This window comes from Achroia grisella, unplaced genomic scaffold (genome assembly GCF_030625045.1).
Source record: "Achroia grisella isolate CSIRO2021 unplaced genomic scaffold, CSIRO_AGI_Agris_v1 utg1056, whole genome shotgun sequence".
Classification (NCBI taxonomy): Eukaryota; Metazoa; Arthropoda; class Insecta; order Lepidoptera; family Pyralidae; genus Achroia; species Achroia grisella.
The window spans coordinates 1,676,785-1,748,873 of NW_026712564.1; the positions used below are offsets into that span (position 1 = coordinate 1,676,785).

The 72,089-nt window shown below is 33.8% G+C and overlaps 2 protein-coding genes across 2 annotated transcripts in view; both read left to right on the forward strand.

The window, feature by feature from the left end:
* The first annotated feature begins 1,545 nt into the window (after positions 1–1,545).
* On the forward strand, positions 1,546–39,348 carry LOC131849639 (uncharacterized). Its single transcript, XM_059199782.1, has 4 exons — positions 1,546–1,747; positions 23,935–24,073; positions 35,516–35,675; positions 39,230–39,348. Exons 2-4 carry the CDS (start codon positions 23,945–23,947, stop codon positions 39,346–39,348), a joined length of 408 nt encoding a protein of 135 aa, XP_059055765.1. The 5' UTR covers positions 1,546–1,747; positions 23,935–23,944.
* Positions 39,349–65,215: 25,867 nt separating this feature from the next.
* Positions 65,216–72,089, forward strand: part of LOC131849730 (solute carrier organic anion transporter family member 4A1-like) — a 34,882-nt gene continuing 28,008 nt past the window's right edge. The window contains exons 1-3 of the mRNA XM_059199880.1: positions 65,216–65,307; positions 66,646–66,850; positions 70,134–70,299. Of these exons, the coding sequence (XP_059055863.1) occupies positions 65,216–65,307; positions 66,646–66,850; positions 70,134–70,299 (463 nt within the window). The remainder of the gene's footprint in view (positions 65,308–66,645; positions 66,851–70,133; positions 70,300–72,089) is intronic.

Genomic DNA, 72,089 nt, shown 5'->3' on the forward strand with positions numbered 1-72,089 from the left:
AGTCAAGTTATCTAAAAAGTTACGGGTATTAGATAAATGATACAAGTACACAGATAATTTTTTTTTCGTAAATACATACATATTATACATAGAAAACAACCAGACCGATACAAACAATCATACTCATGAATACAAATGTTTGTGCCGTGCGAGGAATCAAACCCGCGACCATCGGACGTAAAGCGGTGTGCTAGACCGCTAGACCATTGAGGTCGTCAAATTATAGTATCTTTCAACATTAGCAGGGTGGATACTTAATTTTACTAGCTAACTTTATCGCGTGTGAAATTAAAATAAATATGTCTAAAATAAACCAAACTTACTCCTTATAACATTAGCTATCTGCAAGTGAAAGTCTCATCAAAGATTAGCAAGAACAAACAGACAGACGGACAGACAAAAAATTTTTTTATTTAAACTTCTGTTGTAAGTACCGTATATACTTAGTGTAAATGTTTTATATGAATAAATTATTTTGACTGCAAATTTAAATTCAATTGCGGGATGTAGAGCCACATTCAACAACGAACTATGTACCTGTATTTTGAAATAATATTATAAATAAATATATTATCCTATTAAGTAAATCATATAGAATCACTAATTAAAAACAGAAAACAGATCTAAAAGCGGCCAGTCAAGTTTTCGATATCCATACTTATCAATTTTATTGTAGCAAGTTTATTCAGCGTCTATGGTATACACACATTATGTGTTAGAAATGAATCAAATCAAATCAAAACTCATAAAATCATGTAGAGCAAGTTCTTCCTCATTCTTCTTATCTAGAGTTGCCATCTCTAAAATATGGAAACCAGGACAAGACGCGTGATAACCCCGGATTTTAGAGTCCAGAACCCGGACAATCATAAAAGTGTCATATATCTTCTTTTTAATTATTTTCAAACCTTAAAATTAAATGTCGTAATTTTTATCATTTTAAATGTACCTAACAGAACAGTATCTTATTACAGTTTGTGTCAATTTGTTTTAATATTCAGTTCGACTTTTTGTTCTTAAAATGAAACACAATTTATGAATATAGATTATAATATTAAAACTAAAAAAATTACATTATCCCGAATGCTTCTGGATGTCCTCTAAACTAGGACAAATTCGAGAAAACCCGGACGCATGGCAACCCTATTCTAATCATAAGTGTGCATTCCGATTAAAAAAATTTATTTATTAAAAAATGCTGACAATAAGTTTATTTGTATAAACATTATTTCTTTTTCTATCGTTATTATGTCATTTTGAATAATATGAACTTTTGTTGTTATTGCATACATTTTACGGTCACCGATTATTTTATGCCAGTAATATCATGCAAATATAGGCACTTATTATGAAACATTACAATGAATACTCCCTGATTAGCCAACATGAGTCCCCGTCAGGCTTCACCGCGCCATTATTAACATTTTTTGTTCCGCGGTCGATTGTACAGGTTGTAGGCAAGGCAACCCTACATCCGGCCGAGCAGGTTGCACGGTCCTTGCTCCTTGACCAACCAGCGGCTCGCGCATGCGCAGTCCGTCGCCCGACAGGTGATACTACGCACGTTTCGCGCGTAAATTTCAAATTTCGAATTCGGAATCGCGGTTACACTTTTACTTTCTTCGTATTGCGTCATATATTTTGTAATCAGTGTTGTGCCAGTGCTGTGAGTGGAATGTCTTATTGAGGTTGTGTTTTTTTGTGTTCTGTTCTATGTAGGATGGATTGATTCGTGAAAGTAAATAAAGTGAGTATCGAACTACGTAATCTGAATCTAAAATAATAAATATGCATAGATTAAATAAAAAAAAAATTTTTTTTTTATTATATACCTTAAGAAAATACTTAACCAAAATTAAAAAGTTATTCATCAATAGACAATTATATTTTAAGAAAAAAAGTAAACTGTTTTGTAATTAAAAAAAATATAGAATATCTTAATAGTTACGATATGGAATATTCAAAGCGATCTTGCAATTTAGTTCAACTAGCAACGTTTATTATAAATATAGGGTTATAATAGTACTCGAGGATAATTTGCACAGCGCCATCTAGTCTCTACCTAACCTGATCTTGTACTACGGGCACTAGGCAGCTGATAAAAATATTTAAGTACTTTTTGTAAATAAAAAATGCTCAGGTCAGTACAATCAAATTCATGAATACAAATACTTATCTATACATATAAATAAAATTATTGTGTCTGTTTGTAATATTGAAATAACAGTTTTTTACTACATGCATATGAATATATATACGGTACATACATCAAAATAACATTTTTTATAGTTTTTGTCTGTCTGTCTGTCGGTCTGTTTGTTCCGGCTAATCTCTGAAATGGCTGGACCAATTTTGACGGGACTTTTTTTGGCAGGTAGCTGATGTAATAAGGAGTAACTTAGGCTATTTTTATTTTAGACAAAATTCTTTTATTTTAGAAAACTAAAGTTAATTCCATGCGGACGTATGTAGTAGCGGGAACAGCTAGTATAGAATAAAACTTGCGATCACAGATAGTGAGGTGGTGTATTAAACCGCTAAACCTGAGGTCGTATAAAGATTTTGCTGTACTAGTCTAATATAAAAATGATGACTAGATAGTACATGTCATTACGTTACAGAGACTTCACAAGTAATTGCACTGGTGACCTAAAATATCGGTCAAGTACGACACTTGCATGATTAGTATTCTATGAATTTCTATGCCATCAGCTACTCATCTGTGGACTAATGAAATATATATATATATAATTATATATATGTTAGAGCGGGGATTGATACCAGACAACTCATCGTTACGATAATTAAATAATAAACACTTTTATCAAATTCCAGAGATGTATTCGGTGCAACGGTTACACACAGAAAGAGAGTTATTCAATTACCGACCTCCGTATTTATAGACCGAATTCAGTGTAGTAGGGAGAGAAGCAGGCGTAACGATTATCTTATGACAAACAACTTAGTTCGGTCTATAAGTACTAGATGGCGTTATTTACAATATTTATAATAATCCTTAACTTTAATACTTCATTATGTTAAATATTAAATAACAGTGATTTGATCAATACAGGTCGAATATAATTAAATTAATCAATTAACAATGAAAATAGTCATTGTATTGAGTTTGCGCTATCACGGCTATCCTGATGAGCTGCTCGTGCTCTGAGCATGCGAATATCCTAATCTGTAACAGAAATAATGTTATAATTCTATTATTAAAGAAAAACTTAATAGAAATGTTGGCCCAGTTGTCAGACAGTTGTTTACACCCGTCCAGACAAGTGGCTTGCTTATAATTGTAATGATAATAGCAAAAAATTGAGCCCAGTTGTCAGACTGAGTGTTTACACCCGTACAGATAAGTGGCTTTCATATCTTTGTAATAATAATTGCAAAAAGTTGAGCCCAGTTGTCAGACTGAGTTTTTACTCCCGTACAGACAAGTGGCTTTCATATTTTTGTAATAATAATAGCAAAAAGTTGTGCCCAGTTGTCAGACTAAGTGTTTACACCCGTACAGACAAGTGGCTTCATTATTCATTGCTAATTTTCTTCAGTACAGCTATCACGGTTATCATGGATCTGTGAAGTTTTGAACTCAGGATCGACTTCATGTGTTCATGTGCCACTAGTCACTACTCTTATTGTTTTTGATGTTGTCACTTTTGTTTCTTCGAGGGTAGTTGATAAGTATTGTCATAAGATGGCGGCCTATGAACGGTGACACAAATTGAAATATTTATTTTTATAAGTAGGCCCTTACAGGTACTACTCTAGTCAATAGAAATTAAATAATTTCTATCTATACAATCTTTAGAAGAAAGTTATATCTATCCAAAATAAACAGTTTATACAATACATTCATTTATTGGTATACTATTTAGTACATTCTATGTTTATTGCCGTTTTATTACAGTACTTCGTTAAACTACATTTAATTTATCGTTAAATAAATTATATGCTAGTAATTTAGTATAGGCCAACTTTTGTTTACAATAAAGGCGTATTGTACCTCCTGTCATAACAATTATTAACTATTTTATTTGTATAAAAAAAAATAACAGTTTTTCACTATGCACTGACAAATTGTGCCATCACAAATTAAGTTTCAATATTTTATCATTTTACTGATGCAATGCATTAATATTAGCAAAGATGATATTATTAGTCTACCTACACCCTGCTCAATAATATTTGCGAGTGCGTGTATACAATCTATAATCCTGTTTATTTACATTCCACGAATTGCCAAAACAAAGTATAATAGTACTATTACTGTCAAAATTCTTTTCATTTATTATTTTGTTAGTTATGTGCCAAAGATTAAAAACCCGGGAAGCAGTACTTTCATTTCATTTACTTTAAATACTTTCTGGGTTTTGATAATATTTTACCCATATGTATACGCAAACTATCTGAGATGATATACGTTTTAAAAGAACTAGTTAGTTGACAGTTGTCAATTACATTTTCTATTGGTTGAGTCTCAGCTAAAGTATCCTGTACAGAGGGAAATGTCATAGACTGTGACTCTCTAGTCCCATTAACACTGTTACAACTTGCAGATGTGTAATGATTATACGATATAAGTTATTTAGGGCTTAACCCAACTAAATGTTCTATAGCTAATAAATACTCTTTTATTTCATTTTGAGCGATATAGATTTTAATTTTACTTCATGTGTCTTGAATAAATTTGCGTTTTTTTTCTTTTTTTATTTATTTGTTTAACTTGACATATTTATTTGTTTGATTACTACCCATAAAATTTCGCTTGATCGAATTAACAGGTAGATGTGGCGGTTAAATCTATCGCCTTAGCTTTTTCAGATCCCGCGATGTTGTTGCAAGTAATCAGTTCACTATATAAATGGCATGTATTTTTCTGAAAAATAACTTGTTTCTACGATATGAGAAAAGAAATTTGAGCTTGAGCTTCACTCAATTTATTTTCTAGGAAAGATATTCGTTCCAATGTAGCCTCATATGAGCATTGGTCATATGCGTGGAAGATTTCTTGTAAGCGATCCCTTTCTAAACAAATTCTTTCACAATAACCAGACATTTCCGCTAATTATGCTTTAAGAGTAGTATTCCTCTTAATGACATTATCGGTCTTATTACAAAAAATCTGTTAAAATTCTGACGAAACGTGTCTAAATAATCCTGGTTTAAACCATCCCTGAAGTTAATACTTGGAATAAACGTAACATTATTACGAATCCAGATCTAACAGAGAACTTCTCAGTACTACAGTTAAACTAGGGGCATCGCAGGTCTAACTTTAGACCATAGGCGAATCACAGTTTAGAGATAAACTTCTTTATGTATTAATAATAATACTTTGGTCAATGGTTTATTACTAGTGCTAAACCAGGTTTTTTTTTTTCATAAGACGGTATATATTTTAATTTTCCCTTCATATCTTTCTTGTAGGCTGGGACTGTAGTCATGTGGAGCAATTTCATTTGGTAATTATTTAAAATGTTGTCAATTTAGTTAGTCTACAGTTTTGCTCTTTAAACTTTGAAGGTAAGACTACACTGAATCTAGCTTCGTAATATGTTAATAATATTGTAATAAGCAGCCCAAATACTATACAGAATAATAACAATGCACACAATATTGTAGATAAATTGTTTTGGCTTCACAAAAAGTGAGATAAGTTGTTAGGATTAGATCCTGCGAATTTATATTTAAATTCAGACTCGTTGCCATTGAACCAGATCTACTGCAATATTTTGTTCTAATTTACGAATTCATTTCAAGTGCTATAACGGTTTATGTCAGTACCTTACAATAGTGGATATTTGAATTGATAACAATTATCCAAACACCCGCATTAAAGAGATTATTGTAATTAAATGTTCGTAATGTCTTGCCTGTTAGTGAAGATTATGTATTATAATGGCCTAGTATTTATTTTATTTGTTTTAACTATTGTACGGTTGTGATTTCAATTTAACTTGATTACACATACGATTTTAACACAAAACAGTATCAGTCCGTGGATTTTTTACAAAACGTATTTATCACAAACTGTAGAAACTATCACTAATACTGGCACATAATATTAGTTACTTATTTTTTAACATAAAAACATTTTTGTAATATTTTATTACGTTAATGTAATTTATTAAGCAGAGCGTAAAGTTTATACAGACAGTGGCGCCGCCACTTTCGTCACAGACTGATTAAAAAAAGGCATTATACGAGCAGCACGCGAACCGACCAGACGAGTTGTGAACAGGTTTCTAATATTGTTTAAATTTCTTTATATTTGTCTTTTATTATTATTATTATTTTTTTTTTTTGTAATCGTTGGGTATCCTTACGGAAAACGAAATCGTTAAGTTTGTAGGGGGTACCATTGCCATATCTAATGTCGAATCTGTTTTTATTTTTTGAAGCTTGTTCGGTTATTCTGACTGAAATATTTTTTTGGTTGCATTTTATTTTTTCAATGGTAGAAGAATGAAGAACCTTTTATTGTTATTATAGCTATAAAAGGGAGTAGCCCGTTATTTTGGACTTTGTATAATTAAAATTTTATATTTTATTTAGTAATTCAAAATTGAAAGCTGTATTTTATAAAATTTAATTATTCATACCCTTTTTTTTTTATCTAAAGTAATTAAATTATTATCATCATAGTAGTTATACTCGGTTGTAGAACGACCTCACAATTCAATCAATGAATCTACTTGCTGGCACTATTTTACTATTGTAAGCCTACGATTATCAGGATTGAAATCCGATAAATATACTTCATTAAGTTTCCGTTTGTATAGTTCTATTTGTTTTTGTAGAATATTAAATTCGTTGTTGCTAATTATTTTGGCAGTGACGCGGTCAATACTTTAAAGATGTTCTTATCCTTAATGTTATGAATAACTATCACATAATAATTCTAAACAGTTATGACGTGGTTGAGCGTCATAGTCATGCTCACTAACATGTCGAGACACGTGGCGGAATGGTGAGACGAATCATTGGGCTCTCTAAATTATGGTTGAGTAGACATTAGTCTGCTCTAACCACTACGACTGATTTACCCCTATTTAGTTACTCAACCAGTTGTGTATTTCTTATTGTGAGTCTATTGAATTGGTGCTGGTGGTAGTTTGTATTCTTATCGTCCAGCTTAAAAATGTAAAATTACAACTAAATTATTCAAAAGAGTAACACGCAAGTTTTCCGCTCATTTTTCATAAGACAAATTTCCGAATGGGCGGTAGATAGTGCTTCAATGTAGGTTTATTTAAATAAATGATTTGTTATTCTCAATGTCAGTGAATGACACGATGGTTTATTAGATTGTTATTAGTTTCTTGGGCGTGATGATCATCCCTCTCTTCTGATGTTAGAGCGGGGATTGATACCAGACAACTCATCGTTACGATAATTAAATAATAAACACTTTTATCAAATTCCAGAGATGTATTCGGTGCAACGGTTACACACAGAAAGAGAGTTATTCAATTACCGACCTCCGTATTTATAGACCGAATTCAGTGTAGTAGGGAGAGAAGCAGGCGTAACGATTATCTTATGACAAACAACTTAGTTCGGTCTATAAGTACTAGATGGCGTTATTTACAATATTTATAATAATCCTTAACTTTAATACTTCATTATGTTAAATATTAAATAACAGTGATTTGATCAATACAGGTCGAATATAATTAAATTAATCAATTAACAATGAAAATAGTCATTGTATTGAGTTTGCGCTATCATATATATATATATATATGTATATACTATTTATATCTTCACGCCGTTCCTTACGAAGTAGGCAGAGAAAACAGGCGAACAATTACAACATTGTGACACGAGAATTTTATATGATACTAGCTACACCCGCGACTTCGTCCGCGTGGATTTTAACTTTATTTTTGTAAAATAAAAGTAGCCTAAGTTACTCCTTATTACATCAGCTACCTGCCAAAAAAAGTGCCGTCAAAATCGGTCAAGCCATTTCAGAGATTAGCTGGAACAAACAGACAGTCAGACAAAAATTGTAAAAAATGTTAATTCTGTGTAAGTACCGTATTTATATTCATATACATGTTTAATTAATATTACAAACATACACTCCAATTTTATTTATATGTATAGATTACACGTGCCCGTGGATTCATCCGCGTGAAATTTATAGCCTATATGTTAATCTGATGTATAAGCTATATTACTGTAAAATTACATCAAAATCCGTTCAGTAGTTGTTGCGTGAAAGAGTAACAAACATCCAACCATACTCATAAACTTTCGCGTTTATAATATTTGATAAGTAATATAAAAACTATATTTACATTTTTTTATATAATAAACTTCATCCGCACTATTCTGTAAATGACTAACATTGCAGGTAACAGTCAAAACAGACCATCTTAATTTATAGATTTGTGGATAAACTTACTGACAATTCCTCAATCTTACCTTGATTAAACCTGGAAGATATCTCGGTTTGGTCGCCGAACAATCAACACTAGGCTTCCAAGCTATATCTGAACTCTATTCAGTGCCTGATGATACGTTCCGGGTCGACACACGTATCGCAATATGGGTGTAGATTCAATAACGGTCGGAATTTGATCACCATTAGAGAAGATCGTAACGCTTCCAGTAGCGGTGGTCAGAATAAGAATAGAATAGAAAATCATTTATTCAAATAAACTTACATTGAAGCACTTTTGAATAGTCATAACATTTTTTTTTTAATCTACTGCTCATTCGGAATGCTGTCTCATCACAAGAAGAACAAGCAAGAAACTTTGTGTGTTGCTCTTTTAAATAATTTATTCGTACTTATTACTAATTTAAGTGTGTGAATACAAACCACCGATTAGCACTAATTCAATTAAATAATAAAATAGAAAAAACATTCAATACACAACAACTGGTTAAACAATTAATAAGAGAAATAGTCAGGTTTTCGAATTGAATATTTGTGATCTGTTGTTTATGTAATTGTAGCGGAAATTGACAGGTGGCCCAACGTGTTAAAACCGCCTTACTTCCGATGGTCGCGGGTTCGAATCCTCACGGTACAAAACATTTCTATTTATGAGTTGTTTATTTCGGTCTGGGAGTCTGTGTATTTATGTGTGTAATTACGAAATAGAAAATGTAAATCTGTGTATATCCGTTGTGTAGTACCCATAACACAAGCTCTGCTTATATTGGGACTAGATACCGGTTTGCGAATTGTACTTATATATATTGGCTCCGGTTCTTACACAAAATTCTTGAATCTTGGATATTCATAACTGGTCTCATTCATGCATTACCTGAAATTTTTGATTCCTGGATCATAAAAGATTAGCCTATATATAACATACATCTATCCAGTTATAGTAATAAAACGCTGTTAATTAAAAACAAGGAACCGTCTCAAAGAACTCTTCGGTCTGATGTACGCGATAACCTCATAAAATACTTAATGGATTTTAATGCTAGGACCTGAAGGTTATTTGGACCTGGTACATTGCTGGCAATAAGGCGTCTAATTCCCATTACTAACAATCCCCTCCTCTCCCCGTCTATACATATTCACACACAAAAGATTTTCCACTGACCTCTGATCTTGAATGGTACTCTTAGTGATGAAAATATTAACAATGGTTAATAACAATCACAGTAGGTATATAATTTGCATTATATATGACTAGTAGACCCGCGCAACTTCGTCTGCTTTACATTTACATGACATTTATAGCGTATGTATTATTCTGATGTATCAGCTATATTGCTGTAAAGTTTCATCAAAATCCGTTCAGTAGTTTTTGCGTGAAAGAGTAACAAATATCCATCCATACTCACAACTTTGGCGTTTAAAAGATTCTATTAAGAGATGAGATGAGTTTGTTAGTTTCGCTAAAACTCGAGAACGGCTGGACCGAATTGGCTATTTTTGGTTTTGAAATATTTGTAGAACTCCAAGGAAGATTTAAGTTTTGATAAAATATAAAGAAATTCCATAGAAAATAGTAAAAACAACTATTTTATTTTCCCATACAAACCTGTCAAACGGGGTGCGTTCAGAAATTTATTGCGTAACTAAACTTCAAAAAACCTTTAGCATATTATTTAATTTTGAGGTGGAATGGAGTTCGTGAAGTCAGCAACTATATATATATATATATATATATATAAACACCTCTTTGGGCACTTTGTTGATCACGCCACAACCTAAACACTTGCCGATTCCACCTTTTGCACTGAATAACTTGACCTCTATCGCGTATATCTCAGGCGGTATGGCAACGTCGCATTCTATTTTGCGATGCGGCCATATATATTCGTCGATAGTACGATATACTCGACACTTTTTTTACTAATAATTCGTGACTGAATGGCTCCGAACGGCTAAATTTTTGGTATACACAAAGACTTTTTGGCTCTGAATATATTCCAAAAATCAATTAATTATGTTGATCACTTTATATACTCGTCCTTACTGCGATACTTACTTTCATCCGAATATATATAGATACCGTAACGGTCTATCAATTATGACTTTATTAATTTACTAATGTAGATATTTTATATTCGCAATGCTCCATACATGCAAGCTCCAGCAACGGTGGAGGCAGGGTCCCCCCTGCACCGTACACCGCACCCCGCGCACACAAACAAATTAGATATTTTTTGAATACACAAAGACTTTTTGGCTCTGTATATATATTTCAAAAATCAGTTAATTGTGTTGATCACTTTATATACTGGTCCTTACTGCGATACTTATTTTAATCCGAATATATATAGATACCGTAACGGTCTATCAATTATGAATTTACTAATCTAGATATTTTATATTCGCAATGCTCCATACATGCAAGCTCCAGCAACGGTGGAGGCAGGGGGGAGCACCGTACACCGCACCCCGCGCACATAAACAAATTAGAATAAATTAAATTCATAAGATTATTTATATATTTCGACTGCCTCGGTGGTCACACCGCTTTACATCCGATGGCCGCGGGTTCGATTTCTCGCACGATGCAAACATTTGTACTCATCGGTCATCGATTGTTTTCATCGGTCTGGGTGTTTTATATGTATATTATATATGTATTTACAAAATAAAAATATCTATTTATATCAGTTCAGTATCAGTCTGTGTTAATTGTCTAGGGTTATTTATTATATTTTTATAAACGGTTATCTTTTTCCATCGCACCGCTCGCTATCGACAGTGAATTCATAGAAATGTCACTCTAAAAACAAAAATAGTTTTGTGTTTTGTATTTCAAATACTAAATGCAAAATAGGTATTTTCAAAATACTTTTTAAAAATTAAGTACCTTTTGAATTTTTGTCCAAACCTCAGATATTTTATTTATTTTAGGTATATCAATCATTACATAGTAATATAAAAACAAAGTCGCTGTCGCATCTAACAGTACATAAACAAAGAAAGAAGACTTTGGCTCTGATACCGTAACGGCCTATGAATTATGAATTTATTATACCTAATCTAGATATTTTATATTCGCAATGCTACGTACATTGTAATATCCGCCTCCATTCATTGTAACGGTGGAGGGACTAAATAGTTGAATAAAACTGAATAAGCAGTTGCTCCACTCTATAGGTACTGCGTCGTCGTCGTATGCTGTTCATTTTTTCACTCGTTTTGGCGCCAAGAGAGGGTCACATAGTCGTGGTCAAGTTAAGAACTTATAATTTAATTTTGATAACAATAGATACAAGTAAAAAGTAGGTATTATATTAATGTACGTAAGTACTGTACTTAAAAATATTTATTCTTTACTGTATGTACATTTGAAAAACTTAACACTTAAGGACTTGTACATATACACGTACATACTGCCATTTTCTCTTAAAGACATCCAGAGAAGCACTATTTATCAAATACGCGGGGTGCACCGACCTTTGACCTTATAACACCCGATTCGCGCGTAACGAATTACATTGCTACTTTTTGGTATTTTATAGTGGATATGTCACTATAAAATATTATTATTTCTTTAGATTATGACATAATAACATAGTTTACATGATTTTAAGGGAAACATACGATAAAAAAAAATCCCGTAAAATGTAAAAGATAAAAAATGGTTATTGTTGGTTATCCTTAAGAGATAGACATATACCATCACGGACTTTTTTTGTTGACCTTATTTTGATACATCTCAAAGCACTAGACAACACGCATTTTCATTAAACAGTATTGTATTTTTTTATTTCTTTAACTTTAATGCACAAAAAAATTTGTACATGTGGCGGACTTAATATTTTGCCGCGTTATTTACCAGGCAACCATGAGTGGTGCAGCGAAAGATTATTGGCGGTGCACTAATATAAATAAGAAATGTCAAAAAAAGATTTATAAAGATAATAAAGATAAGCAAAATATACATTTCTATAAAAAAATAACAATATACATACATAAATATATATCTAAATATAACCCATAAATGTATAAATATTATATATAAGTAAATACATAATGATCCGATAATCAAATTATAAGTACAGTCTCAAATTGAAAGTAAGAAAATCAGAAAATATAGAGAGAACTATATGGATATAACAGAAAGATGTGAAAAAAGGAGAAGGACAGTAAAAAAGTTACAAATTTAAATAATGTTCCCGCAATTTCTGTTTAAATGAATTTATTACATTATTATATATATTAGGCATACGACTAGCCTTATGACTGTTACTTTTTTTTTAATCTATACATCTATACATGTAAATAAAATTGGAGTGTCTGTTTGTAATATTGAAATAACCGTTTTTTACTACTTGCATATGAATATAAATACGGTACATACACCAAAATAACATATTTTACAAGTTTTGTCTGTCTGTCTGTCTGTTTGTTCCGGCTAATCTCTGAAATAGCTGGACCGATTTTGACGGGACTTTTTTTGGCAAGTAGCTGATGTAATAAGGAGTAACTTACGCTACTGTTATTTTAGAAAAATAAAATAAAATTTCACGCGGACGAAGTCGCTGGGGCCAGTTAGTCTATAGATATACCGAGATTTAATGTTTAAGTTGCTATTATGTTGTTGACAAAATTTTACTGTAATGTTACTATTACGTTATCCTACACAATTTGTATTATTTTGGATGAATAAATAAATAAATAAATAATAATCTATACATCTATACATTTAATAAAAATTGGAGTGTCTGTTTGTAATATAGAAAAAACCGTTTTTTACTACATGCATATGAATGTAAATACGGTACATACACCAAAATAAAATATTTTACAATTTTTGTCTGTCTGTCTGTTTGTTCCGGCTAATCTCTGAAATGGCTGGACCGATTTTGACGGGACTTTTTTTGGCAGGTAGCTGATGTAATAAGGAGTAACTTAGGCTACTTTTATTTTAGAAAAATAAAGTTAAAAACCACGTGGACGAAGTCGCGGGAACAGCTAGTGTATAATATATTAGAGATACCTACGTGTTTTTTTATTGATGACTAGCTGTACACGGGATTTCGTCCGTGTTGAATTTAACTTTATTTTTCTAAAATATAAGAAGTTAAATTCCACGCGGACGAAGTCGAGTGTACAGCTAGTTGTCGGTAGTCTAGCGATTTAGCTAGCACACTGCTTTGATTCCTGCTTGGTGGTCGAGGGTTCGATTCCTCGCACGCTGCAAACATTTGTATTCATGAGTATGATTGTTTGTAACGGTCTGGGTGTTTTCTATGTATAGATAATATATATGTATTTACGAAAAAAAATCTTTGTATTTATATCAGTACCCATAACATAATCTTCAGCTAGCTTAACTTGGGTCTAGATGAAGCTGTGTGAATTGTCCTGAGATTACTATTATTACTATAATAAATCTTTTCAAATCAGCCGATGTTTATTTTTGCCATAATACGTGCTGTTACCATGTGATAATATTACGTACGTACTTATTAAACTATTAACTTATTATTAAATTGTTTGTAACGGTCTGGGTGTTTTCTATGTATAGATAATATATATGTATTTACGAAAAAATCTTTGTATTTATATCAGTACCCATAACATAATCTTCAGCTAGCTTAACTTGGGTCTAGATGAAGCTGTATGAATTGTCCTGAGATTACTATTATTATTAATTGGTACACAGGTAAACTACTAACTAGGCCATATTGGTGTTGTTTGTTATGGTGAAAAAACTAGTAGGTATATATATAAGTTACACGTACAATTTCAAAGACTTATTTCTTCAAAACTACTGGCTATTCTGAAATAAAACTTTAGTGTTTGTATATGTAATGTTTGCATATAAAATATGATTAAAGGTTACCAGTGTATTTACACTTTTACTGAACAAACAGAGTTGTTTAATACTGAAAATATTGTGTGGAAGGCATCAATTACTTTCAGTGCATGTATAGCTTTTCTCTTTTCCTAATTATTATTATTATTAAGTTTAAAGTGGTTGAATTTTACGTAAGGGGTTTTTATACATTATTTCTAATGTACCATTTATTTTAAGTTTTTTAAACTCTATTCATCGAGACCTATCTAATGAGTCCAAACACGATATTTCTGCTGTAAGTTTTCGAAGAGTATGTTCATCATCTGATAATACTGATGCCAGCATGAAGTCAAGGTTAACAGATAACTAATTACTTTTATTTCGTCAAAATCTTTAGATTACGTATAATAAATTCATAATATCGCTACCTATTCAAATCAAAACAAGTATTAGGTACTTCATGTACTAGTATATAAATTCATCAACACACAAGTAAATGATTTTTAAATATATTCAGAGCCAAAAAATCTTTGTGCATTTAAAAAAAATGCCGATACGGATTCACTATTGCAGGAAATTGTTGAAAAAATATATATCGAGTATAGGTATCTACTACTATCGACGAATACATTTGGCAACAACGCATGGTCTCGGTCGGAACGGCAACATCGCATATTAGAATACAAAGATAGTGGTAGAACGCGGAACGGCAACATGTTGCCGTTCCGCCACGCTACCGTTATAGTAGTAGAAAGAGAGAGACAGTGGAATCAGCAATATCTACGGATCGTGGCTGGATCAACTAAGTGTGCAAATGTAAGTATATATATATATACTTACATTTGTCTTTAATTCAAAGGAAATATAAATAATGAACGCATCACATTTAAAACAGTAATAAGTACGTACGTAATATTATCACATGGTAACAGCACGTATTATGGCAAAAATAAACATCGGCTGATTTGAAAAGATTTATTATAGTAATAATAGTAATCTCAGGACAATTCACACAGCTTCATCTAGACCCAAGTTAAGCTAGCTGAAGATTATGTTATGGGTACTGATATAAATACAAAGATTTTTTTCGTAAATACATATATATTATCTATACATAGAAAACACCCAGACCGTTACAAACAATTTAATAATAAGTTAATAGTTTAATAAGTACGTACGTAATATTATCACATGGTAACAGCACGTATTATGGCAAAAATAAACATCGGCTGATTTGAAAAGATTTATTATAGTAATAATAGTAATCTCAGGACAATTCACACAGCTTCATCTAGACCCAAGTTAAGCTAGCTGAAGATTATGTTATGGGTACTAGACAACTGATATAAATACAAAGTTTTTTTTCGTAAATACATATATATTATCTATACATAGAAAACACCCAGACCGTTACAAACAATCATACTCATGAATACAAATGTTTGCAGCGTCCGAGGAATCGAACCCTCGACCACCAAGCAGGAATCAAAGCGGTGTGCTAGATAAATCGCTAGACTACCGACAACTAGCTGTACACGCGACTTCGTCCGCGTGGAATTTAACTTCTTATATTTTAGAAAAATAAAGTTAAATTCAACACGGACGAAATCCCGTGTACAGCTAGTCATCAATAAAAAAACACGTAGGTATCTCTAATATATTATACACTAGCTGTTCCCGCGACTTCGTCCACGTGGTTTTTAACTTTATTTTTCTAAAATAAAAGTAGCCTAAGTTACTCCTTGTTACATCAGCTACCTGCCAAAAAAAGTCCCGTCAAAATCGGTCCAGCCATTTCAGAGATTAGCCGGAACAAACAGACAGACAGACAAAAATTGTAAAATATGTTATTTTGGTGTATGTACCGTATTTATATTCATATGCAAGTAGTAAAAAACGGTTATTTCAATATTACAAACAACAGGCTTCAACATTCTCAAGTACCATAAAAAAGATGTTTTTATTAAAAACAAGGTGTTCCCGCGACTTCGTCCGCGTGGAATTTAACTTTATTTTTCTAAAATAAAAGTAACCTAAGTTACTCCTTATAAATCAGCTACCTGCCAAAAAAAAGTACCGTCAAAATCGGTCCAGCCATTTCAGAGATTAGCCGGAACAAACAGACAGACAGACTAAAATTATAAAAATAGTTATTTTGGTATATGTACCTTATATATATTCATATGCATGTAGTAAAAAACGGTTTTTTCAATATTACAAACAGACACTCCAATTTTTATTAAATGTATAGATGTATAGATTATTATTTATTTATTTATTTATTCATCCAAAATAATACAAATTGTGTAGGATAACGTAATAGTAACATTACAGTAAAATTTTGTCAATAACATAATAGCAACTTAAACATTAAATCTCGGTATATCTATAGACTAGCTGGCCCCAGCGACTTCGTCCGCGTGAAATTTTATTTTATTTTTCTAAAATAACAGTAGCGTAAGTTACTCCTTATTACATCAGCTACTTGCCAAAAAAAGTCCCGTCAAAATCGGTCCAGCTATTTCAGAGATTAGCCGGAACAAACAGACAGACAGACAGACTGTACTATGCTATACTATGTATTGATTGATATACCTAAAATAAATATAATATCTGAGGTTTGAACAAAAACTCAAAGGGTAATTTATTTTGAAAAAGTATTTTGAAAATACCTATTTTGCTTTTAGTGTTATAGTACTTTAACTGTTATGTTTTAAGTAACAATGTTTAATTATAATTAATACTACTGCACCAACACTCCGATCGTGCAAAAAAATTTGCTGTTTCATTATTTTTTAGTTCAATTAGTGGTCTACCTAAGTTCTGGGCTAAGGGGGGGGGGAGAGTCATGACGCCCCCATGACTCCCATGACCTCCATGACGCTCCCCCTGGATCCGCCGTTGCGTCTTCTCTTTATTCGCTCAGTAACGTTGTTACAAAAGAAAAGATTCCCATCCAAAAAATAACAAGTATTGAGGTTTGATCTGGAGTCACGTTACTCCAGACTGATTTCTATAAATATTTAGATTAGGTAGAGTATTATTCTTGAAATACTAGCTAGACATTATTAAGTTACTGTAGCCATAATGTAGTAGTCCAAACGTGCCAATGAGGAAGCCCTTGGCAAATGCTGCACCCTGATTGGCCCGTTTGAATTGGATCAAGAAGTGGTCGAATGCCAAAAAGGTGGATTTGTATAAAATCGTGTATAAATCGCTTAATTATTATTATTACTCGTCGTGACAGTTGTGGCTCAAAAAGGATCAACATTTATATATCGTCAGCTGGCATTAGATCAACAAAAGGCCTCCGGATCAACAAGTGAAAAAGGATCAACAAAAAACTACCTATACGGCACGTCTGAGCCACAAAGTGCCCAAGGGGATATTTATATATATATATATATATATATATGTATATTTTTTATGGATGATAAAGGAATGATGCACCCTTTTGTGCTAACGGTTTACGCTGGCGGGGCACCAGTGGAAGATGATAGAATGAGCATGAAGTCGGGTCAGTTAACCCATCTTGGCAAATGGCAATTACCACAATGGTTTCCAGGGAGGAACTACGAGGAGGTCAACCTGACATCGCTCCTAAGAATATCCTTCAATTCTTGTCCGTCACGGGTCTAGGTAGCGAAATTTGATCGCGAGCACAGTAGATCTATCTAGGTCGCAGTGCTACAGGTCCATGCACCTGACTAGCCCAAACAACACAATAAAAAAACATTGTTTAATTTGAATTTAAATGTACAACTCCCAAAGATAAAATACTTTATGTACGTGTACTGTAATTAAATATAAATTTAAATAAAAAGCTAATTCGCTTTTCACATTTAATTCGGTCGTTCCCGCCATTTTCACAATACAGACTCCGCAAATGCACAGAGCACGTTATAAACATCCACTACAAATGCTATACATGAATTAGACCAGAGATTATAGAGTATAGGTATATACATTTTTCATTGTTGTGGTTTCTTGTTTATATGTATCATTGATAAAATAAACCAAAGACAATATGTAGGTACTTTAATTCCATTTTCCATTGTTGTGGTATTTTGTTTATATATATCATTATTTTATGATTTTTATGACGGCTATATACATAACTAGGTATGTACTCAACTAATTATAGTATCATTACTGCGCGTTATAGTACGGTGCGCGTGATACGGATACGAATCACTAAAACGTACGTCATAAGAGACGGCTTCATGTGTTCATTAAGGCCATAGATTATGTAAAATGTTATCTGCGACTTAAATTATTGATGTTTATACAATTCTGCGTGGGTGTCATCTATTTGACGGCCTCGATGATCTAGCAGTTTAGCACACCCTAATTCCGACGGTCACGAGTTCGATGCTCGCACGCCACAAGCATTTGTATTCATGAGTATGATTGTTTGTATAGTTCTGGGTGTGTTCTATGTGTAATATGTATTTATTTACGAAAAAAATCGATGTATTTGTTTCAATTATCTAGTACCTATAACACAAGCTTTAGCTAGTACTAACTTAATTGTTCTGAAATTATTTAATTCTTATTTACTAGCTACTCGCCCCGGCTTCGCCCGGGTGTACATGTATTATACATATAAACCTTTCTGTTGAATCACTTTATATATTTAATAAAAACGCTTCAAAATCCGTTGCGTAGTTTTCAAGATTTAAGCATACATAGATAGGGACAGACAGCGACAGCGACTTTATTTTATACTATGTAATGATTGATGGTTTTTACGCGCACTATGCTGATCTAACTAGTTTATTTCAATATTGATTCCAATCCAAATATCATTTATTCACGTAGGAAATTTTGAGCCGCTTTTGACCGTCAAGTTTTTTGTATTAATATTTCAGTTCAGCATACAGATTCAATTGTGAAGAACTGGCAAGAAACTTCAACTGAATTTTTTTTTTAAAGTCAATTTATTTACATTGTACACTTATGTAGGTGTAATAATTGTTGGAAACTCCAACAAAAATAGGTATTGTAACCTCTTTAATTATTATATTTAAATATAGAACGGTGTGTTCTCAAGATATCGATTGTAATTTTTTTTCTCTTCAACATTTGGTTACACCGTTAATTATATCGACATTTTAATAAATATATATAATTACTATCTGTCCCGGCAAACGTTGTTTTGCCATATAAATTAATAACGCTATAAAAAATAGGAGTTGGTGATAATAGGGTGAAAATTTAGGGTTGTATGTATTTTTAATGACACATAATAATAAAAATTGACAAAAAATTTAAAAAAATAATGTTAGGGGTGGACAACCCAATGCCTTAGGGGTATGAAAAATAGATAGTAGCCGATTCTCAGACCTACTGAATATGCATATAAAATTTCATAATACTCGATCAAGTCGTTTGGGAGGAGTATGATAACTAACATTGTGACACGAGAATTTTATATATGTATAAGATTTAATTAAGAAATATGGTGTTTTATAATTATATTCAACGAATATACAATTATTTTCAATGCACCTCGTTGAGATTCACACAATAATAATGTTTACCATGCGAGTTATTATCTGTGCATGTGTACAGAGACAATACATAGTTTAGATTAGCTTTATCCTTTACGTGTGTATGTTTGTCTGGGCGTAATCTATGTGATATATGATAAACCGTTATCTAAATCCTTGGGACGGTAAGGTGAGGCCTGAAGACAACATCTTCGACGCTGGGAGGAGCTTGACTGGTTACTCTAGTAGTCTCGACGCTTCTAGGAGGAGCTTGACTGGTTACTCTAGTAGTCTCGACGCTTCTAGGAGGAGCTTGACTGGTTACTCTAGTAGTCTCGACGCTTCTAGGAGGAGCTTGACTGGTTACTCTAGTAGTCTCGACGCTTCTAGGAGGAGCTTGGCTGGCTACTCTAGTAGTCTCGACGCTTTTAGGAGGAGCTTGGCTGGCTACTTTGGTAATTTCGACGCTTCTGGGAAGAGCTTGTCTGGCTGTTAGTTATTAATAGGAGTTCGTGTAGAAGCGAGACTACTAGAGTTAGTCTCGGCTCTACACGAACAAAGATCCAGGCTAAATGCGGGTAATAAAGTCCAACTTATACTTATTGTTAAATCTATTGTAAGTCAAAAGTTAATAGTCATGAATTTATGCATTTCATCTGCCCCCCAACCATGCAGTTATAGACAGTATGCCAATAGAATAAAATAGAAAATCCTTTATTCAATTTAAGGTTTTTTTATCCAATTTCAAAATGTGTCAAAATCTGAATTCCCAGCTCCGTATAGTAAAATGAAATCTGTAGATTCCAAGCAGGCAGCCTATAACCATCTTCCCAATTAAACAATACTTACAAATAATTACAACCTCATATATAAAAAGTGTTTCTAATTAACAACACTTTTAAAAATGACAACTTTATTTTATTACTAGCTACTCGCCGCGGCTTCGGACGGGTGTACATGTATCATATATATAAACCTTCCTCTTGAATCACTCTATCTATTAAAAAAAACCGCTTCAAAATCTGTTGCGTAGTTTTATAGATTTAAGCATACATAGGGACGTACAGACAGCGATAGAGACTTTGTTTTATACTATGTAATGATATTGTTTGCCAATTGTGTCATTACTTTTGACTGTGGTTTTAGAAATATTATTTAGGGTTATGGTACAAAATTTTAAAAATTTACCACAATAACCGAAAAAGGTTATAGTTTGACCAAAATTTTAGGTTTTCCTTAAATGCCCATATTTTTCAAACTGCATGGGATAGATTATTTTCAGAAGTTTCTCATGATGGTTACAATCAATTCTGTCACCTCGTTTCGGTTTGACGTTGAGTTCTGGGGCACCTGTATATAAAAGTACACTGGTTACATGTTTCCAACAAAAGCAACCATTGAAGCGATGTAAAGTTGAATAGCTGGTATATCCACTGTGATGATGTGATCAATGACACAGAAATTGTACACAATCAACGTACGTGTGGTAATAGAAATCATTATATATACACGCGCCCATTCCCATGTGACTAGTTGCTCAGATGCGTGGTTTTCTAAACTGCGGAACAGGTTCCCATAGTTCTAGTAGAAATTATTGGTGAGAGACTTCGCTTCGGCAATGGTTTCACTTACTCATGCATAATCTTACTAACCGTAACCTGTATTCAAGTAAAAAAAAGTAAAATCAAAACCCAAATGCATACTTACTTACCTTACTTGCAGTAATCTTCATTTGTCTACAAGTAAAAAAAAAGTTTAAAAACCCAATAATATAAATACCTATAGAAGAATATACAAAATAGTCTGTATGTATTTAAAAGTAATTTATTAGGTAAGGTAAATAGTGATAAACATTATATATATTAACAAAATAAGAAAATTAAAAATGTAAAAAGCTTGGAAGTTTATATACGGGAAATATATGAATAATAATAAAAAAAGAAAAAAACCTTCATTGGTCTAGGAATCTACTTTTGCACGTTCCTGCTCATCGTGCGAGCTTCGTCTGCAAATTTTTCATGTTGCAGGCTATTAAACACTGAAATATTTTAACCCTTGACATAAAATCCAGTGCTACAAAATTCACTTCTAAATCCAAATTAAAACACATTTTCCATGTACTATATTCCTAATTCAAAAAAATAACATTTATTCTTACAATTTCTCGAAACTATCTTCCGAATTCACTGGATTTTTTATTATTGATGTGTATTAAGTTTTATGTACTAATTAGATATTATACTGTTACAAATGTTGTATTAGTTCTCTCCGTGCAAACTAGATGGCGCCACAGGTAATTGTAAATGGCGCTATTAAGATGTTTTTGGTTTTAACCATAACATAACCATAATTATAACAATGACTATTTAATGATATATTATTATTTTCTTCAATTTCTATCATCCCTATTGAATAGTAGTTTCAATTGGAACCCTCAATAGCAGCTTTTTGACCTCACGGCACCTATTTGTTCAGTTATAGTTTTGTTTTTTAAGTGTATCGATAAAAGGAAACTATAGAAAAAGATTTTCTATAATTTTCGTTTTCATTTTACCTATTTACATATAAAATAAATGTACAACATATATATTAATATGTCTTTTTATATACATATTGTATTTATGTCAGTACCTACTTTCTTTTATTATTATTTATTTTAGGTTATTTACCTAAATGTCGTCCACGTAATCTCTATTTCACATAATTCTCTATTTCTCATTTATCTCTCTCCCAGCCTAACATAGGCAATGTTAGGCTGGGAGAAATCGCCTTAAGATTTTAAGTGGCATATGCATCGATATTGTGCTCATTTCATTCTACTCAGATTTTTTTTATAGAAGTTCGTTTTTGAAATCCACGTCACTGAGAACCTCTATTTTCACCAAAAAACGACATATCTTTAGCTCATTCGTATGAAAAATGTAAGAAAATTTAAAAAATACCCAAGATATCGTAATTATAATGAATTTTCAGTATAACGAAAAAAATGCCTTAATATTTACTGTAATAATAGAGTAAGACGAGTACAGCCGAACGTAAATATTTACGACCAAATTTCGATTGAAAGTGCTGTCTCGCTTGTGTGAGCGAAGTTACAAGGTCTCTGAACAGAGATAGAAATAGACTGAAGAATATACTTCTTAACAATCTGTTTTCTTGCTTTATGCCCAAAAATCTGGTGCAGTCGGTGTTGATATTTTTTTAAAGCTTAGGTTTCAAGCTTTCAAATGACAATTTTTATTTAAATCCTGTATACTTTTATTTAGAACAATAATACAATAATAATAATAATAAGACGAGTACAGCCGAACGTAAATATTTACGACCAAATTTCGATTGAAAGTGCTGTCTCGCTTGTGTGAGCGAAGATACAAGGTGTCTGAACAGAGATGTAAGTTGCCATCTCCTCTCCTTAAGAGGGGAGATGAGATTTCTTTTGGAAATATAAAAAAAAAATAATAATAATATTTCAGGACAATTCACACAGCGCCATCTAGTCCCAAGCTAAGCAGAGTTTGTGTTATGGGTACTAGACAACTGATTTAAATACATGGATACATTTTTTTTGTAAATAAATACATATTATACATAGAAAACACCCAGACCGATACAAACAATCATACTCATGAATACAAATGTTTTTACCGTGCGAGGAATCGAACCCATGACCATTGGATAGTAAAGCGGTGTGCTAAACCACTAGACCACCGAGGCTGTCAAGCTACAGTCTGTCAATTTAGAACAATGCTTGAATGTAGAGGTAGCGCTTGAGTCGATTTGGTTGCTCGCGAGTGTATTTACTGTAATAGTAGAGTAAGTCGAGTGGAGCGGGACGTAAATATTTACGGCAAAATTTCGATTGAAAGTATAGCTATCTCGCTTGTGTGAGGGAAGATACAAGGTCTCTGAACAGAGATAGAAATAGACTGAAGAATATACTTCTTAACAATTTGTATTCTTATTCTAGGCCCAAAAACATGGCGCAGTCCGTGTTGATGTTTTTTAAAGCTTTCAAATGACATATTATTTTTATACAGTATAAGTCAAGTAGCGCGGGATGTAAATATTGGCAAAATTTCGATTGAAAATATACCTATCTCGCTTGTGTGAGGGAATACGTAAGGTCTCTGAACAGAGATAGACAATATACTGAAGAGTATACTTCTTTATAATCTGTTTTCTTGTTCTAGACCCAAAAACATGGCGCAGTCAGATCCCGATGGTGGCGGTTGTGTTAACAAAGCCTTCGATGGTTTGGACGATGGTTTTCAGACCATAGACCTGCGCAACCGGCGTGAAGACAATCCCAATGGACACAAGATATTTCAGGTAAATTTAATAAATTTATTTAAATGTCAAATAAAACAGTTCCTTTGCAAAAAAGCTTACTATAAAATTGAAGAATTCGTTAACGATAATAATGTTTTTATAGAAAAACTTTAAATCTATAGCACTGACAATATTATCTGATTACATTAATAATGAGTGCGTAGCGACTTCTATGTTGATTATCGCATGCCTCTTACTTGTTATACTGTAATTATTTATATAAAAAAAACATCTATTAAAAAGAGCAACACACAAGTTTCTTGCTCATTCTTCTTGTGATGAATCTGCATTCCGAATGAGTGGTAGAATCAAAATATGACTATTTAAAAGAGCTTGTAATGAGTTTATTTGAATAAAGATTATTTCTATTTCTATTTCTAAATTTATTTATTTACACTTAGGGTTTTTTGTGTTATCAACAACTTTTTTTTTCATGGATGATAATGGAATGGTGCACCCGCCTGCGCTAACGGTTTACGCTGGCGGGGCACCAGTGGAGGGTGATAACATGAGCATGAAGTCAGGTCAGTTAGCCCATTGTGACAAATTCATCGAGAATTTACCACCATGGTTTGCAGGAGGTCAACCTGACACCGATTTAATTCCGATGGTCGCGGGTTCGATTCCTCGCACGGCACAAACATTTGTATTCATGAGTATGATTGTTTGTGTCGGTCTGGGTGTTTACAAAAAAATATCCATGTATATGTATCAGTTGTCTAGTACCCATAACACAAGCTTTAGCTAGCTTAACTTGGGTCTAGATGGCGCTGTGTGAATTGTCTTGAAATTGTTATATTAAATTATATTATCTACTAGCTGTATCCGCGACTTCGTCCGCGTGAAAATTAACTTTATTTTTCTAAGTAATAGTATCCTAAGTTACTCCTTATTACATCAGTTACCTGCCAAAAAAAGTCCCGGCTAAATCGGCCCAGCCATTTCAGAGATTAGCCGGAACAAACAGACAGACAGACAAAAATTGTAAAAAGTGTTATTTTGGTGTATGTAGCGTATTTATATTCATATGCATGTAGTAAAAAACGGTTATTTCAATATTACAAACAGACACTCCAATTTTATTTATGTATATGTATAAATGACTTCACACTAGGCTATGCCTGTATCGTGGAGGTCAAAACAAGTGTAACAGTCAAAGTTACATCGGTACGGTGATCGGAGAAATAATAATAATTTTGTGTATATATATTAATATATGTGAAAAGATAATAATAATAATAATGAAATTTTACATTACACTTCCTCACTATATTAAAGGAAGTAAGGTAAATCATACCCCAATAAATTTGATTACAGCTTCGTGTTTCCTCAATAAATGTACTTAATAGAATTTCTCCATTTTTTTTCTCTTAAAAAGGCGCAGTACTTCAGAGCGCCGTGAAAAACGCCTCTTACACGACCACTCTCGATTTCCCCCGAAAGCCATAAATATGGCGCGAATTTAATTTTGTTCCAAATTCAAATTAAAGTCACGTCAAGTTTGGCGCACGTGCGCAGTGGAGTCCCCATGTAGAATACGAATTATTAAGAGAGCATTCCGCGACTGAATTATTTACGTTTTAATGTAATGTGTGTATTTAAAAAAAATACGAGCTGAGTTTCTTGTTGGTTCTTCTCATCTCGAAATCATTCCGAACTGACGCGACGGTAGATTTGACATGTCATAAGAGTCTGTAATAGATCTACATGAATAGAGATATTTTTAATTTTTAATTTTTAATGGTCATTAATAATTTTACGATATTTAAGTACTACCATTTATAGATGTATTTTAATATAAAACATGTTGTTCTTTGCCTCAAAATTTTTATGTAACTGGAAAGTGAATCAAGCTGATAAACATTTGATGTGTAGTGGTAAAATTGTCTATGGAAACGAAAACTCGTTGTGAAATGGTATTTCTTGTGCGTTATCCTTCCTGGGGGTTACGTACAATGTAATTTTAATGTACAATAATAATATGTATTTAATTATAAACATTAAATATATAATTTATTTTTATTTTGTATATACTCTTTATTGCACCAGATACAGAAAATAATTAAATAATAAATTTATTGATTATTACTGATACAAATTATTAAGTTATTATTGTATATTAATAATAATGATATATACATATATTTGAAATAAAACTCTATCATCACAGACAGAGCATTTATGTGTTTATTTTATTTGCATAAAACATAGTAGGTTTATTGGTCTTACGATTTATCTCTTGTATATATTCCTAATGTTGTCTACCATGCTTTACAATTTATACTAAACATTTATATAACTGCTTCTAATCATACGATATTATTTGATATAAGATATGCCTATCTAGGTAATATTTGTTTAGTCTTAAAACTATAGTAGGAATTATCTGAGTTCTTTGCGTGTACTAGACTCCCTCTAGTTTATATATCGTGTCAGGACGAGTGAACCCTCAGTTTGTCGCGTGGGGTCCTCCCGGGCACAGAGTGCGGGCAGTGTCGCCATCCGACCGATAACTTTTGACGATTGCGCGTAATTTAAAAAAAATAATTCTAGAGTTTTCGATAAATTGGAGCACGGCAGATGTGAAAATGGTATGATTAAATAAATACATACATATAATAAATACATATAAATAAAATTGGAGTGCTTGTTTGTAATATTGAAATAACCATTTTTTAATACATACATATGAATATAAAGACGGTACATATAGCAAAATATATATTTTTTTAATTTTTGTTTGTCTGTTTGCTTCTTCCGCTAATCTCTGAAATGGCTGGACCGATTTTGACGGGACTTTTATTGGCAGGTAGCTTATGTAATAAGGAGTGACTTAGACTACTTTTATTTTAGAAAATAAAGTTAAATTCCACGCGGATGAAGTCACGGGAACAGCTAGTCGTAAATAAATTTTATTTTAATAACTTATTTTATATCAGGCATTTTCTGCTAATCTTGTTAATTTACATTTTTCTTAAATATGATCTTCATAGAAAATACTCTAAAGATATTTAATAAGATATTATCATATATAGAGACCACTTTCTAGTATGAACTAGTAGTTCCACGTGAAATTAAAATAAATAGAATTTTCAAAATAAATTAGATAAAATTACTCCTTTTAATATTAGCTATCTGCGTGTGAAAGTCCCGTTAAAATCGGTCCAGCCGTTTCAGAAATAAGCAGGAACAAACTGGCAGAAAGAGATTTTTTTTAATATATTTTTTTTCTACAATGTAAGTACCGTATATACCTTCATATGAATTTAGTGTTTAGTTGCTAATTTGAAAAACATACAGTTCAGTTTTAATAATTTGTATATTATGCATGTGACTTAAAAAAATTATATAAGTAATAAGTTTAAGAAATAACAAAATTACCAGAATGGTTAAAGAATAATAAATTTTACAGTATAATGAATTTTTTTGACAATATATAAATAGCGACTAGAGAGATCCTTTTTTTTTCGGATTACTCTAATGCTGTTGGCCGCAGCTGGCCTTTACAGCTTCACCGGACGTTAGGGGGCGAGTGCAGATGGCACTCCAAACCCGCGGAAGGACTTATGGAGCGGCTGAAGGCCAACTCCTGCCTGACGGATACGACTTTAATCTGAGGGCACCAATAGGGGTTCGAACCTCGGCTCAGGCCGTCGTAATTTCAATCCCCGTTTGAATTGGACGGGGGATCGATCGGAGGGGTAGAGAGATTCTATTTAATTATTTATTATTATTATTTCTTTCTGTATATATACTGTTTTAAACTTGACGCGGTCAGTATTTATATGTATAATTAGTAAAAATCACGGGATCTTACCGTCGTCAGTTTACCCGTGATCATGGTGGTTGAAACACTGCCGAAATATCGGGAACTCAGCAAATAAATATAAAACGTGGTAAGATCCCGTGATTTTTACTAATTCTTTCTGTATAGTTAATTATGTATAATTTTAAACCTTACTATTTTGCATGCCATTACTATGGCTAAACACATGATATTAAGTTTTAATCATCATCTTTTATACTGTGTTTTTGAGCAAATAAATTATTATTATTATTATTATTAATCATTGAAATAAAATGTGAATTAATTTGAGTCATTCTGTGTATTCGAAATTACATACAAATATGTATCACCTCAGTGGTCTAGCGGTTTGATACACCGACTTCGATGATCGCAGGTTCGATTCCTTCCACGCTACAAACGTTTGTGTGAGTATGATTGCTTGTATCGGTCTGGGTGTTTTATATGTGTAATATGTATGTATTAAAAAAAGAATTTACTTATATCAGTTGTCTAGTACCCTTAACACGACTAGATGGCGCTGTGTGAATTGTCCTAAGATATTATTATTATTAACTACAGTTGTTTCGAAAACTACAAGTTTATTAGTTATACTGTGTAATATTATGTTATCTGTGCTTATACCAAAAATAGGAGTACAATCTTGTAGGCATAAAAAAAAACAGGTTCTCTATGGTAACCTGATCAATGTCATTGAACTCGTAATGATGGTAAATTTAATATTCGGCTCTACTGTTTTGGTATAGAAATGCTGGTGATCACAAGAATTAACATATTGTTACATATACATATATACATACATATAAAGAAATATACATATATATATGTAATGTACATATTACATATATTCCACGGCCTCGGTGATCTAGCGGTCGCATCGCACGGTTGTTTTGTATTGATCTGGGTGTTGTCTATATATATTATATATGTATTTACAAAAAATGCATCTAAGTATGTATATCAGTTGTCTAGTACCTATAACACAAGATCTGCTTAGCTTGGGACTAGATGGCGCTGTGTGAAATAAACTGAAGAAAGAAGCTAAATTCGCGAGTTACAGCTAGTATTATCCCTCGTCCAATTCAAACGGGGACCGAAATTACGACTGTCTGAGCCAAAGCTCGAACTCCTAGCGGTGCCCTCAGACTAAAGTCGTATCCATCAGGCAGGAGTTGGCCTTCAGCTGCTCCATAAGTCCTTCCGCGGGTTCGGAGTGCCATCTGCACTCGCCCCCTATCGTCCGGTGAAGCTGTAAAGGCCAGCTGCGGCCAACAGCATTAGAGTAGACCGAAAAAAGAAAGCTAGTTTAAGCTATTTATTTTAAAGCAGGTGAAATTGGAACCAACTGCTTGTTATATATAAATAAAACGTAAGATATGTCTGTACATTGATTGATTGTTAATAACAGTTAGTACACATTGCGTGCGTGTTATTACTATCGAAACAATACAGGGAGCGTAATGAATTAGTGGTTACTACGCCGAAAGGTCATGAGTTCGAAGCCGACATCTAAAAAACTTTGCGTATCATTTCGATCCTGTGATTGAAACATTACTAACAAATTAAATAATTCCAAGAGATGATTGTAAGCTCTCCCTTTGCTGTATTGGATTTAAATATAACGAAACATGGGCATGTCATGTGATGTTCTTTGATGTCATAATATATCTGACTACCCCATACAGCATAAAAGTCATGAAGGTAAGTTTTGTATAGTATATTTGTTATTTTTTTTAATGGATGATAATGCCTGCGCTAACGAATTACCTCGGGGGGGGGGGGGGGGGATTGTTAGTAATGTGGACTAATGACCATTTTACTAGCAATACACTATGTTCGGTTCCCCCTGGAAACCATCGTGATAAATTCTTGGTTAATTTGTTTACCCTCTGGAAGCCACTGTGGTAAACCTGTGAATTCGCCACGATATAATTTTCTTGATTATATCCCCCACCAGGGTATACAGTTTTTTTTATGGATGATAATGGAATGTTGCACCCGCTTGCGGTAACCCTGACGGGGACCAGTGGAGAATGATACGAATGAGGTCATGTCAGTTAGCCCATCATGATAAATTTACTTTGAAGACTTCCAGGGAAACTGCGTGGAGTTCAACCTGACATGGTACATTGCTAGCAATAGGTTACCTACTAACAATAACCCACATAAAGAAGACTCCATGTCTATACAAATAAGATATCTATGTATTTCTACCAGTTTGACGACCGATGGTCGCGGGTCAGATTCCTCGCACGGCACAAACATTTGTAGTCATGAGTATGATTGTTTGTATCGGTCTGGGTATTTTCTATGTATAATATGTATGCATTTACGAAAAAAAAATCTATGTATTTGTATCAGTTGTCTACCTATAACACTAGCTTTAGCTAGCTTAACTTGGGTCTAGATGGCGCTGTGTGAATTGTCCTGAGATTATTGTTATTATTATTATAGTTGTCTAGTACCCTTAACGCAAATATAGGGGATCGCGTGGAGGTCGACCTGGCATGGTACATTGCTAACAACGAGGTTATCAGTCCACATTACTAACAATGCCCTTCCCCGCTTGTTTATATTACTATTCGTCCGTATCATACCCTTTAATTAGGTATATCTGGCATGAAAGGAAGACTTACTTGATTGTCTGTAATTTCTAGTTAGGTTCCTCGTGTCTATTGACAAGATAACAGCCTGGTATATTGACAACAAGACAACAAAATGGAGAGTCAAATTGGGTTGGTTATAGAATTTATATTTAGACTGCCTCAATGGTTTAGTGGTTTACACACCGCTTTACTTTCAATAATCGCGGGTTCGATTCCACGCACAAATATTTGTATTCATGAGTGTGATTGTTTGTATTGGCTGGGTCAATGTGCTCCCTTTAATATGGTTGAGTGCAATGATGACTGGCCCATCCGTCATACACGAGAACGGGTGCTGTTTGTGGGGACTGGTCTGTTCAGGTTACACTGATTAGAGTTTTTACTTTTACAATATCATATGCTGGTGGTCACTCTATTCTCCCAAATTTGAATTTAGAATGAATCTGTATTATTGAAACATATACAACATTTATTTAAAAAGAATACGAGTTTCTTGTCAGTTCTTCTCATCTCTAAATCATTCCGAACTGACGGTAGATTTGACATATCATAAGAGTCTGTAATAGACTTATATGAATAAAGATATTTTGAATTTGAATTTGTATCGATCTGGGTATTTCTTATGTATATTATGTATGCATTTACAGAAAAAATATCTATGTATTTGTATCAGTTGTTACTATAAAAATATCCGATGTATTTATATTTATGTTTAGATGGTAGAGACGTATATATACGTCTCTACCATTGGAGTGTCTGTTTCTAATATTGAAATAACCATTTTTTACTACATGCATATGAATATAAATACAATACATACACAAAAATATATTTTTTTAAATTTTTGTCTGTTCCGGCTAATCTCTGAAATAGCTCAACCGATTTTGACGGGACTTCTAGTAGGAGGTTACTGATGTAAGAAGGAGTAACTTAAGCTACTTTTATTTTAGAAAATTTTTTACTTCAGAAAAATAAAGTTGATGTCCACGCGGACGATGTCGCGAGTACAGCTAGTCCAACATAAAAAAAACATACAGCATTACCACTCCGGTCATAGCCCCCTTATTTAGTCTACACTAATGTTTACATGTAACTTCATCGATTTGTAAATTATTTAGACGGTTTTGTTCTCGACCAATTACCTTAGCTATGGGGCGCGTGAAACCATTAGGTTGGAATTAGATTGAAAAGCTACGGAAAAAAATAGTATTAAGACAGTTTTATTAAGACAATTCCGTCAGAACAATCCGCAATATTAAATAATAGCAATAACTCTAATTTTGTGTAAGCGCCATCTAGTCCCAAGCTTGTTTTGTGGATACTAGACAATTGGTAAAAATATTTAATATATTTATAGTCTCGTAAATACATATATAATATACATAGAAAACACCCATAGATACAGTAATAATAATTTCAGAACAATTCACACAGCGCTATCTTGTCCTAAGCTAAGCAGAGCTTGTGTTATTGGTACTAGACAATTGACATATACTTAGATGAATTTTTGTAAATACATACATAATATAGACAGAAAACATCGAGATTAATACAAATCAATACTCGTTTGCACCATGCGAGGAATCGAACATGTGACCATTAGAAGTAGAGCTGTGTGCTAAACAGCTAGACCACCGAATTCTGCCTATTATAATTATTTAAAATTTAGTGTTTCTTTTATTACAACCTGATTAAATGTTATACGGGTACAGAACTAGATAACTGATAAAAATACTTAAATATATTCTCGTAAATACATACAAAATATACATAGAAAACACCCAGATCAAGACTGATACAAACATACATATAAACATCAAATCGAAGCCGCGACCATCGGAAATGAAGCGGTATGCTAAACCGCTAGATCACAAGACTGTCGCACGTATCTATTCATACAATACTCTAGTCAGACATCTCGTATCTACTTGATCGGCTAACAATGCCCAGGATATTGGGTGTTGTTACCGTATTGTACACTCAATGGATCCATTGTACGACTATGTACCATACGTACATAAGGTTAATGACTGGCATAAACTCATTCATGTAGTGTTGATATCTATATGACAAATTAAGAGTAAAAATTACTACATAAAAATCAGCGCTGTATAAATCACAGAGGACGTGTTTACATCAGCAAGAGCTAGGCCAGTATAGGCAGGAAGACAGGATACATAAATTGCATCCAAGTATGTATATCAGTTGTCTAGTACCCATAACATAAGATCTGCTTAGCTTGGGACTAGATGGCACTGTGTGAATTGTTCTGAGATCTATTTAAAGAAAGAAGATAAATCGCGAGTTAAAAATAGTATTATCCCCCGTCCAATTCAAACGGGGATCAAAATTACAACGGCCTGAGCCAAGGGTCGAATTAACGATCAGACTAAGTATCCATCAGGCAGGAGTTGGCCTTCATCCGCTCCATAAGTTCTTCCGCAGGTTTGGATGGCCGTCTACACTCGCCCACTATCGTCCGGTAAAGTTTACTTCAGTAACAGCTAAAGCAGCTCCAAGATAGTATCGAAATTAAGACGGCCTGAGCCGAAGTTCGAACCATATACCCTTCAGAGTAAAGTCGTATTATATCCGTCTGGCGGGAGTTGGCCTTCAGCCACTCCATAAGTCCTTTGCCGAGTTTGGAGTGCCATCTGCACCTGCACCCTATCGTCCGATGAAGCTGTAAAGGCCAACTGCGGCCAACAGCATTGGAATCCTCCGAAAGACAGCTGCTATTGCCAACTTTGTAGCTTTTCTTATGACAAACGTGCATGGCAATAGTAGTACATGCACGGGATTAAATATGTTATATGATATGTTTATGGTATATCTTATATATAAAATTCTCGTGTCACAGTTTTCGTTCACATACTCCTCCGAAACGGCTTGACCGATTCTCATGAAATTTTGTGAGCGTATTGAGTAGGTCTGAGAATCGGCCAACATCCATTTTTCATCCCCCTAAATGTTAGGGGTAGTCCACCCCTAAATTTTATTTTTTATTTTAACAGCTAGTTATATATATATATATTTTATTCATATTTATCTATAGCTTTATATATAGTGTATGTATTTGTATATGTATGTTTACATGTACTTACTTTTATTAAATATATATTATTTATGACATGGGTACTATTTTTCTTATTGATTACATTTGCAGTTTTTCTGCACAACCTGTGTGCAGAAAAACTGTAGGCGGTGCGGTTTGACTGCTAGAAAATGCCGTAAGGCGTAAGTAAATATGTGCTTTTACCTTGGTATTTTGTGCATTGAAGTTATATAAATAAATAAATTTTAATTTAATGTTAGACATAAACACTTATATAAGTAAACAATTCTTCTTCGTACTTCTTGTGATGAGTCAGCTTTCCGAATGAGCGGTAATTAAAAAATGTAATGACTATTCAAAAGTGCTTCAATGTAAGTTTATTTGAATAAATGATTTTCTATTCTATTCTATTCTATTCAATATAAATGAACTGGCTTTTAAAAAAATGGATTTGTGTACTGAACTAGACGGTAGGAAGGAAATATATTAACACAAAAAACTTGTGCTAGAGATCATATCATCACACCAATTTGTTTGTCACAAACTATTCTTATTGTTCCATATGATTCATAACACAGTAACTACCACAATCGGAAACGCCCACAGACCCAGCGGTGACCACTGCCCCTGTACGCGCATTAAATCTTTATTTAAGCAGAAACTGTCAAATTCCATGTCTTTCCGGTTATTAATCATATTGTTGAGATACATATAATATTCGAACCTAGTTATAGTGACTACATATTCGGTTGCAGACGAAGTTATTCGGTCAATTATTATAAAACTATCGTAAGATTTATCGTAGAAAATTAATACGGTAATGTCTATAACAGTGCAGTATGATATATGAAATCTTTCAAGTAATGTTGCCGATTACTTGAATCCACTACATTTGTATCCAAAGTAGCTGTACCCGCGCCGTTCGCGGAATCGGAATAGTAACCTTGATCAAATAAGTAAAAAATATTTAATAATCTAAGTCAAAAAAGCCAAAGAAAAAGTTTTATCATTCTAGCTTCAAAAATGGCGTATTTCCACGTAAAATATCATCCCCTATTTTATTTTACCTACTTAAGGTTAGGTAACATTTCTACAAACTATGAATAACATATTTATTTATATTTAATCAACAGCCACAAAATTGGTTTCAAGTTGCTAGCCTAAAAATGATGATACTTCCGTATAACCCTTCTTCTCCCCTTTCAACCCTTTCTCCTTATTTATATTTAATCAATAACTTAAAAAATAAGTAATTTCATCTCTCTTTTCAACTTCTTACAACCCTTTTTTTTGCATTAAAAAGTAGCCTATGTCCTTTTTGAGGATCTAGACTCTGTGTACCAAATTTCATCGAATCGCTTTAGGAGTTTTGGCGTGAAAGCGGGACAGACAGACGATAGAGAGTTAGTTACTTTCGCATTTGTTATATCAGTAAGAATTTCGTATCTGTGTTCGTTTAGAAGAAGAATTCTTCCTGTCTTCCTCACATCGGATAAATAGCAGCCTTTGAGCGTACGCTATTTCACAAGAGAATCGGCTTTTACGCCTATATGTGTGACTCGCTGTTCCCGCGACTTCGTCCGCGTGGAATTGAACTTTTGTTTTTATACTTTAAACGATTTTTTCTAAAATAAAAGGAGCCTAAGTTACTCCTTACTACATCAGCTACCTGCCAAAGAAAGTCCCGTCAAAATCGGTCCAACCATTTCAGAGATTAGCCGGAACAAACAGACCGACAGACAGCTAGACAAAAATTATAAAAAATGTTATTTTGGTGTATGTACCGTATTTATATTCATATGGATATAGTAAAAAACGGTTATTTCAATATTACAAACAGACACTACAATTTTATTTATACGTATAGATATATATAGATGAATTGTGTGTGTGTGTGTATGAGAGAGGGTGTGTATTAAATTAAAAGTGTAATTGCGTATTATTGGTATCATATATATGAATGATCTTTGTTGCAGCGTGACGCGGAGCCGGAGGGAGAATCCGCTGGTGGTGTCTACCAGGACGAGGACGACAGTCTGCGGTGTGGCTGGGGCAGTTTGCGACCCAAATGGCTGCAAAGGTTCCGGACCGCCAAGTGGGCGCTCTTCTGGCTGTGCTGGGCTGGCGCCATACAGGGTAAGTTTATGTTCTTTTGTCTGGATGATGATGGAATTCTGCTCCCGAGTTTAGTAATGGTGTACACCGGTATACCTGTGAAAAATAGGATTAGATTGAAGTCAGAAATTATGAGTGTATTACTATATTCTTTCTCAATTACATTATGATTTATTTTGATTGAGTGTCTAAAATTTTTAAGTGAAGCCGGGGCGGATTACGGAAGATAATGGAATGGTGCACTCGCCTGCGCTAACGGTATACGCTGGCGGTGCACTAGTGGAGGATGATAAGATGAACATGAGGTCAGGTCAGTTAGTCTATCGTGTCAAATTCACAAGAACCTCATGCTTATCACCACTGGTACCTTGCCTGCATAAACCGTTAGTGCAGGCAGGTGCACCATTACGTTATTATCCATAAATAAAATCATATTTATTATATCATGTTTGGGTTAAAATATTTCTGGATCGCAATAAAGAAATATTATTATTGTAATTTTTTAACAACTTTCTGATGGCAGATGAAATCCGGGTTATAATAAAAAAAATGGCTGAGTAAAAGCATAATAATAGTGGTTGCAGCATGCGTTCGTAATTAATTATTCACGAACAGATTTGCGTTTCACCTTGATAGCAGTTTTACACGTACGTAGGGTTGCCAAACCGTACTCTAAAACAGAGTAGATAGATAGATCATTTTTTATTAACCAATTACAGACACAATACACACATGAGTTACAGGAAAATACAAAAATTAATAAAAGAAATGTAGGTGACTTTACGTGCCGCAAAAGTGAAAAGGCAGCCAACTCGGCATAAAGGTACAGATAAATCTGCAGCGCTGATATTCTATTGGCTCCTTTACTTACATTATATTTAATTAAGAGTATTATACTCTATCTTAGCCCGGAAGACGTCCACTGCTGGACATAGGCCTCCCCCAAAGATCTCCACGACGATCGGTCGTGCGCTGCTCGCATCCAATGCCTTCCAGCAATCTTGACCAGATCGTCGGTCCACCTTGCTGGAGGCATTCCCAGCCTTCCGGGCTGCGATGATGATGATGATGATTGTACTCTATATAATATAGGCGTATTCTATAATCTATAACACTAATTGAGTATGCTAAAATATTCTTTTTTTCTGACTATACTAGTGTCAATGTCAAAAACCATGAAAAGTTACAAAAAAAATACCAGTTTAAAAACATAAAATACATGATACTCTTTGTTTGTATGTGCGTACTCTTTATTTAGTTTCTTCGAAGTTAGATATACTCTATATCTTCTTGTTAAACATACAATGAGAGTCACTGGCAGTTTTTATATTCGTTTATCCATATCTAAATATATATAACTCAAAGGTGACTGACATAGTGATCTATCAACGCACAGCCCAAACCACTGGACGGATCGGGCTGAAATTTGGCAAGCAGGTAGATATTATGACGTAGGCATCCGATAAGAAAGGATTTTAATTAATTCTACCCCCAAGGAGATAAAATAGGGGATGAAAGTTTGTATGAAACTTTGTCAATTTTAAACCGATCGGGCTGAGACTTTGTATACATAAAGCTATTAGGACGTAGGCATCCCCTAAGAAAGTATTTTGATAAATTCCACCCCTAAGAGGATAAATTAGGTGATGAAAGTTTGTATGAAGGTACTGTAAAGCCGCCGAAGGTACTGTAAGAAGTATTATTATTAGGTATAGTTTTTACCTAATAATAATACTTCTTAACGCGAGCGAAGCAGCGAGCAAAAGCTAGTGTAAAATATGAGAATTCTTTTTATACAATTGTTTTATTATTACTTCTGTCATTGCGCTCTGCTATAATAAACGTCTATACACGCATCTCTATTCTCTATTTTTATTCATTTTCGACTCTTCTAAATATGAGCTGACAACCCTACGCGAACGGTATCTGGTATTGTTACACGATACCGCATATTACATGCATATTACTTGCACGATGTCATTTATATGAAATTATTCGAATAATAGAAACTAGAAACCGATGAAAGATATTTTCAACCAAATGATAATAATGATTGGTGCAATTATATTTTCAGTGTTCTTTCTGGAAGTTTCAGTGTTGTTTCTAACTTATACCTATTGTTACTGGAGCGGGAACATAACTACTATTTTAATAAAAACCAAATACTAGTAAAAATGTGTATTCTTCCCAAAAGGGCTTACAGCGAGAAGTAACAAAACAATATTAGTTCGTCAAAAGTGACATAAAAATAGATACAAAAAATATTAAGTTTATAAAAAGAATGGTAGACAAGCTGCCAGTAACACCTATTGTATTAATATGTATTTTGAGTTATTTATCTATTACCTACAAATAAAAAAAAAAGTTTGTTTAGTTTGTAATTTTAAATTGACAGTTTTTCACTAAGTTAATATGAAAGTGGAATTAGAATAAAATAAATAATTTAAAAACATTTTATCTACCCGTCAGTTTGTTCTTGATTATCTCTGAAATTGCTGGATCGACTTTCACAGGACTTTCGCTCGCAGATAGCTAATATTATAAGGAGTAACTTAGGCTATGTTTATTTTAGAAATTTTATTTATTTTGATTAAATATATACATGGTGACCTAGAGATAGCTTTTAATTATTTAGTCTCATTAGAATAAGCCAAAGAAAAAGTTTCATCGTTCTAGCTTCAAATTTTACGAATTTACATGAATGGTTTTATTTCTTATTTTGTTTTACCCCCATAAGTGTAAAATTTTACAACCTTAAACTGTCATATTTATTTATTCAACAGCCAAAAAAATAAGTTTCAAGCTTCCAGCTTTAAAATAACCTGGACAATTAACATAGCGCCATCTCACCACTGTAAACAGAGCTTGTGTTATAGGTATCTACTAGACAAGTGATATAAATACTTAACAATTAACAATTTTTTTGGAAACAAATAATATTCATAGAAAATAACCAGATCGATACAAATAATCATACCCGCGACCATCGGAAATAAAGCGGTGTGCTAAATCACTAGACCACCGAGGCTGTCAAAAAATGACGATACTCCCACACTATTAGTTACTATCGCATTTATAATATTAATACGGATATGTATATAGGTATTGTAGACATTCACTATGACTGATTTCCTCTTATTAATTGTTTAACCAGTTGGTTATATATTCAATATTTTTTCTATTTGAGTATTTAATAGAATTAGTGCTAATTGGTGGTTTGTATTCACACACTTAAACTTAAAAATGTAAAGTAATAATAAAATTATTTAAAAGAGCAACACGCAAGTTTCTTGCTCGTTCATCTTGTGATGAGACAGCTTTCCGAACGAGCGGTAGATTAAAAAATGTAATGACTATTCAAAAGTGCTTCAATGTAAGTTTATTTGAATAAATGATTTTCTATTCTATTCTATTCTATTCTATTCTATTCCCCTATGCCCTACACCCCACAATCAGTTTAGCGAACAAATCGACGTGCAAATCTAGTTAGCCACCCTCCGGAAGGTCTAGTTTGTGTTTTTTGTATGAATTATTGGATTTTATTATTTCATTAACCCTTCCGTGTGTTTGTTCAGGTCTTAAATGTACCCTTCTTGATGGAACTCAAGTGTTTGGACAGCACGGGCGCAGAATTAAGTTAATAAATTATGTTCCCCACGAGATGAGTAAAGATGGGAATAAATATACACATTAAAAGGCGGAAGGAATTTGTTTCGAACTAGCTAGAGCCGCGGAGTTGTCTGCGTTAGATACAGCTTAGCCGCTAATTATGAAGCTATTTTAAATTTTTTAAAGATAGAGTTGAATTTCCTATTTGGAAAATATACATTATAACATTTTAAATAACCTCTAAAAAAAAGAAAGAATGAATAAAAAGGAGAGTAATAATTATTTAAACCGTTTCTGAGATTTGTTCGCAAAAACAGACAGAAAATCTAACAACTACGTTTGAATACGTTGATGAAGAAGTTTATATATAGGTACCTATATATAAAAGTCCTTATGTTTATAACTTTTTCTAATATCTTCTTTCTACACCTACATCTATTTTTATTATATGTTAAGATAAGTGAATGAATATTGTAGAAGCCTAGGTGGTTTAGCGGTTTAGCACACCACCTTTCTTCCAATTGTCATGGGTTCCATTCATCGCACGATATCTCAGACCTACTGAATATTCACAGAAAATTTCATAAGAATCTGTGTAGCCGTTTCGGAGGTTTTTTTTTTTTATGGATCATAATGGAATGGTGCACCCGCCTGCGCTAACGGTTTACGCTGGCGGGGCACCAGTGGAGGATGACAAGATGAGCATGAGGTCAGGTCAGTTAGCCAATCGTGACAAATTTACCAGGAATTTATCGCGATTGTTTCCAGGGGAAACCGCGTGGAGGTTAACCTGACATGGAACATTGCTAGTAATGAGATTATGAGTCCACATTACTAACAATTCCCTCCCCCCCTTCGGAGGAGGTTTGTTACAACTGTGACAGTAGAATTCTATATATTAGATCAAAATAAGTCCATTAGAGATACTGTTAACGGTAGAATACATCGGGATAAGATTATAAGCGACGTTAATGGAGTTTGGTATAATTTCCCGTGGGAGATCCCGCCGCGGGATCGCGATAGCACTGCATTCATCGTCCGGACCACTCCGCTATTGGGTGTTACCTTTCCAACTAGAAAATAGTATACGTTTGCTATTACTATGTAATATTATATTATCTGTGCTATTACCATTTGTGTAAGAATAGAGTTCCTGAAAATATTTGATATCTGTATCATTACATAGTATAAAGTCGCTGTCGTTATCTGTCCGTCTCTATGTATGCTTAAATCTTTAATACTACGCAACGGATTTTGAAGCGGATTTTTTTATTGATAGAGTGATTCAAGAGGAAGGTTTATATGTATAATATATGTACACCCGTGCGAAGCCGGGGCGAGCAGCTGTAAGAGAGAGAAAAAATTTTATGACTATATTTATTGAAGCTTTTCACATATATAGATAGAAGTATTTAGTGTTGTGTTACCTTCCTAACTCGAAAATAGTATACGTCTATGAACCATAGTGTAAAAAGAGAGTTCCTGAAAATATTTGATATCTATATTTATTGATAAAGCTTTTTATCTATCTATCTAAATAGATAGGATCCCAAAAGCCTTTGGTTCGCGAGTTTGAATTAAATAATACTAAATTTAAAACTATTATTACCAAATAGTACTAATATCTCGATTTTTACTGTACTTGGGAAATCCAAAATATAAAAAAAAAAGAATTTTAGGGGTGGACAACCCTTTATTGGAATATGAAAAATAGATAGTATCCGATTTTCAGACCTACTGACTATGTAGATATATAAAATCTCATAAAAATCAATCAAGTCATTTCGGTGGAGTGTAGTAACTAACATTGTGACCTAAGAATTTTACATATAAGATGAGAGTTGGATTTTCATAGGTTTGTAAGTTTAGTAGGTAGGTATTTTAACTTTTTATGTACATGTAATTTTTTACACAGAAAACATCCAGACCGATACAAACAATTATAATCATGAATACAAATGTTTGCAGCATGCGAAGAATCGAACCCGCGACTTCAGTTGTAAACCACTAGATCATCGAGGCCGTGATAACTCATATCATAGTAAACCAACCCGCTCACCCCTAACATCCCCCTCATAATCGGATATTAGTATAAATACTGGCGGCGCTAAATTTTATAAGCCCCTGATTTGTGGTATTGCACCCTTTGAGGATGCCTCATTTCGTTTATTGCAATATTCGCTAATATTCATTACGCTCCCCCTCCATGGTACTGTACGCAGTACTTAATAAACGATAATTGCGTCGTTACAATATTAAATTCATATCTGTTAATTAATAAGGATTTTAAAGGTTATTTATTACTTTAATGCTGACGTTAAGTTTGTAAAAATATCGTTGCGCGGGATTCTCTATTGAAATAAGCCAGGATGTGGAGAAACACCCAGACCGATACAAGCAATCATAGTCATGAATACAAATATTTGTACCGAACGAGGAGCCGAACACGCGACCTTCGGAAGTAAGGCGGTAAAACGTGTAATCTAGAAATTATTTAGATAGGAATGTCTGAAACTTCTGATGTTATTAAATTATTACATAGTGTAGAATAAAGTCGCTGTCGCTGTCTGTCCGTCGCTATGTACCATATGCTTAAATCTTTAAAACTATGCAACGGATTTTGAAGCGGTTTATTTTAATAGATAGAGTGATTCAAGAGGAAGGTTTATATATATAACACATCTACACCCGTGCGAAGCCGGAGCGAGTAGCTAGTATTAAAAATAATAGAAAATTCTTTATTAAAATAAACTGAAATTTAAGCACTTTTGCATAGTTCTACTTATATTATTTTAATCTACCGCTCGGAAAGCTGTCTCATCTCAAGAAGAACGAAGAAGAAACTTGCATGTTACTCTTTTAAAGAATACTTCTAACATTACATTTTGAAATGTGTGAATACACACTACCAATTAGCACTAATTCATTCATCATCATCATCATCATCATCGCAGCCCGGAAGTCATCCACTGCTGGACATAGGCCTCCCCCAAAGATCTCCACGACGATCGGTCCTGCGCTGCTCGCATCCAATGCCTTCCAGCGATCTTGACCAGGTCATCGGTCCACCTTGCTGAAGCCTTCCCACGCTGCATCTACGTCCACGCCACTTGAGGACTTTATTGCCCCAACGGCCTTCTGTCCAACGAGCTATGTGCCCAGCCCATTGCATTAATTCATTAGGGTCAAAATATTAAATACACAATAATTTACTTAAGTAACTAAATAATATTAAATCAGTCGTGAAGAATACAAATACACAACATTTACTAAAGGCTTCGCAGTAATATTACCTGTTGTTGCAATTCGGGGCCATAACTCGTGCGCGGCTGCGAGTTAACGTGGATTTATGGACAAAGTAACTTTGGTAACACCCTGTATTAGCGGAGCAACATATTTTACTCATATTTCGACCACTATCAACGACTGTATTGTATTATTTACTAACGACTTACCCCGGCTGTGCTTAGGGCGAATTTGTAGGGATGTCAATTGTTTTTTAAATTAATATACGGCTATATTAGCACTAATTCATTCATCATCATCATCGGCCTTATTACGGCCTCAGAAGTCAGGGACTTCATAAATTATTTGTAAAAGATATGTAAGAAATAAATTATTATTATTATTCATCTGTAGTTTTTTAAGGGATGATACGGTATATATTAGCGTGGAACCAGTTGAGGATGATAAGATGAGCATGACGTCATGTCAGTTAGTCCATCGTGGCAAATTCACCAGGAATTTATGACGATGGTTTCAAGGGGAACCCGTGTGGAGGCAACCTGACGTGGTACATTGCTAGAAATAGGGTTATTAATCCACATTACTAACAATACCCTACCCTCAACATCCTGTATAAGCGGCGGCAATACATTTTACTCATATATAGACCACTATCAGCTGTATTGTATTATTTGCTAACGGCTGCCAAACTGAAGAGGAAACGCCTCTACACATCCAATGTGGTTATAGCCCATATAATCTCATATAATATCTGCTTTGGAAAGTTTACACTCTATCCTGAGGTGATAAAATCGCTCCTAAGAATCTTTAATTTTTGTCCCTGAAGGGTCTAGGTAGATTATTAAAATTACTAATATTATTAATGACCGTGAAAGTTTGTGAGTATGGATGGATGTTAAACTTTATTTTCATTAAACTTTACTGTAATATAGCTCATATCTCAGAATAACATATAGTATATTTAATGTGGATGAAACTGTGGACACAGTTATATATAAATAAAATAAACATATTGAATGAATATAAATATATGAATAATAATAATGTTCTCGTTGTATGAGAGACAAAAATACTGGTCTGCTTATTATAGAAATTGCATCAAAGCACTCTATATAGATTGGTTTCGTTTCCGTAAAACAAATTAATATAAAAGCCCGAATACTCAATGACAGTTTAGAATTCATTTTCGTCTATATGTCACGTGATGGCCAAGTATTTATGGCATGAGTGTCTCCGGGATCATAACGGGTCTTATTGCATCATATTCGGCAGTTGCAATAATGCGAGGCTGCGGTCCAGCGTCTTACGGGGCCATTCACTAGGATTACCAACTGTGCCGATTTTTTTTTTCTTTTTGACAATTCACACACCACCATTTAGATCCAAGTTAAGCTAGCTAAAGCTTGTGTTATCGGTACTAGATAACTGATACAAATACATAGATATTTTTTTCGTAAATACATACATATTATACATAGAAAACACCCAGACGGATACAAACAATCATACTCATGAGTACAAATGTTTGTGCCGTGCGAGGAATCGAACCCGCGACCATCGGACGTAAAGCGGTGTGCTAGACCGCTAGACCACCGAGGTCGTCGATTTAATTGGGATGTCCCGATTTACGACCCACATGTCCCGTGTCCGAGGGTTTGGTGTCCCACCAAATGTCCGACTTTCAACATGTGTGTATATATTTCTTTTAATGGATGATAATGGAAGGGTTTACGCTGCTCGAAAAGTTTACGCTGGCAGGGCACCATCTTGATAGATGAACATTCAGGTCACTTAGCCCATCGTGATAAATTTACCAGGTATCGTGACGGTTACCAAGGAAACCAGGGTTGACTTCCACATGGTGTCGTGCCCTGTATGCATGTATTTGATTTATTCATATTCACCATATTCGTAACAAAATGAAGTATTTAAAAAAAAATTCCCGTATGACTGTATCAGGCATTCCAATTTTTCCATTCAAATTTTTTATCCTAAGAAAAATATTATTAGAGTTGGCCCATTCTCTACAATACTGACGTCCCAAAATATTATAGCCGATAATGCTAGGGGAATATAAATGGGGTTATATTGCTAGATTGGTCTTGTAATACCCTCATGGTAAGTATAGATGTTTCGGCACTACTGGGTCTAAATTCCATCCTACTATAGGTCAATAATAGTTTGATAATCTGTGGCTTTGCTATTCCAAGGTGTTTGATTATGTCTGTTCACTTATTATATTATACTAGCCACTCGCCCCGGCTTCACACTTATGTACATGTATTATACATATACTCGTAAAACTTCCTCTTGAATCACTCTATCTATTTAAAAAAAACCGCTTCAAAATCCGTTGCGTAGTTTTAAAGATTTAAGCACATACTAGCTACTCGCCCCGCCTTTGCACGGGTGTACATGTATTATACATATAAACCTTCCTCTTGAATCACTCTATCTATTTAAAAAAAACTGCTTCAAAATCCGTTGAGCAGTTTTACTGGATATCGTTGCATTGCGGACCCAGTGTTTCTGGAAGACTGTCAGTTGACATAGGCAAACTTGATGATACATCTCCAAACCATAATGAAATCTCGTCTTGAAGGGCATCTAAATAGTTGGGAATCATTCCTTCCTTCCGCCAACTTTATTTCTTGGCGTTTTCCGAGTGATTTTACTAATTGAGGTACAGGAACATTATTTATAAGTCTTAAAAGATTACTTGTTTTAGTAATTATATCTGATAATGTAATAACATTTATTATTTTATTTAACCACCTAAACACTTGTTACTTTAGATGTTTATATGAACTAAGTGCATATCTCTGTATATTATAATTTACTAATATAGTTTATAAGCTGTTTACTAACAGAATATTTATATAATCCGAATTAAATAATAAATAAATAAATATCATTCTCCTTAGTGATAGATCCAGTGGCGTCTTCCATTTAGACTATATCATAAATATATCTATACACTGCTATTATGCCTAAAATATGTCCCAATAAACCCGCACTTACCTTATTCTATTATTCATTATCCAAGTATCCCCACACCTTACCCCATTACTCGTAGTTTCGCAACTAAGTTAGTACTAAGTTACTCTTGGACAACAGGTGTGCTGAGCCTCGCCGGCGTCGCGTCGGTCCATTTAACTTTAGACATTTTTATAACCGTTCATTTAGTTTGCAAATGGATTTAACAAATATATTATGCAGAATAGAGCGCGTCGTGGCGTAGTGGTTAACTACTCTTACACCAATGACTGTGAGTTCAAATCTAGTAGTGTGTCAATTTGTGACGATGATGATGGCAACTGTAATAATATTATCTATACATATAAATAAAATTGGAGTGTCTGTTTGTAATATTGAAATAAACGTTTTTTACTACATGGATATGAATATAAATACGGTATTTACACCAAAATAACATTTTTTACAATTTTTGTCTGTCTGTCATCTGTTTGTTCCGGCTAATCTGAAATGGCTGGACCGATTGTGACGACACTTTTATTGGCAGTTAGCTGATATAATAAGGAGTAACTTAGGCTACTTGTATTTTATTTGAGTAAAATAAAGTTAACTCCATGCGGACGAAGTCGCGGAAACAGCTAGTATGCTATATAATACATAGAAAATATCAAGACTTGTATAAACAATCACAGAGGCTGTCAAATTAATTTGATTTGATATCTGCGTTTCACCGGAAAAAATGCAATATGAATTTCACTTACCTTCTGTGCTTCTGAATAATATCTTAATCAAAAGTTAGACATGTTCATTTACACACGATAATTAGTTTGACACCTTTGCTTGAATTAATTAAAAAAGTTTCCACCGCATCTAGGGATGTTCCAGTAAATACTCGATACTTTTAATTCGATACCAAGTTTATTTGGTATCGAATCATCTTGCTATACTTATTCGGTATCGACACGAAAGGGCTTGATAACTAATGGAAATATAACTGTATTTTGAGAAACGAAATGATATGAAATTAGTCTATACCTGACGACTTCAATAATGAAATCCAAAATGGAGTACATTTAGATTATTTTATAGTCCTATAAATTTATTTACAAGGTATAAGTATTTATATAACACGAGCTTGTAGCTCACCTGATGGTAAGTGATTACCGCCGCCCATAAGCTTCCGCAACACCAGGGGAATTGTAAGTATATTGCCGGCCTTTTAAGAAGGAATAAGCTCTTTTCTTGAGGGTTTCAATATCGTAACGGTTCGGAAATACCATGGCTCGAAAGTGATTTCACAATGCGATTGTTCGTGGCAAAAAGTTCCTGAAATGTGCGCGGTAGAAGAGCGTCATTCATATAGATTATGAAGATGGTATTTTAGTTTCAGCGGGTAATGAGATAGTGAAATTTAGCAACTGGTTATAATCCGAACAATTACTCTGAACACTCTCCGTAATATATGTAGAAAATGCACAGAGTAGTAATGTCTCTCCGCCACTGAGTTGAGTCTGTTACCAAGACGTTTCAGTATTTTGTGGATACTGGATACTATCGTTTTTTTTTTCTTTATTGGGGGATTTGGTATATTCTCAGGTAGTAAGTACCTAAACTAATAACTTCTTATACTTTTACCTAACACAGATCGATTGTGCTCGCCCTTTTTCAACTTTCGCTATATAGACCCGTCAGGGACAAAAATTGAGCATATTCTTAGGAGTAATGGTTATTGTCTCCTAAGGATAGAGTGTGTACTTTCTGAAGGAGATATTTCGTTTATGCATGAGTGGGTTACAACCACATAGGATATGTAGTGAATTTTAATTGAAAAGTATTTAGGAATTTAATTAGTAATTATCGATAACTGAGTATCGGAACATCCCTAGACGTACCTGGGTGCAGACAAGTTGCGGCCGGGGCGAATTATGGGCTCCTATTTTTTGTTTTATATCTCGCCCCTAAATTTTAATTACATTGTAAGCTGCTGTTTCATCTTGGACCTGACACCTTCAGAGGGTGATTTATGACGGTTTTATTTGTCGTCCTGAAAAATTACGGCAACAAAATTAAGGAATGGTTGCAAAAGTTTTCTCGAAATTAAATCAGGTGGTTTAACGCTTCGGTGGTTTTAGTACACCGCACCGCTTTACTTCCGATGGTCGCGAGTTCGATTCCTCGCACGGTACAATCTTTGTATTTATGTGTGATTGTTTGTATCAGTATATGTGTCTTCACATAGAAGAACACACACTATTACGTATATACATAAAAATATTTAAGTATTTATATCAGTTGTCTAGTATCCATAATACAAGCTGTGCTTAGCTTGGGATTAAATAGCGCTGTGTGACTTGTCCTGAGATATTATTAATTAATATTGTTGATACCTTAATGAATAAAATATGACATTCTGTTTTAATAATATATAGTATTTAGTAATAAGTTTTTATCCATTCGTAAAGTACCTGCTTTTTAGTATTTGATTTAACAAATGTTTTTTATATTATTTTAACTAATGATCGTTGAAATTCGACCATAATTAATTTAACATTCAGTACGACTATATACATATACATATAATGTTAAAGACTATAGACATATAATATTAAAGACAAACAATATTAATGTATTCTCAATTTCACTTTAACAATAAAGTAAAGAGTATATATTCGTGTATGTTAAATATATGGTAGTCCGTGCGATATATATTTTTGGCATATTAAAAAAAAAACATTTTATACTCCTCATCCTTATAAACTACTAGCAGACTCGGCCACGCGTTGCTGTGGCCACAGATAACATAATATTACATACTGTGGCTAAGGTTCTTGAATAAAATAATATTGCGACTATAAATTAAGATGTAACCTATCCTATCTTTCAAGTTAGATCAAATTGCACACAATGTGCAAATCAAATTTTCAATCGGTTCAGTACTTTAGGAGTCCATCGCGGACAAACAATGTGTGAAACTGTGTATAGGGCGCTGGGGTGGGTGCAGCTAACGATGGTGGTAATTAAAGATGCAATATGTAAAAGAATAGTATATTATAAACATATATGTAACAAACTATATGAAAGCAAGAGCAATACAAGGAATAATAGAAAGGAATAACAAAACCATAGCAACCAATATAAAATATAAATGTTTAAAAATAAGGAATAGTCGTACCAGCCAGCGGCCCGAATGTAAAGAGTCCTGTACAAACAATGTGACACATAATTTTTATATATAAAGATAAGTGTACGAAATTTCATACTCTTCCGTCCGCGCAATATTTGCAAAAAAGGGTTACAAAGTTATTTCTTTAGGTATTGATATAATTTATTAGCAACTGCATTAACCAATAATACCTATCTATGAATACTATCGAATATCATCATCTGCTTCTTCCTTATCCCATTTATTTGGGGTCGGCGTAATATGTTTTTCTCTTCCATACATCTCTGTTCGCAGTCATCTCATTATTTACTCCCTTCTTACCATATCATCTTTCACACAGTCCATCCATCTCTTTTTCGGCCTTCCTTTGCCCTTATAACCATCCACATTCATATGTAACACCTTTCTTAAAATATTATCCTCATTCCCTATACCTATTACATGTCCATACCATGATAGACGATTACTCTTCAACCTCTCTGACACCGGCGCCACTTTCATACTTCCTCTAATGTATTCACTCTTTATCTTATCCATTCTTGTCACACCACACATCCACCTCAACATTCTCATTTCAGTTGCATGCAGTCGTCTCTCGTAAATACTATCGAATATATATGTACATATATACTATAACTAAGTAGTTACTCAAAAACACTATTTCCAAGTTTAGATCCGATTTATTAAGCGACAGGTGTGAGTAACAAATGTTTTGTGTCAAGTTGCATTTCAAACTTGGCCACTTCCGTTACAAATTAGTTGGGTAGTTTTAGATTCCGAGTGGTTTAGTTGCTAATATTTCACACTAGCTTAGCTAACTTTACCCCTTATATTCAGAATAATGCATAAGTTTTTTGTTTGTTAATTGATATAAAACAAGGATTTAACTTAAAGATATATATTAATTTTTTACTCAGTGTTATCCGCCTAGATCTATGTATGTATGTATATTATTATTATTATTATATTTATTATATCTATGAAGGTATCCGCAGAATACCAGCGCCGTGGCACCCCGTCACGACATATGCTGAGCGGACACCTATTTGGTACTATCTAACTAATATAAACCAGTATGTAATTTAAAATTTAAAAATCATTTTTATTATTGTTATGTACCAGATTAACTATTTTCTTTCTTTCTCTTAAAGATTTCTATATCGTATTTGGGATGGATGTCATACTGAGATATAATTATATTGTTAGACAATATTAAAATTATATCTCAGGACAACGCACTCAGCGTCATCTAGTCCTAAGTAGAGCATGTATTATGAGTATTAAACAACTGATATAAACACAGTTAACTTAGATAATACGTATAGATATTAAAGACTGTGTGATATATAGTAATAATTGTATATTAAGAGAAACTAAGGTCTCTTGATCTGATGATAAAAGACATATTTCAAAAGTGACAATAATAATAGAAAAACAAAGAAAAAAAAGTATATATAAAAATACTAATGTTATTTAAAAAGGTGCGTTATGTAGACCAATACTGACAATCATTCTCATGAATACAAATGTGTGTACCGTGTAAGGAATTGAACCCGCAACCATTGTAATAAACCGGTAGACCACCAAGGTCAAGTCTTGGCAAATATCTCTCGATGAGGAATCGAACCGGTGACGATTATAGTAAACCGTTAGACCACCGAGGTCTTGGCAAACATCTCTCGATACAATTTAAAAGCGGTAGCAATGCCCTAGAGTAATTAAATAGAATAATAGTAGTAATTAACAATTTGTTATTGTAAGAATAAGTACATGTCGCAATCACTGTAAAGTGTACGAGGGACCGACTCGAGTTGCGACACGAACATTTAAAGTGTCCGACACAGCCGGCTGACACTGGCAGCTAATATTGTTGCCTGTTAGCAACGGGCCAATGGCTGTTGTTATCAAGAAACGCCAGGGGAATGAAGAGCCCTCAGTTTGCAACTCATGCGCGAAGCTCAGTTAACATTCCGGCGTGTAATTAAAAAGCTGTTTTGTATTCTATTCCCATGATAAACAGTCGAGATTCGTTTGGTCTCATGAAAAAAATATGAAAAGGTTTAAAAAGTTAATTATATGCATATTAACTGTACTCGGAAATGTTCATTTACGGTTCTGTTTCCCTTTTTTGAAATTCGAATGGGAAACGTTTTCAGTTACTTCAGGCGAATATTTGACGTTTATGTCAAGTGCTTAATTAAAATGTCAAAGAAAGATGTACTTAGTTTGAAAAAAAAAAATAAGAAACCATTTCAGAATGGCGTAAATCTAAGTAAAATAACGGTTTCCAGGGAACCAGGGACGCGTGGAGGTCTTAATTACTAATGTATGGCTTTTATCTTTTATTGAATAATATTTTTAATTTTGTTATAATTATAATATACGACTTGACCATAAACCAACTAATAATAATGATTATTATTATTAATTAAACCTTCATCAGTGTATAGTTTGATGTAGTCCTGTCTTCCAAACTAACATGAGCTATCAGTAAGCAGTTCCTTCCCAAAAACGTAAAGATTAGTTTTAATATAATTGACGAATATACAATCCATTTGATCAATTTAATATTAAAACCACTAGCTATGATGACGACTTAGGCCCTAAAGCTGGCCAACGATGGTTCAGGGAGAGAACCCCAAGTAGTGCCCGAGACTTGTGACACGGGTGAAGATTTAAAGGGCCATTTTAGAATGCATTAACACTCACCTTCACAACTTGTGGTATCCTCCCAGTCCCAACTAATAAACCCCCCAATGCCTACAATATTCACAATTACTTATCTCTTATTTGTTTTTATAATAATAAATACTCCAATCTTTTCGCTCCAAACTCCCGCTACGTCAGTTCCATCAATCAATCAATCTACTTGTCAATGTCACAAAGATTGTTTAGGCTCTAACCTCTGCCGTTTCGTTTCAGGTTACTCTGACTGCCTTAGCTAAAGAAACATGATTATTGACTTTACCATTTTTAATCAATGGTGTTTCACACGATAGTGAACATTAATTAACAAAAAAAAATAATACATGACTTAACATTAAAAAAAACGGTTGATATATTTTTCAAGTCGGTTAAAAATACTCAAGTCACGTCATTTATTACATATTAATGATGCAACACAACGTAAGGTTATGGGGATAGCACGCTCTGCTTCCGCAGACACGCGTGAAATTAAATTCACTTGAATCCAAATAGCTAATTACATTAATATGGAAGTGAAGCTATTAGACACGGTACAACTGTCTTGGATGGGCGGTGAACCTGGCAACATTATTCTTGTTGGGTACCTGACAGGGTTGCCAGTGTTAAAGAATAGAATAAAAATATATAACCCTGGACAATTAATACAACGCCATCTAGTCCTACGGTAAGCAAAGCTTGTGTTTTGGGTACTAGACAACTAATATATAAACTTAGATATTTTGTATAACAATAACTAAATAAACAATTTTCTATTCTATTTTGTTTGTTATATTTCTTCAGGTGTAACAAAGAATAATAAATAAACAAATAAAGCAGGAAGAAAATGCTAGTCAACAAATAAACACAAAGTTACCAGCGAAAATAGCTGACCCTTATTAAAACAAAAATTGTGTTATTTACTTTTAATAACTTGGCAACACCGTGAAAGCTTTAATAATATGCTTACTTGCACGTCCACTTGGAAACTCTATTATACGGTGTATACATAATTTTGGAGCCAATTTCAAGTTGTATGACTTTTGAATATTACACAGAGCTGAGATCCATCTAATAGGAGTTAGCACGAGCTATGGCGTTATAATTGTATAAATATATAATGAATTTGCTGTGTCTCACCTCGACTTCATGTAGCTCATCAGTTTTTTATACCATACCAAGCTATATTCTACCTTAAGCTTTAAACAAATAGATATTAAAGTAAGATAACAAGAATAATTATTATCTATATAGTATCTATAGAAATCTTTAAAACTACGCAACGGATTTTGAAAAGTTTTTTTTTAATAGATAGAGTTATTCAAGAGGAATATATGTATAACACATGTACACCGGGCGAAGCCGGGGTGGTTAGCTAGTAGTAGTAATATAATAGATGCTTTATTTTTGAAATTTCGCGTTTAGTACACGTTATTAATATATTAAACGTGTTTTAAATCGAGATTGGTAAATACTGCTTTTTAAATACCTTTTTACGATAAAATTTAAAAACTAGATTCAAAGACTTTTCACCCCTTTTTATGAAACATTGCGCTGACCGAGGAGTATGTAATTTCGCACACTTATAGTTTATATAGAGATGGAGTTCGGAATTCTAAAATATTTTTTTTTAAATTATGCATAAAAAATACATTTAATTAGTAAAAAAATATTTGACACACACGCATATATACTTTTTTATTTATTGTTAAAATCTTCGGTCAAATTGTGAATAGCTTAATATTATTTGTCTATAGTCTTACTGATTGTTAAAGTAGATTATAATCCATAAAATAGTATTGTTTGCATGCAGCGTCAATAGATGGCGCTGTAACAAAATTGAAACTCGCTAACGTTTCGTTTTGTTGAAAGTCCATATGTATTTTACTTTATAACAAGCTGTATTTTGAAACCGACCAATAAATCTTATATACACGAGTGTACTAATTTGGTTTATAGTACCTTTAGGACCTTGTGGTTTTAACACTGATTGTTAAATTAATTATGGTCGAATTTCGACCACAGGGTGACTACCTGACTACTAGTAATAATAACAACCAAACAAAAGTCCAGTTAGAAATAAGTTCTGTTTTTTCCTTTGTACGCGACAGTTAGCGTTGTCCCTAAACATTCATATTAATAAAGGAATGGAAGAAATGTCCGCAAAGTCCTCCGATATATTATTATGTCTGTTGGAATCCAAACTAATGTTGGGTATTAGTGGATCCAAGCAAAGCCCCGGAAACAATGGAACCCGTCCCGGCTAGGGATCTGCAGTGTATTATTAAAACTATTTTTTATTCAATCCTCAATCTACATACTAACAGAAAGTTATCTAAATATATATAACTCAAAGGTGACTGATTGACATAGTGATCTATCAACGCACAGCCCAAACCACTGGACAGACCGGGCTGAAATTTGGCATACAGGTAGATGTTATGATGTAAGCATCCGCTAAGAAAGGATTTTGTTTAATTCTACCTCCAAGGAGATACAATAGGGGATGAAAGTTTGTATGAAACTTTGTCAATTTTAAACCGATCGGGCTGAGACTTTGCATGCATAAAGCTACTATGACGTAGGCATCCCCTAAGAAAGGATTTTAATAAACTCCACCCCTAAGGGGATAAATTAACGCGAACGAAACCGCGTGCAATAGCTAGTATGACATTTTTGATCATAATTGATAAATTACACGATAATTTTTGGTACTCATAAGTAGACCCAGAGTATATGTATAATATATTATCTGTCTCTCATCCTCCACTGGTGCCCAGCGTACCTAATCTGTTAGCGCAGGCGAAGTCACCATTCATTATCATGGATTAAAATTTTCCCTCTAATTATCATATAGAACAGTGTTTTCCAACCTTTTTAGAGCCATGCCCTACCTTAGCATTTCTAAAATTCATATGCCCCCGTCCCCCCATGTAACATACATAATTTACGACATAAAAAATTTGAATTGTTAACTTAAGAAACTTAAATAATATTTATTTAAGAAGAAATCACTACGAATTTGTTGAAAATTTTCAAATATATGGAATGGACTTTCAATTTTTCATTACATAAAAATTGAAAGTCCATTCCATATATTTTTTAAAAAGAGTTCATTGATTGTCCCCCTTAACAATCAAATTGGCCCCCTGTTGGGCGTGGGCCTCACATTGGCAAGCACTGCTATAGAATATTAATTATATTGTAATAATATCCTATTAAACACGGGGATAATAATGAAGGTCGGCAACTATTAAAAAACAGAAAAAAGTTCCTCTTATATTGGCCTTTAGGCATTAATTATTTAAATTATTAACCGGGTCTTAACACGAATATTTTATGGCAAATAAACGTATTTACCTCTCTCGACGTTTCGACTAGGTTGCACTAGCTGTGGCCACGAGCTGACTGGAATAACAGCGATGTCAATGTAGATAGGTGACAGCAGTTTTTTTTTCATCTACCGTCACTAGATTGTTTAACGAAAGTTCGCGACACACAGCACTCACGGTATCCGTATACTTATTAACAATTGGTGCTACTGAACTTTGCTTGAATTTATTGATGACTGGATTCCACGCAGATGATAATTTTAAGCCATCCTCTCTGTTGAAATTGGGATGTTTTTTTAATTTCAATCATCATCGATCATCTACTGGACGCTGGAACAAATCACTGGATTGAACTACATGCGCCTAAGGTCCTCTCTACTGATCGCCACTATTACACACGAATGGTTCGGGAGGCGATTGAAATTCATACGATCATAAAATATTCGTGTTAAAACCCGGTTAATAATTTATAATGTATATTAAACACGAAAGTTTAAAAGTAACTTTAGGCATTCGCTACTAAAACGAGAGAGCAACTCATCGCCCACGTGTAAGATTATACAATACCTGGACATGAGTACCTACATAGATGCAGGTTTATTGCATGAGGGAGTAAATACTACCATAGTTCTGTAGTAATCCGGGACAAGAGGATTATACACGTCGCGATTGTACGGTCCAGCGATGCACAATGCAATCCTTTCAATCACTTAGGTATATCTCGAGATATTTACGTGTATGCTAGGATTTAGAATACTTCATACTGTACCTATACTGTAGTTTTTTTTATCTATGTATTTGTTTTACTCGAGGCCAAGAAATCAAACAACACCAAATTGGATAGTAAACAAAGATATATTCGGGTGTAAATCGAACTCAATAATTACAAAATTCCGTACAGTGGTCATAATCAAAGAAAACGTAACTATAGCGCGTTGTACATTTCACCTAGCGCCATCTAGTATAAATATTGAGAACTTTAATTGATATTGGTCGAACATTCCGCCCACCAAGAACTAGTGTTCTTAATGACCGCCCACCATGACACTTATACACAACTAATAAAGTAGGCAACCGATTATTATTTAAAATGAATATACATATCTAGAGAAATAGAACTAAACATCATAATGAATACAACGAATATCTTCGCTAGATACTTCGTACATCAGCAAGAATCAAAACACTAAATTATACTCTATTAACAATGTGACTAAAACAAATGAAACATCAGTTATCTAGTACCCATAACACAAGCTTGTGTCTAGATGACGCTGTGTGAATTGTCCTGAGATTATTATTAATACTTGTATAAAATACAGAATGCCTTCTCCGCATAGAATGGCAGATTGATTAACAATCATAAGCAGGGTACGCTTCCAAACTTTTACATGTCACTGTAAAAGTTTGAAAGCGTACACTGTTGTAGCTCTGCCCGCGACTTCGTTCGCGCAGCATACGCAACAGAAGCCTCAAATGTGAATAATTTTCCCCGTTTTTGCAACATTTTTCACTGATGCTTTGCTTCTATTAGTCGTAGCGTAATGTTATATAGCTTAAAGCCTTCCTCGACAAATGGACTATCCAATACAGAAATAAAGTTTCAATTCGAACTAGTAGTTCCTGAGTGTTAGGGAAACTACTCTGCTACCAAAATGTTAGGGAATTTACTCTCTATATGACTGAAAGCTTTTTCAGTTTTTCACATTTTTCCTGTATGGTTCTGCGGTAATGTTATATAGGGCTTCAGGGTCTCGACAAATGGACTATCTTCAACAAAAAAAAAGTTTAATTCCTGTAGTTTCATAGTAGCGTTTCACAGCTTTATAATATTTATTTTAATTCACAACACAATGCGCGCGCGTCATGGCCGCCGTACAGTCGGTTCAGTACTATTATAGCCTGCCGTGAAATGATTTGCTTAAACAAATTCTTATGTAGGAAAGACGCGGGAACAGAAAACTAATTGACTCTAATATAATAATCTGTGTTTACGATGGAAAAAAACTATTTTTTTTTTATTTATATATAAGATTTTGAACACAATTATCGAGATTAGCGCATTCAAACAAACTAACTCTTAAGCTTTATAATATTAGTATAGACAAGTTGTGCCTGCGACTTAGTTCGCGTTAATTATCAAAAACACTATTCCGATTTTTTTCCAGTATTTGCAACATTTTTCACTAATGCATCGCTTCTATTTGTCGTAGCGTAATGTTATATAGCTTAAAGCCTTCCTCGACAAATGTACTATCCAACACAAAAGGAATTTTTCAATTCGAATCAGTAGTTTCTGAGATTAGCGCGTTCAAACAAACAAACTCTTCAGCTTTATAATATTAGTATCGATATAGATAAGTTGCGGTCTCATCTCGCATATTGTATGGGAGCTGTATGGGAGCGGGAGATCGCGGGATCACGGTGACGCCGCAGAAGTCCACCAGCCGCGAAACCGCCAATTAATCACGTCGCACGATTATAGCCTGCCGTGAAATGATTTGCTTAAACAAATTCTTATGAAAGGCGATCGGTAAGGCTGTCGTACAACGAGACATAGCTAATTATTATATACCATGCAAACCCAACCATAATTTTATAATGGTCTGGGTGTTTTTGTTATGGAAAATAACTATTTTTTTTATTTGCTTATAAGATTTACATGAATACAATTTATTTTCACAATTATCGCCAAATTGCTTGGCAGTTTGTTGGCGAAAAAGTACATTCATTTTTACTTATACTTAATCATTACATAGTATAAAACAGTGACATTGGGTCAGTTTTTACTGTTTACTACCTGCCATTGCATTTTTAGTTCTATTGCTAGATCAGTGTCTTAGTATTATAATGTGTGCAATTTTAATGGAATTTGTACTATTTATTAATGGCAACTAGATGACCGTTTATGTAAACGATTATCGTAGTCTCATGCTGATCTTGAAGGTCACCACCAAGGTGTGTAGTTGACACAGATCAAGTTTCTTTAAGAACTAAATCTAGTTATAGAAAACCGGTAAACCTTCTAACTTAGGTTTAAAAAACCGGTTATATTTACTCCATAAAAATGATCAGTGTCCAGCCAGATTTTTTTTAGTTTAGCGAGTTATGAAAGTTTACGGTTTACACTCAGGGTTTGTCATTCCCAACACGTTATATTTTGTATATAGAACTAACTACTCGCCCCGGCTTCGCACGGGTGTACATGTATTATAATATAAACCTTCCTCTTGAATCACTCTATCTATTAAAATAAAACGGCGTCACAATCCGTTGCGTAGTTTTAAAGATTTAAGCGTACATAGGGACAGACAGCGACAGCGACTTTACTTTATACTTTGTAATGATGATTGTACTACATTAGTAAATTTCTTATTAAATTTGATCGTATGTTACATGACTTATTAGAAATGCTTACTGACTTTATACTCAAAAAGAAATCTATGTTATGTGTAGACGTAAATAAATGCCGCGTCGCGTCGACGAAGTGTGCCCAGTGTTGACAGAAATATTATAAACTAAGCACATGTAGGCAGAAAACGATTAAACGAGCAAAACTGTGATATGTAGCAATTAGATAAAATTTATGCCAACAAGTAGGTATAAGCAGTTTTTTTTGTCTACAAAAAATAAGACCGGTTCAAAATACAACGAATACATGAGTAACGTAACGGTTGTAATTACGATGACTAAGTACCTATACTCACTAAATGAGTAATGTAACTACAATAATTCTGGAACGGCACTTCGTTACCTGTAACGTTTATTTCACTGCATTAGTGCTGTTTCAAACTGTAAACCGAGTACTTAGTAACTAGTAGACGTGAGAAGAATTCCTTAGCTTTCTATGGATTCACCGTGCGGGTGCCGGGTCCATCGTGTGGTAGAGAGGGAAACTCCGAGCAGTTCCCGGGACTTGTGACCCGGGTGTAGGTTTAAGGAGGCACTTGCCGACGTACATCAACACTCACCTTCATGGAGTTTCTCTCCCTGCTCAGCCAAAGCTGGTTGGAACCTGTCAAAGGGAAACAAACGAAATTGAGACAGACAGATAGTGTGATAATAAATAAAAATGATCAGCCCCCTCCCTACCTCCCTTCGATAGCCTTAGTGGTCTAGTTGTTTAGCACACCGCTTTGCTTTCAATTATCGCATGTTCATTTCCTCGCACGATGAACATTTGTATTCATGAGTATGATTGTTTGTATCGGTCTGGGTGCTTTCCATGAATATTACGTATGTAGTTACAAAAAAAGTATTTATATCAGTTGTCTATTACCCATAACACAAGCTCTGCGCTTGGGACTAGATGGCGCTGTGTTAATTGTCCCGAAAAAAAAAACACCCAGAACGAAACAATACAATCAAAATATTTATTTACAAATTACTGTCTGACGGTCAGTGATGGGTTTTTTAAAAGAAAAAAAGTTCATTTAATTAATTTATATAATTTTAACTTACAACTTAGGAATCGATCGATTGATTCGTCTTATTTTCTTAAATTAACCTATTCGCGTTCGCGACTAAAACTAGAGTGACCGTCCACCTGCCTTCCTTTGTTCTCGTACTTCATGGATGCCGCTCATTTGAGTCAGCAACTGTTGGTAAGTATTGGGACATACTTTCCAAGAACAACCACTGTATCCATGCCGATTGTGTAACTACAGGTAGGTGGGGGGGAAGGGGATTATTAGCAATGGGAACTAGTAATTCCCATTGCTAGCAAGAAGAACTGGAAACCATCTGTGAATTTGTCACGATCCATGACCTCATGATCCTCCACTGGTGCCCCGCCAGCGTAAACCGTTAGCGCAGGCGGGGGCACCATTCCATTATCATACACAAAAAAAAAAACTACAGGTAGGTAGTTATAAGGACTTAGGGGGTTTGTACAAGTAACATACAAAAGTATAAAGGTACATCTAAGTGTTTATATAAGTTGTCTCGAATGGTAGTTCTGCTACTCGATGACGCTGTACGAATGTCCTGAGATATTATACTAATAAATAAAAGCACTCCCAGTGCCTCACAATCCTCTCACGATATTTGGTCGGTGCGTGACTACGCATTGGATTCTCGCATCTTTTATAAACGGCCACTTTGTTTATTTACAATAGCACCCGCGTGCTAATGGGATGCTGTACAGGATATTTTAAAAGTAGATTAATATTTGTCAATTAAAAAAATACCATAGGCAGGTTATTATAGAATACAAAATTGTCTGTATTGGTACTTCAGGCTCTTATTTATCAATTATCAATTGATTTGCTTTGAAAAAAAGTTTGTGAAATTACATGTTTACGTCTTTTTTAATGTAATGTAGTGACAGATAAGACAGACTTATAGAGTACCGCAGACCTCAAGTTTTAAAAGAGTGGGTACAGTTTTTATGGGAAATGACAAACATGAATCTATGTAACCTTATAATAATTCTAAATACAAGAGCTTGCACAGTTTCACATAAAAATGGTTATATTTAAGTGAAGCGGGCTTGAATATGCATACAAAACCTTTATAGTGAATATGTGCATACACTAATTGTTTGCAAATACGTATATCGGTCTAAAAATATTGGTATCACACTTTCCTAGACAAAAAATATTTCATTGTAACGCGGCAGGTTTGCGTTACAATGAAAAATAAAACATCAATGAAATATCAGACTCTTATGAAAAAGAGAACCGACATTTTGATATTTTATTTTGAATTTAGAATGTCATATTATAGCCCTTGCCTATTTAATTACTCGGAGTATTACAAGTTTAAAAATGGAATGTATGTACATTATATTCAATTATAGAATTCAAGAGCCAGCAGAAAAAAGAAAACAAAACCGAATAAAAATAATACAATTCTAAATTTAAAATTTAAACACCATTTTGAAATCAAAACTATATTTTGACCGCAAAAATTTCTTACTCCAGTTTTTTTTAATGTAATTGGATTGGCAAACATGCCAATGGCCTACCTGATGTGAAGTGATAGCTGTATACCCACCCAGATGACTTTTTACTGCCTCTGGTAAATCATATCAAATTATTATATGTAAATAATGCAATTATGCAACGGCATGCATCCGCTGCCACTAGCGGGCGGTGAGTTCATGTATGACGGTGCATACACTGTACTGCGGTACACTTTTTCATAATAACCAATTACGTGATACGACATGTCCTCCTACCTACACAGCAGAGAACCGTGTTTTACATCTTGGTAGCTATAATCAGGTATATTCAGTACTTTAATCTCAATGTAGATTTCAATCCAATCTAGTTACACAAAACTAAACAAGGCAAATGAAACTGAAGAAGAAGTAATGGACAATATTATAATGTACATATATATATCTTATATATAAAATTTTCGTGTCACAAAGTTACCATATTCCTCCGAAACGGCTTGACCTATTTTTATCAAATTTTATACGCATCTTCAGTAGGCCTGAGAATCGGCTACTATCTATTTTCACCTAAGTGATAAGGGTTGTTCACCCCTAAACATTCGCCCTTCTAGCATCAACCCTAATTTTTTAATAGCGATTTTAATTTATATGGCAAAACAACATTTGTCGGGTCAGCTAGCTATATATATATATATATATCATCATCTGCTTCTTCCTTATCCCATTTATTTGTGGTCGGCGTAATATGTTTTTCTCTTCCATACATCTCTATTCGCAGTTATCTCGTAATTTACTCCCTTTCTTACCATATCATCTTTCACACAGTCCATCCATCTCTTTTTCGGTCTTCCTCTGCCCTTTTAACCATCAACATTCATATGTAACACCTTCCTTAAGATATGATCTATTATATATATATATACATTAATAAAATAAATGATGTATTTTTACTGGAATCTTGACACTCGACTGATTTTACATAAAAAAAAAATACTTACGCGACCTTGCGTTTTCCGGAAATAGCGTCACGGTACATTACGTTGTTGTTGTTTTTTTTAATTTCATACTTAAAAAATACAAATCTGATGATTCAGGAAATAGAGATTTGCGAAATTGTTTTTTAATCTTGATCGATGATTACTAAAAAAGACTATTATAATGAGCTAATTATATAAGGGGAAACAAACATAAATAGAGATCATGCAAAATAAACAAATAAATATTACGAACTAATAAACTGTGTACATTTAGTTCGTAATATTTATCTTTAAATATAACTTTATTAGATGTAATGTTTTCAAAATAAAAGTAGCCTAAGTTACTCCTTATTATATCAGCTACCTGCCAAAAAAAGTTATGTTAAAATCGGTCCAACCATTTCAGAGATTAGCCGGAACAAACAGACCAACAGACAGACAGACAAAAATAGTAATGAGTGTTTTTTTTGTGTATGTACCTATATATATATATATATAAAACGGTTATTTCAATATTACAAACAGACACTCCAATTTTATTTATAAGTGTAGATATACGAATATATATATCTAAACATTTTATGTAGAAGACGACAACATCAGAAAGTAATTGTTCCCATTCAGATCGTGTGGCTATTTCCACAACTAACTGCTTGTCTGTCCATCGCAACTACTGAAATTTTAATAACCTGTCGGCCGTAGATTTATTTTAGTGGCATGGCGAGTCGATGTTGGTCATTTTTATACACTGCCGTTCAGTATTATTGACTGCAGCTACAATGTGGATTTATAGCTGACCAAAGGCATAAATATACACTTTATACATGTATATGATATTTATACATTATAATTCTTTATTGTTTTATAAGATAGAAACATATCGAACCCTGTTCCAGAAACTGAAATACCATCCTGATCATCTGGATGAATGGCGGTCTTCCACAATGCGGTTTTCTAGAAACTTTTTACCTCGCACAACCACATTGTGGAATCACCTTCCAGCAATGGTATTTCCGAACCGATACGATATTGAAACCTTCAAGAAAAGAGCTTATTCCTTTTTAAAAGGCCGACAACGTACTTGCAATTCCCTTGGTGTTGCGGGTGCGCATGGGCGGCGGTAATCACTTACCATCAGGTGAGCCGCATGCTCGTTTGTCCACTGTGTTATAAAAAAAAAATATCGAAAGACGCCCCGTAGCTAGGTGGAGCGACGACATTCGACATGCGTACCCTACGTGCTAGTAAAGATTGGACGAGAAGGACTGATGATCGTGCTCAGTGGCGTGCCTTGGGAGAGGTCTATGTCCAGCAGTGGGCTGATGAATAGAATAGAATAACATTTATTACATCACACATCACAGCACAATAAAAACGATGATGACAGTTGCATATAAATTATTATATAAGATAAACTTAAGTAAAAACAATGTATTAAATTAGACATGAAATCATTATATACAGAAAAAATAATAATATAAGAACAACAGAGTAACAAAGAAATCTTATATATAAAATTCTCGTGTCACAGTTTTCGTTCCCATACTCCTCCGAAACGGCTTGACCGATTCTCATGAAATTTTGTGAGCGTATTGAGTAGGTCTGAGAATCGGCCAACATCTATTTTTCATCCCCCTAAATGTTAGGGGTAGTCCACCCCTAATTTTTTTTTTATTTTATGGCAAAACAACGTTTGCTGGGACAGTTAGTAAATAATAATAATAAAAAACCAATACTAAATAATAATAATAAAGTAAAATGCATTTCCCATCCACCACTGCGGAGCATCGTCACCGCGTCATTGTACTGATGTGTGTGTAAGGGGCCCCTCTCAGCAATATGCCATGATAAAAGCCACGACGCTGATTTTCAGTGGAACCCCATTGATTGATGATGAAATTATATATATTTACTTGTATCCTATTAATTTATTATTTATAGTATATTATGTGAGACGCACAGGTAGTCTATTAATGTTTCGATGTGATATAAAATTGTAAATATCTATATATTCAGTATATATGTAATATCTTTATATATAACTAGCTGATCCACGCAACTTCGTCTGCATTACACTTCTTGACATTTATTATATTTCGCCCAATTTATATACTATCTTTTTAAATAATTGCTTTATTTATAATTCTGATATATAAGCTATATCACTGGAAAGTTTCATCATTATTTGTTTAATAGCTTAGTTGTGCTTTTATATGAAATTTGTATTTTAGTTTTGCCTGAAAGAGTAACAAAGATCAGTCCATCCATCCATCTATCCATACTTACAAATTTATACGTTTATATAAAATATTTATGTTTTAGTAAGTTAGTACCAGATGTTATCCGCGACTCCATCCGTAATTTCGCCTTTTTTTAATGTAATATATTTTTTAAAGTAAAAGTAGGTACAGGGTACACTATATTTTCACAATATATGAGTGAAAAATTATTTCTCTTATACATAGGTTCAGCCGTTTCTGAGATTAGAAACTCTGCACAAACGCACTGAAAAACCAAATTGTAACAATGTTTGTGTTCTGTCAAAATGTAGTGCTGTTAGGTATGTTAGGTAATGTAGGGCCGTAGCTTTCCATTCCAATTGCCTACATAAAAAGGGGGTACATGTTTTTCCGTATTTTAACGTAATTTATGCGACATGCAAAATTAGTAAGTCTGTACAAGTTATTATATTGGTCTAACAGTATTTATTCCGGTGCGAACGGTGTGTCTTTGCTAATAACAATTTGGTGAATGTAAATTTATGTAAATATGTCAAAATCTTAAAGCATTTACAATTGAAAACGCAATATAACAGCCGTTGCCCTCTGACTGAATATTTATAAAAAAAATGCTGTTGTATACTTAGTGTTCGATACTTTTAGATACATAAATATCTTTATTTTTAATCAGCGAAATTTGCTTAAGTGTAATTATTGCACCGTATTGATTTTTTTATTGATAGCCTCAATGATCTAGCATTTATACACCGCTTTTTAGAGTTTTTTTTTCGGACTACTCTAATGCTGTGTCTAATGAAGCTGTAAAGGCCAGCTGCGGCCTATTAGCTGCTTTTACAGCTAAACTGGACGATAGGGGGCGAGTGCAAATGACACTCCAAATTGACGGAAGGACTTATGGAGCGGCTGAAGGCCAACTCCTGTCTAACGGATACGACTTAATTCCGAGGGCACCTCTAGGGTTTCGAATCTCGGCTCAGGCTGTTGTAATTTCTATCGCCGTTCAAATTGGGAGGATCGATCGAAGGGGGATCAATTGATGAAGCTCACTCTTTATATATTCCATTCCACCACAATGATGACATGTATTTCGTTCCACTACAAAGATGAATTGTATTTTTATATGATGATGATGATGATGATGATAATGGAAAGATGCATCCGTCTGCGGTAACAGTTTACGCTAGTGGGGCACCAGTAAAGTATAATAAAATGGACATAAAGTCAGGCCAGTTAGCGCATCTCAGCAAATGGCCATTTACCACCATGGGAAACCGCGAGGAGTTCAACCTGAAATGGTACATGCTGACATTGTGGTTATAAGTCCACATTACTAACAAACCTCTTTCCCTCTGATGACATGTATTCTCGCTTCGCCACTTCGGATATTTCCAAAAAACTAACTAGGTATACTAAATACATCCACGGTTTACAGGTATGGTGGTCAATGGTTTCGTGAACGTGGTCATCACAACCATCGAGAAGAGGTTCGGGTTGCGTTCCATGCAGACCGGTGTTATCGCTGGAGGGTAACTATCACCGTTTTTATTTTATTTACAACTACCTACTTTTGGCTTTTGTAAGATATATCAACTCTATGTACTAGTAAAAGTATGTATTATAATAAAATAATAACTATATATCATTAATTTAACTATGTCTCTAACACAATTCACTTTAGCATTTAAAATACAACCAGCACATCCTGTGCTCAATCACCGAATGCCGTGGCTTACAAAAACCAACTTATATGGGTTTATACGCAACTAGTTTAACGATACCGAGTAATAATGAAAATACCTTCTTTTAATATTTTTAAAATATCAGAGTTTTCAACAATATGTATGTGTACATTAATTGTATTATTTGTCTTCCTAATTATCGGCACACACCACTGTTACTCGCCGTTCACAGCTTAATGACCGCATGATGCCAGCTGTGTGCGATAGAGATGCCATAATGCTTCCTTCTTTTTCTTACATATACTACACATGAATAAATGTGATCATTTTTTGCACTGTATTTCAAACCATCCGTTCTGTTATTTTATTATTTATTCTATAATAAAGCCATTGCAGTCACATAAAAGAATTTAATCATAGGATAAATATGCGTAACGTTTAATAAAAAATCAGAGATTATCCGCTTTTCACGCAACCGTATCACCTGCTGCAAAACGTGATATGGACACGTGAGCTCACGCAGTTGTATGCGTAGCACACTAACTTGTGTGAAGAGTGGTGTAACTCAAAATTTTCAATATTTTTATCTTTAATTAAAAATATTTTGGTATAAATAAAATGTTGAAATGTATATATAGATGAACATATATGATCAACAATTTTTAAAATATAACTTACCATAATACGTTAGTGAAATGCATACTATCATTTACATTTATTACTAGCTGTACCCGCGACTTCGTCCGCGTGGAATTATACTTTATTTTTCTAAAATAAAATAATGTTTCTAAAATAAAAGTAGCCTAAGTTACTCCCTATTACATCAGCTGCCTGCCAAAAAAACTTCCGTTAAAATCGGTTCAGCCATTTCAGAAATTAGCCGGAACAAACAGAACGACAGACGGACAGACAAAAATTTTAAAAAGTGGTTTTTTGTTGTATATTCATATGCATGTAGTAAAAAACGGTTATTTCAATATTACAAACAGACACTCCAATTTTATTTATATGTATATAATTTATAGCCTATGTGTTAAACTGATATATTTGTGAAGTTTCATAAAAATCCATTCAGTAGTTTTTGCGTGAAAGAGTAACCAACATCAATCCATACTCACAAACTTCCACGTTTATAATATTAGTAAAAATTTTCTTGCCCCAATTTTATCATTATTTTCATTTCAGGTATGACATGGCGTCTTTCGCGTGTTTAGCACCAGTGACGTACTTGGGTGGGAGGAGTGGGTCCTCGAAGCCCCGCTGGCTCGGCTGGGGAGTGCTCCTCATGGGCATAGGGTCGCTCCTCTTCGCGTTACCGCACTTCCTCGTCTCGCCGTACAGGTTGGCAGGAGAAGAGCCTGACGACCTGTGCTCTTATAACAGAACTGTGGTAATTTTTTATATGTATATTTATACATTTATATATTCATTTCGGCTTGAGCGAGAGGCGACGCTGTCTCTGTATAATAATAATAATAATAATATATATTTAATTCAGATTATTATGCAAAGCATTTCATTCATTCATTTCATTCATTCATTCAAATAGCTTACCGTGCAAATTGTGTTTTGATTGAAGGGGGAGATTTCAGAGAAATTATAGATTTCTAAATAGAGATAGAACGAATACTAAAGAATACCTACATCGTAATGTTATAGGGTGGACGAATTCCCCTTAAGAGCATCAATTATGGAGATAGACTTTGTACAAAGACGTTTGCATGGATGCTTTTGTCCTTATTATAATTTTCAACTATTAAATAATATTCCGACAGGAGAACAATAAAGAATTTTTCATTCATTAGTTCGTTTCGTACATTCCGTAAAGTTCATTCTTTCGTTGTTCCATTCATTTTGTTCATTATGTTCAATTCGGCCTTTCATTAATTTCGTTCATATCATTCATTTCATTCGATCATTTAAATAGCTTGTTTTGTAAACTGTGTTACATTTTTTGAAGGGTTTCAATTGAAAGGTGATATTGCAGGGAAATTATAGGTTTCTCAATAGAGATAGAACTAATACTGAAGAATATCTTTATCGTGAAGAATATATATTAATTTCTTGTATTTATAATTATATATGGGAACAAAGAAAACACGACTTGCTACTACTCAACATAACAACGAACAAAGACAAAAACACCTTTACCCACATTTGACACACAATTGTTACATTACTTGTAATTATTACAAATACATACATACATTACTGTACTGTACATACATGGAACGAAATTAAGTATGGTCAAAAATAATGTCTTCCATATGGCGATAAAAATTTATAATAAAATACCAGATGATATAAAGACACTTTTACGAGGACGATTGACATATAAATTAAATAATTACTTATTGGTTACTCGACAAATGTTTTTACTCCGTAAACAAGTTTTTAAATGAATAATAATGTAATAATAATAATAATATGTATTTATAATTCTCTGATGACAATTGATTTAATAATTAAATAATATTTAATATTTATATATTAAATTCTCGTGTCACAGTTTTCGTTCCCATACTCCTCCGAAACGGCTTGACCGATTCTCATGAAATTTTGTGAGCGTATTGAGTAGGTCTGAGAATCGGCCAATATCTATTTTTCATCCCCCTAAATGTTAGGGATAGTCCACCCCTAAATTTTTATTTTATTTTAAGTCGAAACAACGTTTGCTGGGACAGCTAGTATTTATATATTTTGCATGCCTAATGAGGCAAAACACAATGGGACATATTACAATAACAACCAATGTAAACCTATGTTTAGTGCAAATAAATTTGATTTGATTTGATTTGACATTACACATCGTAATACATATTACAGCGTGGACACACTCTTAATTCATACACAATCGTCTCACCCTCGCTGCAAGCTCGGCGGTGTTCTAAATACATCCACGCTTTGTAAATGAACATGAATGGAGAAGAATTCCATTCACTAATACAAAAGCGGTGCCGTCCGGCCGTCCGGATGACATGGTAATGACGGTGTGTTACTAAATGTCACGATTGCTAATGAACGCAAATATATCTCTTGCTTATTTAATTAAGCATGCCCACGCTTTTTTATATTGACGGCCTCGGTGGTCTAGCGGTTGGGCGCACCGTCTTACTTCCAATGGTCGCGGGTTCGACGATACAAACATTTGTGTTGGTTTGGGTGTTTTCTGTGTATATTATATGTATATATTTACAATAAAAAAACAAAAAGAATAAATGCATGTAGTTTATGAAAAAGTTACGTGCGTGTATGTGTGTCGAAGCGTCCACCGAATAGGTCCGTGCTCAGCATAAGTGTGGCATACTTATACACATATTAATAATATAGTATTAAACATACATATATATATTACATTACATAAGTACATACATAAAATACTTTTAATAGCAATAATATATTTTATAGCATAGCTTTCTAGCGCATTGCATTGCGCTGGAGTCCCGCCGGCCGAGGCAGATTAATGTAAACAAATCAAATTTCAAATGAAAACAATATGACCTCAGCGACTAGTACATAAGTTAGTCTGTTACAAAAGTTACGCGAAGCTCACATCTTTCGATAATAAGCTCCTTGTTTTCTATATCTGCTTACGCGCCCGTGTTACCTTATCATTCTGGACTTTTTATTTTTCCATATTGTTGACCTCCTGTTAATTAATAAATCAGTGTATTGTGCCTAAACACCAGGCGCGCCCCACAAGTATTAGGCTGAGCATGGACCTCAGCGGCTGTTTATCAGTTGTTTAGTATCCATAACACAAGCTCTGCTACGATTGGGACTAGATGACGCTCTAAAAGTTCTCGAAATTATTCTATATATTAATTTAGAGTTACGGGTCATACTGACCAATTAATTCTAAATGTCTTTAGTTTATAGATTTTATAATTTCTTTACTTTTTAAAAATTTCGAAATTTATTCGTTATCTTAATTTAGAGTTACGGGTCACATCGACCCAAGTAATTCTAAATGTCTTTAGTTTAATGTTTTTATAATTTCTTTACTTTTTTAAATTTTCGAAATTATTCGTTATTTTAATTTAGAGTTACGGGTCACATCGACCCAAGTAATTCTAAATGTCTTTAGTTTAATGTTTTTATAATTTCTTTACTTTTTAAAAATTTCGAAATTTATTCGTTATTTTAATTTAGAGTTACGGGTCACATCGACCCAAGTAATTCTAAATGTCTTTAGTTAAATGTTATTATTATTTCTTGAAATTATTATAAATGTGAAAGTAGGTATGTTTTTTTTTTATTTTAAATGTTTCACTGACATTATTCGTTTTTATTAACATATTGACTTCAGCTGCGATTTGATACAGCAGTTTTCGTAGAACTAGTTGTGTTTCACTAGGTGTTTACTATATATATTTATATAGATGACACACTTTCCCGCAAAAACTACTGAACTCATCTTGAAATTTTGTGCACATGTTCTTGGAGGTATTAGAATGAACATAGGATACTATTTAATAAAAGAAAATATTTTTATAAAAAAAAAAACACAAATAAAATATCAACATTGTGCTATTTCAGCACCATCTAGCAGCCAGTAATGACGTTATGCGAGCGAAGCTGCGGGTAAAAGCTAGTATTTTATATATCTGCCTTATTACGGGGGTAATAAGTCCAAACATTATTATTATAATGTTTATTTTCTTTTGGTGTAGTCAACAAGATGCCAAGATACCACATCATCAGAAGGCGGCTCCTGGGCTGTGGCGGTGTTTGTCTTCGCGCAGCTCCTGCACGGTGCTGGCGCCACCCCACTGTTCACCCTCGGCGTCACCTACATAGACGAGAACGTCTCTAAGAAGATGTCCTCAGTCTATTTGGGTTAGTACCAACATTAATTCACTTGATGGATGATTCGCTGTTGGCCCCAGTGGTCTAGCGGTTAAAACACCGCCTTACATCCAATGGTCGCAGGTTTGATTTGTACGCTACAGTTATTTGTATTCATGAGTATGATTGTTTATATAAGCCTGCGTGTTTCTGTTTTTTTTTCTACCTTCATAATTTTTCAGAAATTATACTATTAATGGAAAGATATGGAACATTTTTTTAAATACACCATATTTACAAGTACAATTCACACAGCGCCATCTATGCCTAAGCTGAGCTGAGCCTGTGTCATAGATAATAGACAACACATACAAATATATAAACAGATTTTTTTTAAATACATACATATACATAGAAAATTCATACTCATGAATATGAATGTTTGTGCCGTACGAGGAATGAAACCCGAGACTGTCAGAAGTAAAGCAGTGTGTTAAATCGCAAAACCACTGAGGCAGTCTCTTTTAAAACAATATTACATGGTATTATAAATATTTTTGTCCTAAAAACACAAAATCTCAAATGTATATCTAATATTTATACATATAAGTATAGTATATATACCTAGTATGTATAAATATACATATAATCTCTTGGGATATTTATCCACACATAGTTAAGTGGTACGCACATTACTCGAGCTATGTAAGCGATATGAGCCGCAATGAAGCTATAAAACACGGGAAAGCACTACCCCGGCCGTTCTGACGACGTGGGGAGAAAATTAAGGGTAGTTATTGCTGAAAATCATTTTTAATATGCTTGTTTACTTAGCTTTATATGAAGACTAGATAGATACTTATTAGATAGATAGATAAATGCTTTATTTATTAACTAACTGACCCAAGCAAATTCGTCTGCGTTACATTTCCCCACCTTTTACAATATTTTTCATTGCAGCTCCGCTCCTATTGGTCGTAGCGTAATGTTAATGTTAAAGCCTTCCTCGACAAATGGACTATCCAACACAAAAATATTTTTTAATTCAAACCAGTAATTCCTGAGATTAGCGCGTTCAAACAAACAAACTCTTCAGCTTTATAATATATTTTTTTAAAGGATGATAATGGAGTGGTGCACTCGTCTGCGCTAACGGTTTACGCTGGCGGGGCACCAGTGGAGGATGATAAGATGAACATGAGGTCAGGTCAGTTAGCCCAACGTGACAAATTAAACGGGAATCACGATGTAATGTATCACGATGGTTTCAAGGGCGAACCGCGTGGAGGTCGGTCTGACATGGTACATTGCTAGCAATGAGATCATTAGACCACATTACTAACAATCCCCTTCCAGCTTTGTAATATTAGTATAGGTTACAAACATAGCATATACTCTCATATACGGGTCAGAAGATAACTTAATATAAATAGCAATCTTCATTTTAGGACACAGTATAAATACAATTGTTACAGATAGATAAGCAAAATTTATATGCATATTTATATTTATTTTACTTTTTCTCTATTTTTCAAATGTCACACACGCCTTGAAATGATGGTATTATTTTAAGGAGATGCTCCCGGCTGTCATAATAATGTTTGCTAATCCTTTTTGTGTCCGCAATATTAAAAAGGGGTAGAAAAATTTTGTTCAGATAGAAATAGAATAGAGATATTCTTTATTCAAATTCATAAGCAGATATTTTACTATAATATTTTTAGGACGTATCATATAGCACTGTAGGATCCCGGAGGGAATTCTGCAGGTCTTTCTTCTGGAGGTTTCGACATATTTCAGACTGTAGACTATCACAAAGAATAACTTAAAAGTTTAAACCT

Excerpts from the sequence above, each read along its gene's own strand:
- LOC131849639 (XM_059199782.1), top strand. The coding sequence starts at position 23,945 with ATGGCGCAGTCAGATCCCGATGGTGGCGGTTGTGTTAACAAAGCCTTC. Across the intron at positions 24,074-35,515 it reads ATGGACACAAGATATTTCAG|CGTGACGCGGAGCCGGAGGG; the intron begins GTAAATTTAATA and ends TCTTTGTTGCAG. Across the intron at positions 35,676-39,229 it reads CTGGGCTGGCGCCATACAGG|GTCTTAAATGTACCCTTCTT; the intron begins GTAAGTTTATGT and ends GTGTTTGTTCAG.